The following is a 71,450-nucleotide window of genomic DNA, read 5'->3' as shown; positions in this document are numbered from 1 at the left end:
TTGCCTCCGTTTAAATGTCACAAGGCTTGCTCGGGCGGTTTGCGATTCCTTAATTTCTCCTCTCTGAATGGAACTGTTGGTACTCCCCCTTAGCGGAGCGACTGACTTCATTTGCCTGATTGGTTTCTGCTAATGAATTACTTGCACCTGTCTGGGCAGCACGAGTGCCTGTTTTATAATTTACACAAGGCCGTAAATCTGCACTGCGCGTGTCAGCCATCGAGGGCACACTGTGGTTCCCTCAGATATATGTGATGGAACATTTTGCTCTTCTTAATCTTGTTGCTGAGGCACAATTAATGGCAGTACAGGTTTGCCAACCGCTTTTATTTATTTATGTTATAAACACTTTGCAAAAGCTGCAGATATGGAACTGTTAACCCTTTATTTGAAAGCGTGCTAGACAAAGCAGTATTTTTTTTTTCAGCGGAGACGTTTCTCCAGCCAAATGCAGACCACTTTTGTTTTCATGTAGCTTCCAGGAAATGCTTTCAGGGTTTTATGGCCCTGTATGAGTAATGCATCTCATCTTCTCTCCGTGTCATGTTGCAGCTTGGGTGAAAGGAAGTCTTGCCATGGTCAGGATGTGTGCTATCCCCCACCATGAGTCATGCTGGAGAGGTAATATTTTCTTTGGTATTCATTTTATTCAGCTGTTTGGCTTCTAGAGAGAAAAACATCGCCGCACATCTTTGGATTTCAACAAAGAAGGTATTTTGAATATGAATGCATTAATGTTTTTCCTCTTTTAGTTTTTCAAATGACTTCGGAACCAGAAGATGACTGTCAACTACTTACACAATTGCTCAGAATGAAGGCACATGCTGTGATGGTGCGTGAAACTGTAATTTCCCCAGATCTGCGTACAGGGGTGGCACGTTACTCTATCATTATACGTCTTGAGACATTTCAACTACATTCAGAGGATTCAAGCCTGCGTCATGTTACCCAAAAAAACTTTGCGAACTTCACATATTGTCCAGGTCTGTTAAGGCACATGCAGAGGAGGTTGTCCCTGTCTCTGCCAGACAAGAGGCAAGTCCTTGTAGCAGTCAATTAAGACAGTTATTTCAGCATTACTTTGTTATCTTCCCCAAAAAAATGTCTAAAAAGTGTGGCTTGGGTACTTTCAAATCCAACACACAGCACCCAACAGTTGCATATTGGACTTCAGCACATTTTAAAAACTGAAATTAAAAAAGTTTGGCCTCTGCAACTCCTTCTAGAACATAGCCAGAAACCGTTATTTACGTGTTAAGGTTTTGTAGCTAGCTGATCTGCTAAAGAACATATAAAAGTTATGATATTATAAACGTCTCAGCTTTACAGACATATTTTAGCAGGAAGTTACTCAATTTCATCACTAGTGGCTTTCTTCTCAAGCATAGCAAAGCCTGCTGACGATGACTGAATGTTTGCTGCTCACAGTACCCAGTTAGCCTGGTAGCTGACCAGCACATGCAAAGTATGCTTCACACAAAGTAGATACTGAGCTTTATGTGGCATATTCACAGGGTTCAGTGACCTGTAAAAAAATGAACAAAAAAAAGGAGCCCAAAGGCCCTCTGTAGTAAAGTACTGTACTTCATGCCTGCACCAAAGTGACGAGAGAACCACAGGACAGCAGACAGCCATGACACTGTTGTGGCACAGCTATTGGTAAGAAGTGTGCCACACATGGGGCAGTGTTTTCCAAATCATAATATATGTTAAATGGATGTTTTCCATTGGGTTTAAATATTGAGACCGTAATACTGATTTACGCTCGAAATGAGGCAAGTCATTGCATAATTTTGGAACCCTGTTGCGTAACGCCCTGACACCTATTTTAACACTTGAAACTTGAGGCATGAGTAGGAATTCAGCTGCCGAGACCATTACATTTGTGTTAAATAATATGGAATAATGAGCATGAAGTCTGCTTGTTAATTAATGCAAAGCCAGTGAAGACATAGGTCAGTTGATATGTGGCCCAGTGTCTTTTTTTAGTTAAAATCCATCTAGCAAAAGGGCATTCATGGAAATAAGTTAAAGATCAGTTTCACGCTGGACTCTGGGAATCTGTAATGCCTGGAATATTTTACCTGGATTGTAGCAGAAGCAGAGATCCTTATCTTGTTCAAGACTAGATTTGACAAACTGCTAGAAATAGAAGCAAATTTATCTTAGAAGCAAAATGATGAGCCAAGATGGATTGAGTGGCCTGTTTACATCATTGAACTTATGCTCGTATAGGCTACTTGGAAAAAGGACAAAGTTTATGCAGCCAGAGAGAGGAATATTGCACTAATCCAGTCAAAATGCAAGATTCATCTCCATAATTGAGAGGTAGTTTTGTTCTGCAATGTTGCTAAAACAAAAAATGGAACCTGGTTATATTTTAACATTAGATTCCATAGGGCAGCGTTTCTCAAACCTCTCCTGGAGGGCCGCTTGTCCTGCATGTTTTAGATCTCTCCCCGCTCCAACACAGCTGATTCAAATGATCAACTCATTAGAGAACTCCTGAAGCTGCCTAATAACAAACTGATCATTTGAATCAGCCGTGTTGGAGCAGGGAGAGATCTAAAACATGCAGGACAAGTGGTACTCCAGGAGAGGTTTGAGAAACGCTGCCATAGGGAGATCAGGGCCCAATAATGCACCAACATGCACATTCAGGACGAATCGTGACAATGCATCATAGGGTCACCGGGGGTCTAGAAACACAATTTTAGTTTAATTAAAATGCAGGGACAGAAAAAAATTTAGTCAGCCAGTTTCTAATATCATTAAGGCCTATTAGTCGGTCCACTGGCAGTGCTTCCTCTGATTAATTGAGACATAAAAGCCATTATGTACACAGTGGAAACTAATACCATGTTTCCAAATAATTTGAACAAGGGGTAACATGGACTGCAAAGGGAGAAAAAGCAGAGGCCCAAGAACAGAGCCTTGTGGTGCTTTACTTCCCTCTAGTAAGATCAGAAGCTGTTTAATCTTCACAAAATAAAATTCATCTGATTGATACGATCTAAATCACAAGAGCGCACCTTGCCTAAGGCAACAAGCATCGCCTGTTCTTAAGAACTGAATCCTAAGAGAACAGGACAGAGACATGCAGTCGCCCCAGTCAGAGGACACAAGCAAATTGTTTAAATCTTTCACAAGAAGACATTTGTACTATGAGCGAGTAGAAAGCCTGACTATCAGTTTTCCAAACATATCATGAAAACTCAGATAAATAGGATTGTTGTCTCAATGTTTTGTGCCAGCACCTTCTTTTAGGGTTAAAAACACTAATCTTTGGATCTTTAATGCTTATAATAATAATAATTCAGGTATCAGAATCCAGATTTGGCTTTAGCAGGACCAGAAAAAAATGATGAAAGTCTGGTTTTATTCAGTAAAACAACACAAAACATATTGATATCTATTTCCTTATGCTACTGTACCATTGATGCATAGCTCAAAGCTGAAAACTAGATGGCAGTAGTCATCATAACCAGCATGCCGCTACATATTGTTGCACTGCATGTTTGCCTATAAGAACGAAAGGAAAAGGGTTATCAGTTAAATTGATTTTTTATTTCCCTCCTTGACAAACCTAAGTCCTCATCTACCTGAACCATGCAGGTATATCTGGCTGCAAGCAGGAGACTGAGATCGTGCTGTAGATGCCTCATGCCACAGGCTGTTTTTGTATGTACTGTAAGTGTGTGCAGATCTCATCAGAACAGATCTCATCAAAGCAAATCTATTTAAGTTTAAGGTTAGGGTCGGGGGTCAGGGTCAACACAGCGGCACAGCTCAGAGAGGGAACTCTCTGCAGTGAATACAGCAATGCTCCCAGTAAACTCTTAACGCATTCACTGCAGCACTCCTGGTTTGAGGCCATTCCTCACAGTCTCAGAGTGTAAGCGTAGCAGCGAGTGCATGAGAGCTTGCAGCCCTGTGGGGAGCTGTTGCCTGGGGAGCGCGTTGCCATTTCAGTGTGGAGTTTTCTAGTTTAGTTTTTCCTAGTTAGCCTTTTCCTCACGTGGATTCCCAATTTCACCATCAGAGGACACTGTCTGCTATACAATTGCTAATTATTGGTTCCGTTTAACCAGTGAACACAAAATTATAGAGATACAAAAACCATGTTAAAGGAATGTGGAATTTGTATGCCAAAAAAAAAATAAAAAAACAAAATCAGGCATACAGGGAGCAAAAGTAGGTATGAGCACCTGTTATGCCTGTGCCAGCGGTCCTGCTATGGGCGAGAAGAAAAGCACAGGAACTTGAACATGAACTGGAAAGAACATTGTGAAAATGGTGAAAATCTAAAAGGCTCTGACTGCTAGACTGAGAGGGCATGGCTGAGGTAGTGACAGTATCCATTGGTTGGGAGGGGTGGGGGGTGGGGGGTGGTAAGAGCCCCGCATGAAGGTCGATTGATTCTGCCAAGATCGAAACAATACACTCTATCTGACCTCCTCCGAAAATGCTGTTTGTTTCGAGAATCTGACCACTCTGACCGCTGCCAGGCTCCTTTCATTCCCCTGATCGATTTTCTGTCTTTTCCTCATCCAGAGCTGATAATCCTCCCTCCTTGACACTCGGTGATAAAGCTGGGGGGGGCAGGGCTACAGCAGGTGTGCAGGAAGGAGGTTGAGGGCATTGTCTGAACTGGCAACCAAGACTCTGAATAAAGATTTTCTGAACCCATAACAAAGGACCAAAGCATCTGTACAGTACTTTCGATCCTAACCCCCAGATATGTGGCTAATGATACAGTACATCAGGGATCTGATGTTGTAGGTGGGGTTGATTTCTGGCCAATGACTGGCTCAAGGATACCCTCACAGCCAGTTTTTTTACATACAGGCATTCAGATGTTGGATTTTGTGCTTTCGCCTCCCTCTTCTAAAACAAGTGAATACGACTGTACTAAGAACAGATGATAATAGTAACAATAATAATAATAAACTAAAGCACCCTGGTTTTCATAAATTGTCTAAGCAGAAATCAGCTCCATCAATGGATGACATGTAAAAAATAATTTTTTACATGTCAAGCTTGGCAGTTTCCCTGTGATTCTACTTATAGAATCTTTTTAGCAGTTTCCATGAGACATTTGTACCAAAGACACCACTGAATTATGCTATGCTATGTTCTGGTGTTAGTTCTGGTGCTATTTTTGCTGTTCTCGTGCTATATGTACCATTCACAAAAAGGCCAACCATGCTACTTCAGCTTCTGAAATAACCAGCTGTGCCACAGTATTATTGCAGTATATCAAAGCGTGGTGGCAACGGGAATGAGCGATATTAAGAACAGCAGCTTTCACCCAGACTTCGGTGCGAGAAATGCCAGCATAGAAAGGGTTAATAGAATAACACTTACCTCTCAGGTCTCTGTTTGAACCTGCCTGGCCGACCATATGAAAAGACTCTTACTGACATCAAAAGCAGGCAGTGAGAGCACTGCCCTCATCCGTGAAGGAGGAAATTTCTGCTGTTGACCAATATGAGGGCTGCCATGTTCACTGATTGCTAAGCTGTTACCATTATTTGGCCACCTGTCTGGGTGGTGGTTCCCAGGCAGCCCCTGCTGATTTAGTTTATTGCACCTTATGGAACAGGATGATGAAAAATGCAGGCCGGTTGAGGGGCTAACAGGTGCCAGCAGGTGTGAGAGTGAACAGGTGCTGTGTGAAACTCTTAGCTGTCCCCCAGAGAGCTGGGCTAATGTCTGCAATGGGAGGCATTGTGTTCAACAAGGTCATTAACCTGAATTGTCTTTGCAGAAATCATCTGCATCATTGGATGACACGTAAATATGTAAGCTTTGGCAGTTACCCTGCGGTTCTACTTACATGGAAAAAAAAACTAATTTCAAAATTTACTTTGGAATGTAAAGTTGGTTACAACATATGTCAAGTTTTATAAAGTGGAGGGAATTATCAGCGGATATTAATGTTGGAATTTTGATGTAAATGGGTTCAGTAATTTTTTTTAGCAGTTCCCATGAGACATCTGTACTAATGACTCCCACTGAATCATGCTGCTGTTCTAGTGTTATTTTTTTCTCCGTTACTTAATTTGTCTCATTTCTCTGTTCATTGAATGGACCGTTCATTTTTTCTGAATGTTACAAACACTAAGCTAATACCTTTGAAAGTCAATACCTGAAACAGAGATGACAACCAACTCTGAGGACATGTGGGAAATCTGTCGCTAGGCGCAACATGTTGGACACACAGTCCTTTTCATTACACCCTTTATAAGGAAGGGTTCAGCAGGAAATCAAAACCAGCATTACTGGCAAGATCCAGAGCTTCTGTCCTCTCCTTCCCCAATAAACAGGATGATGCAAGGTGATGCAAGGTGATCTCTCCTAACAAACAGGTGAGATGGGAAGCTCTCAAAAAAAAAGAGCACAATAACACATTTCTCCATTTTTTCTCTTTCTTTTTTAAGGGTATGGTTTGATGTGCCTCAGCTCCTGAGGTTCTCTGACTGCATTTCAAGGAGAGATGGCCGGCCATGGTCCTTGGAAAACAGGTTCCTGAGGGTGTTTCCCTTAGCAGCCGACAGAGTCCAGGGCGGCACAGAGAACTCAACTGCTTAACAACATAACAGCCTGAAGATTGACACCTGTGCTCAGAGGCATGTGACAGGCATGACACCCCTGCTTTGGCAAGCGGAGGCCCCGGTGTAAATATATCACGCACGAACAAACAAGAGCAGAGATTCCGAACGTGAATCACGTCAACGGCCAGACCGCACCGCCGCCCTCCCCCCTGTTGCATCACAGACAAAAGAGCTGCAAATCCCTTCCACGCCGCAACAGCGGGACGCCAGGGGCGGACCCCTGACAACACTCCGGTGGAATGTCACTATGCTCAGACAGACAGGATTGGCCTGGGGTGAGGGGGGGGGGGGGGGGGGGGGTCCTGTAAACATCTTACTGGTTCACACCTGTTTGGTCAGGCTATGATCCCAGCCTTCCACATGTACTCACTCAAATATGGATCAGGTCAGGGCCATGGCCTGCCAGGAGAGGCAACAATCATGTCAATCCCTGAAACTCTCAGACAGCTTTATATATGGAGATATGTGCGTGTGTGTGTGTGTGTGTGTGTGTGTGTGTGTATGTTTGTTGTGTGTGTGTGTATGTTTGTGTGTGTGTGTGTGTATACAGTTGGGGATATTGAGGCTGCCAAACAAATCAGCTCACTGGGAACCATCACTGGGAGTCACAGAGCCTGTATGTGGTTTCGGCCACTCTCTTCACAGGCACAATCAATACTCGAGGGCCATTGGATGACAAACAAATGCCACAGCAAGATCTTGAGAGTGATACAACAATATGTATTTGTTCAACGTATGCAATGAAACGGCACGGCAGGGCACCGGCTGCTTGCTTTTGTGTGGCGAACACCAGGCGTGCTTCGCAGCAGGGGCAGGCTCTGTGAGACAGCGACAGCCGTGGAAACAGGGCCTCTTTTAAGACTCGGGCTCCCCCCCCCGGAGCACCGCAATGTCTGCCTGTCCGTCCCACCCGTTTACACAGCGCAATTAGCCTACTATTAACCAAGGCCAATAACAGTCATTAGCGCTGGCAGCTTTGGCAGATTTTGGGAAACAGCAGCTGCAGCTGGGAGGTTTACACGGGCTCTGTTTGTGGGAGGGGGCAGTGGGGGCGCGGGAGGTAAGGGCAACGCTAACCGGTTTCTCGGAAAATCGTGCACTTCAGATAAAGGGCCTTGGACAAGGCGCCAAATATTAAACGAAATGTAGAAACAGACTCCCCTCAACATCATTTCACATCTTTCAGCCTATTGAACACCTTAAAAGCCCGGTTGCATTGTGTGGGAGTGAAATCCTTTCATAAACAGAATCAATTGCCAGGTCTCAAAGCACTGATCAAGGTCTCTTAGAGAGCATGGATCAGAGGCCCTTTTATTTAAAGCCACCTAAGGTTGTTCTGTGAAAAACTAAAACCCTGGGAAAGTGCTTGGTTGTTCACACACCAGCCTTGAAAAGGCTGCTTGCATGGTGTGTGCTGAGCATGCCAAACCAATCACTTTCCCTGGGGGAGGGCTATTCATGAACTGAAAATTAATTTCAAGCTTCATTTAGACATGCGAGTTAAATGATAACTGTCAGGTAAAATTATTGTCTTTCGGAGAGCAGCTCTCTGCGCCTTTTCGATGTGTCAGCACGGCCAAATTGTGTCACACAGCGTGTGGCCTCAGAGGCTGGGTCCCCCCGCACCCCGGTTGTAAGAGACTGTACATGTCCATATATGGGCGCAGTGGACTCGCAGCCTGACACTGCCGTAGGCAACAGCATCACTCACATATCTAATTAGCACATTTGAATTCCCACCACTTACTGTGAATTGTCTGAGTAAATGCGAATCAATGCTTTGATTCTCGCCTGGAAGAAAGGACTTAGAGGCATTAGTGTTGTCGGGCAGGAATTACCTCCATCTGTTTCCCTCACTCACTCACTCTCTCCCTCTCCCTCTCTCTGCTGCAGCTGTAATACCTTGGCTTGAGTAGAGCGCAGTCTTACTGCAAATATTTTTCATGCCATCTGAACAACTGTCAGTGTTTTTTTCTTTCGTTTCTACATTCAAGGAGACATGAGTGGTACTACAGTATGCGGCATTATTGCCATAATGCTATGGTATCAATTTTAGCACAGCAATAATGCAATGCACCTATTATTAGTTCTACTATCTCTCACACATGCGAAGCAGACTGAGTTCCAAGAACACACTTGATCACACGGTGTCTATTTATAAATGATTCTAAACTGCAAAACAGAGGCTGAGATTTTACAGAGAGCATTTGCATGCTGTAAGCTGTGAGCTTGCGTTTGTGGGGTGGGGTGGGGTGGAGTGGGGTGGATCCCACCCGGGAGAAAATATCCCCACAGAGCGAGGGCATTTCATAAGGCAAGGCAGGAAACGGTGACTGACCCCTGCTGCTTTGTACCCGAACAGTCCATCCCCGGGCAGAGCACGCCATGCCGTTATTTCCTTTCCATTCGAAAAAGCTGGATTTGAAAATGGAATGAGACTGCGGTGAAGCAGACGTGCGTAACTGTGAGGACCCACCGCTCGGCTGAAGGTGGGAGGGCGGGTGTACTACGTCGGCAAGGAGCTGAGCGCATTCCATTCATTCATCCTCCGCCTGTTGCTTAGTGATGAGAGATGGAGGAGTGGAATGGGGGGGCAGGGGGGGGTTGGATGGTGACATATTTTTCTGAATGATATTTGCATAGACAGCGAATTGAGAAGTGCATATTGCTCCACTCTCACCTCCAGGTTTATAGGAGGAGATTTCTTTTGTACCCCCTCCCAATATTCTAATATGGTTAGACAGAGGCGCAGTCAGACTCCTACTGCAGTCTAGCCCTTTAGGCCATTTGCTCTGTTGTCTCTGTTGTCTATGGCGTCACTTCACAGAAAATCAATGGCCTGATATTCTGAGTTTCCTTCTCTGGGCTCGGATGAAGGTGGGGGCCACCCCCCAGCTCACGAGGGCTGTGTCCAATGCTCTGATGATCTGCAGTCCGTGGTAGGGTGGCCTGGCAGAAAGGCATTTACAATCCACCCATGCGCTCCAAAACGCATCGGGGAGGTGGCAATAAACTCCACAACAACAGGCACAAATAAATAAATAAAACCAAGAGTGGCCTCTCGACAGATTGCAGGTGAGAGGTGACATCTGGAACTGCTGCGGTGTAAGTCAGTCTCAGACCTCCCTCGCATAAATCACACTAACCCAATGTTAGACACTAGGGTAAAGCCAAAGTGTAGGCAGTGTATGTGTCAGGAAATGAAGGCCCAGGACGGTGGACTCCTGATGCAGCTGCACTAACTGCAGTGGTGATATGCCATGGTGTTTGATGCAGCTGCATATAATGAATAAATCTTAATGGAGTACCCATTATGTGATGCTCAGGCACACACATTACGAAACACATCTGCTCAGAAAGAGGGTGTCTTATTACTGAATCAACTGGGTAATTATTCAACAGCCCACACATGTTTTAGAGATCTTATTTGAAAAGCGTTCATCTGTTCTAAAATATTCCCAGAAGCCAAATTCTTCACTGTAGTTTGTGCACATTTCTGAGCTGATGTCCGCAGTGACCATTCCATTTCAGAACAACTCTACCTTTGGAAGAAAAGTAAATGTCATTACCATTGCTTTATCAAAAGTATGATGAGCCAATATCAGGGAAAAAATGAAATGTAAATATGTCTGGATGTTTTTTTATGATTAAGCACACTTACTCATTCAATTACATAACAAATTACTTCATGGAAACATTATGGTGATGATAATTACTATGTTGCGATACAGACAAGAATGTAGTGGTAATGACATAAAGCAGTCCATATAATATTCTAACACTTCATTTTCCTAACATACTTTGCATGAATGCATGAATTAGATGTGGAAGGAACAACATCAAAAATAAAAAAAACACATGAGGCATCAAGGTAAGTTTAAATTTTATTTGTTATTCAACTTGTTTACAATCACCTCATTAACGAATGAAAAGATATCGTCAGCTTGCTGCAGTCAGGAGGGAGAACGATACCAACATGGATCGATCGGTATTCGAGCCAATGAAACTGAGCATGTAACTGACCTTGTCCGCTACAAATGTATGAAATAACAGCTGTAACAACACTGGAGTAAAGGGGAGTCAAAGAAGCCTATTTTGCCTCTTGAACAGGAGGAACTCCTTGAGGAGGTGGCGTGTGGTGTTCCCTGCTTGGCTACAGCGGCAGTGCAAACCTTTAGCTTGGGGATGCGCAGCAATGTGGTCATTATTATTTCATATTTACATTTTTCATCTTTTCATGTTGTTATTTCAAATTTAAAGGAATGCAAGCCAGAATTCTTTTAATATAGTTTTCTAATATGTATATACCAATATAATATTCAGTAAGGGATGAGCTCTGAGGACCTAACCAGAACTGCTTGTGTTCAAGTACCCATATCATGCCTAAACACAACTACTGTACCATAGTGATACAGAAAACATTTTAAAGTTTGTATGAGATGTGTGCAGAATGTCTATCTTTCTTATTTCCCTCCTAGAAAAACAGAGTCACCCTCCCCCTACCATCCAGGCCCTTCTCCCATCTTAGAATGTTTTGCTGCTGCATTCTGGGAAATGCCAATCATCTTCAATACACTACCGTTTTTATGGCTTCACCTTTTTTTTTACTGCTGTCGGAGGGATGTGTTTGTTGGTTTTCGCGGTGACCTCAGAACACTCAATCGATTTTATCACTGTGGAGCCAAACGACAAAGGCAAACACCCCGAGCAAACAGCAGCGGGTGGGAGCCTGCAGAATGGCTCGCGGTAAAGCTTGTACCGCTGTCCTGCTGTCGCCGAGGACTTAAAGGTGAGATGGACTTAAAGGGGGGGTGGGGGAGAGGGAAAGGGCTAGAGTCTGACAGACTGGAGCGCCGAGAAGAGAGGATCGAGGACAGGATCTTGTCACGTAAGCGAACACGCTCACCCACGCGCTGTGCTGACGCAGCCGTTTCGCAGGCCCATTGCGGACTCCTGCAGTCCCCCTCTGCCCCTCCCACGACATCCCCGTATCTCCCGGCAGCTGATGGACCGCCTGCACGACCTGAGCCGGGACAGCGGAAAGAGAGCCTTTTTTTCGAGGGGAGAGGATGGCACTCATGAATAATGCACCAGCCTCGCTTCCTATTCTTACCTCCCGCTATAAATAGTTCCCACGTGCCTTATTTATTTAGGCGAGATGCATTATGCATGCCAGCTTTCCTTTATCCGCCGCCCGCACTGTCTGCCCTGTTTGTGAGGCTTCAGCTCAGCCGAAGGCATCGTGTCGAGCTGCCGGAGATGCCACGCCCCGCGTCCCTCGCACGTCTGGGGTCCCGAGGGGCGCTATGAATAGGCCCCTTTTTACACTAGTCCTTTCTCCAGGGACACCTGGCCACCTCACGCACAGGGTCAGACGGAGAGGTACTCAGGCCCTGCGCGGAGCCACGGTTCCTTTAACAGGGCTCTCAGCCCGACCTACACAGACAGCAGCGTCATTCTGCGTCAGGCAGTGTGTTGTGTGCACCCCGCAGCTTTAATAACGCCAACCCGTCCGTCCGCCTGACAGTTGCTTGCAGGCCCTCACAGTGGCTCCTTCAGCAGTGCTATCACTTCATTGTCTCTCCTCATCCTCCCCGAGGGCCTGGTGCAGACTGTAAGAGAGCCCATAACGCGTCCGCCCCCCCCTCCCCCCCACCCCCCTCAGCCCGCAGCTCCTTCTCACCGCCGCGGACAGGCGGCACTCAGAGCACTTGCATCTGAGCCGCACATCCACATTAGTGGGGAAAACACAATATAAAAATGCATTAGTGCCCAGTCCCTGCCCTGTTTCTGTTGCCTCTGGAAATGAGGAAAAGTATGATTGAATAACATTGCAAATAGGGGGAGGCGAAGTGCATCCTGCCCCCACCCCACTCCCCCTCCCCCCCAAACGCTGACAACATCGAGCGGCAGGATGAAGCTCATCTCTTCCCACGCAGAGAGAGGGACGGGATGGCGGGGTGGGGAGCGGACAAGACTGCAGTAGGAGCGATTGATTAACTGTGAGCCGAGGGAAAAAAGCGGGCCGTAACGGAGGGGGGGGGGGTTGGGTTGGAGGGGGGTCGTGGGACTGCCGAGTCCATCCTGAGGAAAGAATAGAATGCGGTGTTGGGCAGCTTCTTGGAGTTATTAGAACCATCAAAGCCAGCCTCGCAGTGTGAGGTATACATGTCAATATACCCAGCTGACAGTAGACCTTGACACTCCCCGGGTGTTTATTAAGCAGGTAGGTTTAATTGCCCAGCATGCCCTGAACAAACACAAAGGCCTGTAGGCCTCCACTACATTCCGGGGCCAGTGGTGAAGGAACATACCATGAAAAATTCCCCTGTCCAAGGCATCACGAGAAGTGTTGTGAACAGACGGTAAACAGCAAGCCAACACAAAATGCCAGGCAATGCTTAAACTGAGATGAAAACCAAACAGGATTCAGCTGGTTATTGGATTCAATAACCAGTTTTCTTTGAGCTTGCCGTAATTAAAAACTAATGTTTTTTTTCCTATATTTATTCAGATGTGGTTTTGTCTTTAAGCCTTTATAAGACATCTTGAAGGTATACCTCCAGTATCTCAAGGTTAGTGTGTCGTAGTAAAAATGTGCTGCAAGACTTATACAGGACCCCCAAGGCCTGTAGGTACCTCTTGCAGTTCAGCCACAGTGCATTTCTCAATCCTGAGAGTGCTGGAGGTTTGAGGAGAGCTGGCCAAACCCGCTGGAGATAGATTTATATACTGCGCTTCCCAAGCAGAACTGGAGGGCTTCGGCTGTCTGCGAAGGTGGGTTCTAAGCGCCGCGTGCGCGGTCAGCTGGTAAAATCGTCACGCTCCATTATTTCTCATTAGCGCCAGAGAAGCCGTGCGTGCCGGAGGGAAGCAGGGGCAGAACGAGCCGTCTCAGCGCTGACATAATGACGGCAAGGCCTCCTGTCTCCTGCTAGGCCCAGGGGTGGCTTGGGGGGTGGGGGGGTGGGGGGGGGTTGCTGTCTTTCATCCAGCCATCCCCCCTGAGTCTCCGTCCCAGTTCAAAGCCTCCTAACGCTGGGCTTTCTGTGGGCCTGACTCCGGGGCAAGCCTGAGGCTACCTGCCTCTCTCAAAGCCCCAGCCCAGACTCCGACGCCCAGCAAGGCCTGTAATGTTTGTCCTTGTGACATGAAGGTACGGGTGTGTGTGTGTGTGTGTGTGTGTGTGTGTGCGTGTGCGTGTGTGTAAGGGTGCGTGCCCTTCTGTGATTCTCCAATAAGCCCCTCTGTTATGCTTCTGCCCTTGAACCACTTAACAGATGAGGTTGATCTGCGATCGATGACCTCGTCCCTCTCCTTTTGCCTGTTGCTGCGGCTCACTTAGTGCCAGGCCGCCACGTGACTGGCATCTCACGGATCCCTGGCCAAATCTGCAGAAACTCTGCCCGTCGTTCAGTTGGAATTCCACCTACCTCACCTGCGCAAATGCCGCAGGAGCCTCAACCTGATACACAAGTGACGCACCGAACCTCTGAATGACTTGCACAGCAGGCTGAAATTGCACACTACAGTATATGGGGCAGAGTGCTGCTTTGGGCAGGCCCTCGAACTGTTTATTTTTAAAGTGTGCCACCACCGCAGGAGCTTAAATAATGAAATGCAGGATGTGTTCTTTGGAATTTTTAAGTTCACTCTTGATGACGTTAAGCTTGTGCTAAATAAGGGCATGCTGTTTCAGGTTTAAATATTTAAGTCTGGCTCATGCATTATGAAAACAGGAAAATCCCCACTATTACGGCCAGGCAATCTAAAACTCTGGCCGCCAGACGGGATCCGGGGCTCTTTGTGTGGGGTGCTGATCTTGGGTCAGTGCACAGCTCAGGCAAACACACAGCAGGCTTCAGAACCACCAAGGTAAACAAGAGGCTGCTAACCGTCGCCGGGCAACACACTAGAAAGCAGGGAACCATGGAAGCACAAATTTACTAATCATCTGAAGCATCTTCTCATCATCTGAAGACCTCTTTGAGTCCTGACAGACAGCTAGGGGCTTTATAATTAGGATTTTTGAACATTTTTCACAGAGGTCACAAAACGAACCGAAAAGATCGAATGAGATTTTATTAAACTCATAATTCTGATGCTTCTGTGAAACAGAATTAATAAACTGCTGTACTGTTCATTTTCTGTAGCCCTTTCCTGTGTTTTTCTAATTTTCCTTTTGACACTTTTGCTATAATCTGATATAGTGTTACATAGCGTTGAATATAGTGTTAACGACTGGTACAGTTTGGAGGGTTGTGCCAGCTGTGGTTATTTGCCCATGGATGCCTTTACCATGGCAAAACCAACATCTAGGGTTCAGCTGTGTGTTACTGCAAGTGACACCACCATGGTTTAAGGTCTCGATTGTCTCACAGGCCATCAGAGACAATGGGTAGCTCTGACAGAGACCAAAAATGTGGGAACAGCCATGCCCCCCATGCTCAAACAGGGGTTTCTCACATATTCCCACTAGGGCCCAAGTATGGGTATTTTGTTCAAAATATTTACACTATGCCACACAGAAATAGGTGTGCAGTATATGTGATATATTAAATATGTGTTTCAGGGGCCATTTAATAATAGTTCACATAGATGCAACATTTTGCTTACAGTGATACTCTGACAAGATCAACAAACCCGCTGACACTTGACCACAAGGTCCAGGGCTTCCCTGCGCTTGAAATCTTGCCTTATTTTGACTGTGTCACATTTAGGAATCATTGCTAGGCACTATGTCTATGCTATCAGAATATAAGGTTTTAATGACCACTGTAAGTGCAGAGTGTATCCTTAAAAGTGCTTTGTATGACTCTGTGTTTATAACGTTTTTTTAGCCTGATGCCTTATAATCGATGTTACTTGCGGATCCGTACCAATTCTTTTGTATTTACTGCGACGCTTATGTATCTTGCCTCAGCAGCCTACAGAGTCACGCTGGGTGACAGAGTCTGCCAGACGAATAAAAAAGGAATGAAATGACCTTACTGTAGCTCAGCGAAAGCCTTGAATCATGAAAATTCTGCCACAGTGCGCTGGGGCTGTATTTGTGTGCGTCAGTTCATTTGTTCTGCACATCGGAGCGCGGGAGGAGCTGATGAAAACTCGCAGCGCAAGGTCGCCTCCCTTTGTGATCGAGTGTCGGCTACTGCGAGCATCTCAGGCCTCTCCTCTTCAGCTCTGCCATCTGTGGACATTTATCCTGCACACGTGACCAAGCAGAATAACTTCCCAGCAAGTCTTAAGTCACTGTCAGCATTCAGTTCAGCCATATGTTAAAAAACGAATTACTTTGATGGCAGGAGCATGTTATTTCAGCAGGTATCACAATTCCTCTATACCATTGAATAAACTATATTACATACTGTAATACCATAACTGCATATCTACTAGTAACGATGCACAGAATGGCAGCCATAACCATTCTAAAATATCAGCCTGGGATGAGAAACATGGAAACGTGATGACAAAATGGGTTTTCTGCCTCTCCTGTTGTCCTTTGATTTGGTCTTCGTGCACAGCTTACAGAGAAAACAATGGTATCTTGTTTAAACAGTGGTGTCATCCCCGTGAGGTGTAGGCCTACGCACACAAACACACTGACTTTAATTTCCTTATTTAAGTCCACATTAAAAAAAACAACAACAAACACACACACACACACACACACACAAAAACTCTCCTGGGAACTGTTTGTAATCCATTAAAAACATGACCCCAGGGAAAACCCAATCCTCACCAGCCCTGCTAACCTCATGAGAGCCCGCACATGCATGTGAAGCCATGAAGCCTCTCCACACTCTCTCACTTTGTGTCCATCTCTGTCTGGCTCCATTCTACCCCCGTGTATCACCTTCCCTCTCTGCCCTCTCCCTTTCATATGAAAACGTTGCATTCAGAAATGACTTCCTTCTCTTTCTTTACATTGCACTTCTTACATCAAAATCTGAGCAATTTCTCCTCTCTCTGTTCTCTCCTCCATCTCTCTCCCTCCCTCCATTGCGTGGTGCGTGGCAAAGTCAACACAGAGAGCTTTGTTTTTTTTTTTCCCCTGCTCGCGGCTACGTGCGAAATTGTAACACGTTGTTTCACTAAAGGGCATCGAAAGTCTCTCTCTTTGCCAGAGAAAGGGAAATATTTACAGTGCATATTTACCGACGCCACGGAAATGACGGGGCTCGCGCACACAGGAGGGGGATCCCGCGAAGCGCAGACACCCTGGCAACGCGCTGGCAAGCAGACAGAGGCAGAAGCAGGGCACCTGGCTTGGCTGAGATTTCCGCGCAATTGTGCGTCCTCAGGTTTTGGCCGCTGTTTTCAAAGCACCCGTGTTTGCCGAACTGCCGCGTCGGCGATCCATAATTACACAAGCATGTCCTTGCTGTCAGTGGCTCAGTTCCACCCCCCCCCCCCCCCGCTCTCCCTCCACTATGACCATCCCAAAGAAAAAAAAATGCTTCATATCAGTGAGGACTCCCAGCCTAGTCTTAAATGTTTCCTTTTGGAATTCACTCTTCATACTCTTTCACTCTTGGTCTTACTGTATTACAGTAAGTGGGACCTCCAGCATTTCAAGAAACAGGAAGAAAAGCTATGGCTAATGCACACAGTAATAATTGTAATAATAATTGTAAGGCAATAAGGCACTTTTGGCAATGTGCTATTCCCTTTTAAACTCATGGCCATGTATTTACAATGCATAATTTGCTTTGTTCAAATCTCAATGAATGTTTTAAACTAAACTAAAACAACATCCTAAAAACATTATTTAAATTTCACCTCTTAATTTAATACTTAACTGACACTCACAGACACAAATATACAATCAGAAACACACGCATACACTCACAGACACACACGTACACTTATACACATACACATACAGACACTCTCACTCTCTCTCTTTCACTCCTCCTGTCCCTTCCCCTCCACCCTCTCTCCACTCCTTTTTCCTGACAGCACAGCAACACCTAAGAATGACCTTGGCTTCCATGACAACTGCACCCGTGGTCAAAGCACACATCATCTCTTGTTCTGAAAGCTCCAGTGACATCTTGTCCATCTAACATTCAGAGTTGTACATCAGAGATAACGCAGAGAGGCTCTTCCCTATCATCATTATTCCTCATTACACTGGAATTTTCTCTTGACTCTAATGTAAACGGTGCTGTATAGTTTGGAATCCCGATACGCCAGGATGCGGAATCTGAGGAACTGATGTGTTCTTTTGTAATTGAAATAACAATTGCAGAGGGTCACTGGGGGATTGACTTGCACCGCCATCAGCTGCCCCTTTTACGCGTTCACCTTGAGCGCTGTGGAGCAGTCGGATTTCCGCCTCTCAAGCACTGCAGACGGTGAGGAAATAAGGGAGCTGCCGACATAAATCATGCAGCTCCCTCCAGCCAATTCCTGTGTCCAAGGTGACCCTGGCTCATTACCGCCGGCTTGACATGCAATTAACTCCTATCTTGAGGAGTGCGATGTCTCCTCCAATCACCTAGAGGGCCCCGCTACAATTACTCTTCATCACAACAAATCTGTATTTGTTTTTTTAAGATTGGGGGAGGGGGGGGGGTTGAAGTGGGGAGGAGTTTTGGAAGAAGAACAAATGTACAAGTAATCTGTTTATGGCTTTCCCCCCTTGCTGCTGTGAAGTTAGAACTGCAGAAAATGACTTGATCAAGTGAAAAACCTTTGCTCTCTTATACTGACTGCCATCAGATTTTTCAGTGTGCATTTGCTCACTCCATCTGTGTGTATGGATTCCAGTATAAAAGGGTTGTATTTCTTGCAGTCACAGATAAGGGGTTACAATTCTGATATTTACAAGCAAATAGGCTTGTGACAGCTTTGACTGTTTTGTTGTGAAATGTGTTGGCATTCAGTGACACTGTTAAATTCATTGAAGCAGAACAAAAAATTTAACCTGTAGCTTTAAAATCCAAATGTGTTTTTGTAAGTGCAACTTTTAATGTGTGACAAATTTTGCTGGTACAACCTTTTGAAAGTAAGAATAACACTGAGTAACACTGCACAGATGCTTATGATTCTAAGTATAAGAACAACTGAGATATCTGCAGCCAAAAAAAAAAAACACAACAGCTTGATCATATAGCGACACGTAATAATGTTTAGGGCATCTGTACAACTATGTTTTCTTTTAAACAAAGGAGGCTTCGAAGAAAAGTGATGATTGAGACATGGTTCACAAAGGCTTTCAAGGTCATCATATTGATGGAGCTGTCTGTTAAGATGGCCAGACCCAGACATTCATACACCTAACAGCTGATGCACATCACATCCATTGTACAGTACATATAGATTGCTACTGTGGCAAATCATTACTGGAGCAATCCATTGCTTGTCTCCCACTTTCTTGTTCCATTCCATAAATAGGAAATTGTGGCAGGTACACAGATATCAAAGCCCGCTGTCATTGATAATATGTCTGCAGTGAACCGGCAACAAAAAGAAATATGACAATGAAAGCATTCATAACAAAATCGCACCACCCCGGGGGGAAATGCATGCATACAAATACACAGGACTCGAGGTCCTCCTTCTGCAAACGCTGAATAGCCTGTTCTCATCTGCATGGGAGAGATAAACACCCAGGGAGGGCCGTTTAGAGGAATAACCTTAATCTGAAAAGGTCCACATCAGCGGCGGGCTGGGCGAAGGCGCGACCTGCAGCGAAATGACCCCTCCTGCACCAAACGCCATCTGCAGGTAGACGGATGCGACTGCAGGATATAATGTTATAATGGTTAATATTACCGCCTGCTGAAGAGAAGGGGTCTCTGTGCACCACGGTCAGCACAGTACACCCGTCAGAAGCATCTGCTGGGGATCCGCGGTGGAATATGATGAGATCTGCCGCTGCACGACAGGATGGAAGTAGGCGGGATGAACACGCTCACGCTCATCAGTGCGGATTCCCCTTCCCTGCTGGAAGGGAAAGCACAGAACAGAGCAAAAACACTAAAAGGACAATGATGGGCGGTTTCGCGTTGGCCTCTCTGGAGCAAGTCTGGTGCAGCTAAGCTGTATTGCTAAACCAGTTGTGTGTGAATGCGTTGTGGCTTGCTTCAGTTTGGCACCATTCAAATGCTCCAATGTGAGCTCGCATGCAAATGGGAAGTAGGCCTAACTCTTAACTGATTGTGTCGCGTGGTGTTACTGGCATAACAACAGTGAGAACAGGAGGAGGATACATATGATGACAGAGCTTCTGCATGTTCTGTAACACTGTGGAAAAAAAAAAACTCTAGGATCAGGGAAACAACTTTCACCTACTCATGAAACAACCTGATGGTACCCAGGCTACCTAAACACAAAAAACTGACTGCCTAAAAGGAAACTACCTTTGATTTCTCATGAAAACTAGGGTGCTCTTTAATGTAGCTGTTAATGCACAAATGTGGGCACCACTTCTAGAAAGTGGCACACGTAACACTGCCTCATATAAAAGCACCATAATTACATTTCTTAGCAGTACTCCAAGATACCATTAAGGGACTAGCACAGGAACAGTCAGCTTTTTTAAAGCCAGCGGAGCGACTGTCTACAACTCCGAAATTATTGTGTGGTGAAATGTCGTTCAGACACAATCTGCTTGTTTTAAATACCCTTTGAGAATGCTTGATCTCTTTTCCTAATTAATGACAAAACTGGGGCTTCAGAATGTGAAATTACAGAACACATTCCGTGTGCTATAAAAGCCCACTGAGATTTGTAATTATTTTGCTGTTCGGATTGCTGCTCAGCCTTTTTGATAAAGATGTTAGTAATATCCCGAAAGGGGGGTAGGCTATGTGTCCTCACGTCTCTGAACTGATTCGCAAAACCATTCCCTAGAGCAGGATCAATACTAACTCCTGAGTCTGGTGTCCCCTTACCATAGACGCACTGTCCAAGCCTAGATGGCTCCAAAGGGCAGAGCTAATCCTGACATCTGTGGTTTGAAATGTGCTCCCTGACGGGATGCCAGGCAATCGGCAGACCACATCCCCCCCATCCATCTCTGTAATGAGGAGTGCCAAGCGGAGAGGCGGGCGGAGGCCTAAGCCTGCAATGCAAGGAGCTCCTGACACATGGCCGCTGGACCCAAGAGATTACCACGCTACTCACTAACAGCAATTTACCATGGATGTCAGGGCAAACCAGTCCTCTTGGATGGTTTTAGTGAAATAGCTGTTTTGGATCACTGTAATACCTTTCTGATTTTTTACTACTATTGCTACTATTACTACTACTACTACTAACAACAATAATAATAATAATATTAATAATAATAATAATAACATTATCATGAACATAATTCTTAGCTTATACGTACAGAAGAGGACGACTCTAATAACCCGTGCAATTAAATCAGCCTGATGACAAATCGCTCTCCCTGAAAACAAAATTATATTTCCAGTTCCGCATCATGTAACCCGAGCTCCGTTATACGTTCGAGTATATGGTTTTGTGACAACAGTATACCGACCTTTCAAAAATAGGATGTCTGAAATCTAAACAATGTAATGTAGACGGGGAGTGTAATTACAGCCTCACGCAGAAGCCAGCACGGACGGGAAGGATGAACAAGCCCCCGGCACCGAGAAAACCAGGTGGCTCAAATGCGTGCGGCCGCGCCAGTCAAATCAATAAACAGTTCAAACAGTTCGTGTATTAGTTTATTTTCCTACTTTTCTTAAGGGGTTTATCAGAGTAACGCCCCCTGCAATTAATTTTGCGCAGTGGGGTGAACGCAACTATAAAGTAAAACAAAAGTGTTCATAAGCTTACACTTATGTTAACGCAAATCGGCCAAGATCTGGTCCCGCACACTCGTCTGTGGTCCATTGTAAAATGAATGAATCTTGGAAAAAAAAAAAACCTTCTGTTTCTGTTCACCGTCAGAGAGCAGTTTATTAGTGCTCTATACATTGAAATCGTTTCCAGCTGTCAGGTAACACGGCAATGCTCAGCTGGGCACGCGACGTCTCCGGTTCCTCACTGTACACATGAGAAAATGTTATACTCAAGCGCAGCCGTCGAATCGGGAACACGACCTGCTTATGAAAACTGCAGAAGAGCAGGAGAACGCAGGTGAGGACCTCTGCGCTGGCCGTGGCTATAGCATTACACGGCTGCCGCTGGCTCTGGGCGCAGCGAAAGACGCAGTGAGGAAAACGCGCGTCCGTCCTATAGGTTACAGAAATTATTCTCGCCGACTGTTATTTAGTGTTTATCGGATAAACACTTTCCGCTCACAAGCCTGATTACATAGATATGAAAGAATTGAGGAAAGACGTTATACTCCCAGATCATATTCAATGCAACACTGGAGAAGATCAGCGGAATTTGTTTTGATTTTTTTTAATTAGCAGCTGGAAAGGCACCTGCTGAGCTGCGATTGCCCTTCACTGTGCTCTGTGCTGAAGGGTGTCCCGCTAGCGCTGGTTGATACACTCTCATCGGTAGCTGCATTATGTTGAGGGACTGCGGACTGCTGTTTCTATTACTGAAAAGACACGTAAGCCCCAATAGCCTTGTTGCGGCACTAGCTGCCAGCTGGAGCGCTTTCGATCTCCGATAAGAAACACCACTGCCGACTTGAACTGTCGCCGTTTCATTAAACGGCAGTTTTGACCATTTTGTTTCAATTCAGAGGGGAGGGACGTTCGCTTGTGAGCCCACGGTGATTGAGCATGAAGAAGCGCTGACCGGATTTCATGTATCGCCATCGGGTTTGATCACATTTGTCCTGAGAAGCAACAGAAGGTAAACCAATAAACCAGGCCCCGTGTGCCGTGGTTTGCAATCAAGACAATCAGCCGGGGATTTATTTTATGTTTTCCGAAAGTCGATTATCTGCTACAAAGGGCACAAGGTACAGTACATGGGATTTAAGGGATGGTTGGAATAGATGCGTTTGCTTTTCTTTCCGTCATCTTGTTCTTGCGTAATTTCATCGTCAGTAATACGTGTTATTAATTGATATGGTATTTAGCCTACCAGTTTTATATTATTTATTTGTGTTTCGCTGAGGCTGGTTGTAGGATTTCCGTGTTTTGTTAAAAAGCAGGTAGGATGCGGGCTTCCATTCGTGAATCTCCGAACTCGGTGTTTAGGTGATAAGGGTAAACAGACGTGCAGAGCGAACTTTAAATCAAACTAGCCTGCAAAATAACGTGCACCTATAGTGGATGTTTAGGGTAATTTACCGCATTGACCGTCATGTGAATTTAAACGCCAGTTAGAGGGACGGGTGATGTGTGTTTTTGTGCATATACAAAATGGTGCAATGCAACACTTACACCTCCTGCAAGCACCAGCTCAAAACGTGCTTGTTCAGTGGACAGTATGAGCACTCCCGCGGGGGAGCAGCACGTGCACATTAGCCTACTGTGATTGAGACCTGTCGTTGTTTTGCAGCTCGCATGCTTGTCTTGGCTCTCACTGCATGTGTTATTGTTGAATCGCCACAAACATCACGTTTGCAATTGTAACTTAAATGAAAAGTGTCTCAGGTGTGTGTGGTATGTGTGTATGTGTTTGGGAGCTGTGGTGGTGGGGGGGGGGGGGGGGGGGGGGGGGATTGGAGTGATGTAACCATGACAATGTTATTTCAATTCCAGCAATGTACGCTGTCTGACAGACTGCATGTTCGGTTTTGCTTCTTTCACGGCAGTCCGTTTACGATGCCAGGAGCCCCGCGGACCGCGACGCCACGCTGCTTTGTGAGATTTGGCTGATTGTGGAATCTCGTGCACAGAGAATGGCCACCACCATGCCCGCTCCTTTCTCAGCGGGGGAGCGACCGCTCAGTCTGCCCCGCGTCCCCACGGGCGCCCTCCTGCGAGGGGTGCTCAGGTTCCTCTCCCTGGCTCTGCTGTTGCCGTGGGTGGCGGGCTCGACCCTCAACTGCCACAAGACGTGCATCTGCGCCAGCAACATTGTCAGCTGCTCCAAGATGAACCTGACCAGCATTCCCACCTCCCTGCCCAACTACACGGCCGTGCTGGACCTGAGCTACAACAGTATCAGCCGGCTGCGGGCCGAGTGGACCACGGTCAAGATGGGGAAGCTCCACAACCTGCTCCTCAGCCACAATGGCATGAACTTCATCTCCTCTGAGGCCTTCCTGTACGTCACCCAGCTGCGCTACCTGGACCTGTCCTCCAACAGCCTGCGGCAGCTGGACGAGTTCATCTTCGAGCCCTTGAAGGACCTGGAGGTGCTGCTGCTCTACAACAACCACATCTCCCAGATTGACCGCTCTGCCTTCTCGGGCCTCGGCAACCTGCAGAAGCTCTACCTGAGCCAGAACCAGGTGTCCCGCTTCCCGCTGGAGCTGGTCAAGGAGAAGACGCGGCTGAAGAACCTCAGCCTGCTGGATGTCTCCTCCAACCGGGTCAAGGTCCTGCCCGTTCAGGAGCTCAAGGTCCTGCCGGCCTGGATCAAGAACGGGCTCTACTTCCACAACAACCCCTTCGCCTGCGACTGCGAGCTCTACAACATGCTGGCCCACTGGCACATCCGCCGGCTCAGCTCCGCCGTCGACTTCAAGGACGACTACACCTGCGTGCTGCCGGGCCCGCAGAAGACCACGGTGCCAGTCTTCGACCTCAATGGGGGCTACATGAACTGCAGCACCGTCAAGGCGGCGGACGAGGAGACCTACCTGGACCAGATGCTGGTCCTCAGCTGTGACACCCGCCACCGGGACATGCACAAGACCTGGGTGATGCCCGGCAACGTGCTGGTGGGCCCCGGCATCAACCGGAGCGCCGTGGTCCTGGCGGACGGCAGCCTGGAGATCAGCAAGGTGCGGGCGGAGGACTCGGGGGTCTACACGTGCTTCGCGGTGAGCGAGGTGTTCAACGAGACCCTGTACGTGACGGTGAAGGTGAACAACTTCACCCTGAGCGGCGGCGGCGAGACCCTCAACACGGCCTACACCACGCTGGTGGGCTGCCTGGCCAGCGTGATCCTGGTGCTCATATACCTGTACCTGACACCCTGCCGCTGCTTCTGCTGCCCGGGCCACAGCAAGGCCAAGAGCCAGCAGGAGGACAGCATCCACTCCTCCGTGCTCAGCGCCACGCCCACCCACGAGGACCTGGCCACCAAGGCCGGCCTCAGCAGGCACGTGGCCTTCATAGACCCCAAGGACCTGCAGGGGCAGAACGGGAAGCTCAACCCCGACGGCGAGGAGGACCACCAGAGGGACCAGGAGGGCCGGCGGGAGAGGGGCCAGAGGAAGAAGTCGGACGCCGACTCCATCAGCTCCGTCTGCTCCGACACGCCCATCGTGGTCTGAGAGCGGGCTCCCACGACCCCCCCCCCCCCCCCGCGCTCACTGGATGCATCTTCCAAAATGGAACGTATCAAGAGGGGGGGAGGGGGGGCCGTCCACCACCCTCTGCCGAGCGTGCTACTGTGACTTCCTAAAAACAAAGAGGAAGAAGGAGGCAGTCCACGTCCCTGAGCTCAAGGGAACGGTTAGCTTTACTAGGGGTATTTACAGTTTGTCTTTGTTAAAGGCAAGGGACAGGGAAACAAACACAAGGAACCCTTTCCAGCAATTTACTCTGTAGCAATTAACTATGTATACTGTGACATGGTCTGGAAGGGCTAGAGGACATTATTAAAACAGGTAAAAAGAGGGAACAATTTTTTTTTGGGGAGGGGGTAATGGATAAAGCATTAACCTTACTTGGGAGAGGGGTGGGGTTGAAAAGAAGTAGATATGTGATGATGATTGGAGGCAGTGATGAGGTGAGATACATAGCGGGTGGTAGAAAATAAGAGAAGATCCATTTGTGGGGGAAAAAAAGCTTTACACCTATTAATAAGTCATGAGCATGAGCCTTGCAGAACTCATTTAATATTTATTAGAAATAGCCTTGTATGAGTCGCCCATTTCCTATAGAAGTTATAATGCTTATAAACCTCTCCACTGCTGACAGACCAGGATCACCAGGCTATGAATAGTCACTGTCACTGAGTCACTATAAAAAGGGGGCTGCTGGTGGACTGGCCCACCATAAACAAACGGGATACACGATTACAGGCAGGCTGCACTGGCCAATGGGAAACTCTGAACCGTAGTACTGTTTTTTTTTTTTTTAATCTGGGCAGTGGCGTGCCCCACAACAAAAGAATTAACAAATTTTAGAGGAGCATTTTGTTCCAAAGAGAGATCGCAACAGTGTTGACAACGCAGTCGCTCAATTGGCAGTCATTCAAAGCTGAGCTTCAATAGGCTGAAGCTGACTCCACCTCGTAAATGAACAGCTAATGCTATTCACAATGTCTCTAATAGGCTGGTGCAACCGCAATGTAGCATATCATGGTGAACAGTGCGTCTAAGACACAGATTAAACAATGGCTGAGTATAAATAAAGCACAGCAGTTTACTATCTTGCAGTAAATTTTAACAAATCTGGGAGTTTGGTACCTGAATATTGATCTTTAGCGACAAAAGGCAAGGTTCTGCACTTTAAAGCCCTAAGTAGACTATATCCAATCACAAAAATCAGTGTGCAGAGGGGAATTTGCTAACTGGTAATCATGAGTTATAGATACACTAACAGTCACCAGTCTTGGGGTCTCGTTTTTTCTTGAATAGGTCCATATTTCTTTTGAAATAAAATATGTAAAAATACTTAAAAATATGTTTCAAATATAAAATGACAAATATAAACTGTCTTCCCCTATTTTCTTTATTTTTCAGTTTTTTAAAAGGATATCAGTGTGCTTCCTTTAAAAAATAACAAATAAAGAAAATGGAGGAAGAAACTTTGTATTTGTTTTCCTTATTTAAAAAGGAGCATGAACCTATTGTGTAACTCGAAGGTCTTGACTGGTTGCACACGCCCCGAATCTGTGTGTTAGCTCATTCTGGGGTTTGTGTGCTCAGCCATGACTGGACAGTAGAAGGACTATCACTGCTCCTGCTATTCTCCCCGTACGAGTCCTCCTCAGAGAGCCCGTGTTCTGATTGGCTAAATCTGTACGAGACAAGAATCTGATTAGGGGGGAGGCTGGTTTTTGAGACGGGCAGCAGAATATAAGGCAGCGTCCCAAATGGCCTCCTCACTTGTTCCGCAGCATGCCTTTCCAAAGACCGAGAGGCAAACGTTTGTAGGCCAGTGTCAGTGCGGTCGTGTCCAGTGCTGTCTGTAAAGGAAGCTCTCTTTGCCCATCCATCACTGGCCGTTCTCAGTGATGTACTGTAGGGTGTATGTGCTCATAATGCAGAGAGAAAAACACAACACAGAGGGAGGAAGGGACAAGTCAATAGGGAAAAAAACAGAGCTAACATTGCCCAGTTATGTGAAAAGAATGGTAATACCATGTTTAAGATAGCTAGAAAGCTACTGTAGACTGCTGGCATATTTGTTGAAACTAGCATGTCTTCCACAGAGCTCCAATAGCTGTTATACCTACTGTAATTACTGACTGTTGGCTGTTATTATGGCTACAATTACAAGATGTGCCTCTGAAATTTTGACATTATTAAGCATCGCTAAACGTGAGCATGAAGAATAAAACATTAATTCCGTATATTGTTTTGAATGGGCAATGGGAAAAAACAGGCTTGCCATTCACTGGGCATTGCTATGCCACACCAGCAGATATTTGATTCCTTAACCAGTAAGATAGCCATTAGTCTGGTCCATGGAGTGGCTAGAATATAAACAAAATGCTGTCAATAATTACTGTAGGGCAGAGTGGCTAATATTACTGCAAAAAGAGTTATTAAATAATCATATCAAATACTGTAACTAAATGGAATGTTTCTGAAAAGTGGAAGGATGATGTTTTGTATAGCATGTAGTGTCTGTTTAGATAGAAAAGTCAGTGTGTGCAATCAAAGACAGAATTAATAACCATATGATGGGATGTGATAGATTTCATTCAGTCTGCCTCAGGTTTTGTTTAATTATGCAGGGCGTTTGATCCTGATCAAGTCAAACATAAGAGAATTTGTCCATAATAGCTGTGCAGTTACCAGTTCCTTGGAACAGCTCAGATTGCTGGGGATATTTATTTCATCCTAAAGATGTCTTTATGACAGATGATAGACCTGCAGTACGTTGCCAGTTTGTCAGATATTCTTGAGCAGCAGACCGCTTCAGATAAGAAAAATCTATAAACCACAGGCTTAGATAAAGACATTTGTACACTGTAACAAATAGTCTTGTCAGTGGTAGAAATTGCTGAATTAAAGGGTTATTTCAAAATTAATAGCCCTTAATTCAAAATTAAGATTTTTTTTGTGACTATGACTTATTGTTAATTGGCCAAATACCAACCATGAAATTCCTTGAGCTAAAATCCTACCCCAAGCCATTAATAACTACAGCTCTCTGTAGAAAACCTTTGCTGTGTGAGTATGTCACATTTAGCAGGACACATGGCATACTGTGCGTATTTATAACAGCTGACAAAACAATAACAATTGTTATTGTGAAGTGCGCTCCTTAAGTGATGAAACGAACGTGGTCTGTTGCTGTACTCCAGCCAGATCGAGTGATGTGAGCTCTTAACTTCAGCTAGTTGCCTGAGAGCCGTTATTCAAACCGCGAAGACGTCTCCATGTTCATTGTTCGTGTAAGCTGTGGAGGTTTCCCAAGTGCAGATCACACAAGGCAACGCAGCCACATGGTCCGGGGCCTTTTAAAGTGCAGCACACTGTCAGAGCATTCTGAGAGGACTCAAGAGCATCCATACATACACACCTGCTCTTCTGTAATCGATTTGTGTACAGAGCAAATTGCATCGATGGTCTCAGGATATGGGTGAATAAGCCATGAAAATGATAGAAACTGCCTGTCTCTGAGGGCGTTTTTGCCGATATCATACACGCTGCTATTAATTTTCCATAATGCTGATGCTCTTGGCACAGCACGCGTTCCTTTGACATAGCGTGCAACATCGTGGTATGAATTGCACCAGAGTGGTTTCTTTCGAAAGATGAAAATGCGAATTTGGTTGTGAATAGCGATGGAATTCAGCGGGCTCTGTTCTTGCCCTCCAGGTACTTGCACACACAGATTGCCATTCAGTTTGGAAAGAACTGCACCAGTTCCCTGCAGTAGCCACCTAGTTACACATATCCCATAGGAATTACATTCCATTTTCCTGCAGGACCGCAATCGCAGCGACCAAATACTCTTTCTATGTAGGGCAGATGTAGAGGCTGCGTGTGCTGTGCTAATGCTTGGCACAGAGGGCAAACATATGCTTTGGCTACGCTTTTCACCCCCCCCCTCCCCACCTCTGTCCCCTCCGATGTCCATAAAACATGGTTCATAGTGCTCACTTGGTGTCGGGTGGAGTTGGCTGTTCAGGACGCTGCCTAAAATTACCCATTGTTGTTTAGTTGTTTTTCCCTGGAAAAAAGAAGTGGTGGGAAAATTTGAGACCAAAAAATCAATAGGCAATGAGTACAACTGCATTATTTTGTTCAGTTTGGACTTTCTGTGGCTTGTACCTCAAAAATGCATGAATGTGTACAGAAACAGAAATAAGAAATAAGAGTAAGCGGACAGAACGAGAGAAAATGTGCCACATATTGCCATCAGTCACAGATAAAAGTGGCATTTATTTGCCTCTGCTTGACTGAAAACGTCAGCATCGGAATTTATGCCGTAACGCGACGCTTGTGAGTGTTTTCTCCAAGCCTCTCATAAATGGAAAGGCGTGATGATAAATTGTGCAGTTGTCAGTGAACGGAACAATAAAAGAGAGTAAACTGCTGTGAATCCTGAATGCAAAGCAAGAGATAGGCTGAATCCTAATCACCCGCTGAACTCGGCAGCGGCCGAACCTAACGAGTCACAATAAAACAAGTTAAATGGAAGAAAAGGATGCACTTCTAAAATACTACAAAATCATATTTAAAAATGTGTTTTTATTTAGATCTGACTTCAGAGATATATATTGTATACTACTAAACACACACATATATAGAAATATAGAAAAATCGGTATGCATGGCTTTTTGACAGTGCCTCCCCCTTTACTCTTTGAATGTGCAACCAGTTACATGAACAAGTAAAATTTCCTAGAAATGACTGCAGCACATCACTCTGAAAGATATGTACGTTTGTATATTTTAACTTTAGAAGGAATGCTGACAATGCAGTTTACAGTAACGTGACTTGGTCAATGCATCACCCTAAAAACGAACAATAACATTTACCAAATTAGTCTGAGTGTGTTTGCATAAATGATCACATTTGTTGTGCAAACACTGTCATCTTTAACACTGTAAAATTTGTTTTTGCGATGCTCAAGAACACCAGTGACATTTTTAATGCGTTTTATTTTTTTTTCCCCCTTATCTCTCAGACGTTCATGTCCAGGCAAATTCATTTTGCCTGTCAGCTTCAGCCTGCCTGTCTGTGACAATGAAAAAGGCACCAGAATTGTGCTGGGTGCTCTGTAAAAAAAAAAAAAAAAATCAGCATTGAAATTCAGGACGACCCGTTCGTTCTCCCCTCATGGAGTCTTGGGTCTCAGTGAAATGGAAATCAAGCCATCTGCCTGACGACACGTAGACAGGAGACAAATTCAAAGCCAGCAGGCGGGCAGTGTATTTGCTTGACTTTCCATGCCTGCAGTCACAGTGTACAAAAGTGCGAGGTACATAGGCACGACATGACTGACTGGGTTTTGGTTATCAAATCCCATGAAGACTCTGGGCCCATCGTGCCACCGCCAAAGGTTCTTCATTCTGTAGCTTATGCTACTTCTTGTGGACATAGTTAAACTCAGAGAAAGCTCATGGGTGTACAGGCCTGTGTGTTCTGCATATTGAGGGGTGGTCTGTGAATACTGTAACCTCTGCTGGCCAGAGAATGTCGTGTTTAATTCCGTATTGAACTGTTGTGCTTTGTGTTGTGGATTCCAAGGTCTTTCGTGCGAACCTGTGAACAGAGAGAACAGAACGTTTCGTTTAGAGTAGAATCAATATCCGTTTAGCGCCGCTAATTGCATTTCAAAACGGGCTGTCCTCGGACGCCCCTGCACCCCGCCCGAGTGTCAGAACACCTCAGCACCCTCCCTCGTCTCTTCACACCCTAAGAAAAGATTTGTACGGGCCAGACCATTATAGCACCCCCCCCATAAATCAAACGTCAACAATATGTAATGTAAAGGGCATGTCACGCGTCAGAGAGGCGGGCTCTGTCTGGCAGATCTCACTCACACCGGCACAGAGCAGTGAATGGATATTTCTACAGAGCGGCGTGGCGGCTGCGTGCGGGAGCCATTCGGTTGGCGTCACCATGCGGTTTCCCACAGGCAGGCTTTATATGTTCCAACAGCTCACCGCGTGTGAGAGAGAGGAACACGCAGTAGAGGTGAGGCATCACTGCAACCTCTCTGCAAGGCCACTTGAACGGAAGAAAGAAAAAAAAAACCGCCATAGGAGATCGATTGCCAGATTGAAATACCCGGGCAATGATTGGCTGCGTTTGCTAAAGGGGACCTGCTGGTGGTTTTAAAGCCGACAGGGTGAGCACATGTAAAAGTGTGAGTGCTGCTTAAGCTCGTTCGCCGGCACTGCCCCGGCTCCTGGCCGAGTGCAGCCAATTAGAGAATTCCATTCCTGTTACCGGGTAGCCGTCTGGAAATAGATGTTGACATGTGACATATTCAGAGTAGTCTTGTAAGGTTAATCACAGTCTGACTTGGTGTTTTTCTGAAGCAAGTATTTAATGATCAGTTCAGCTCTGATCGGGACGAGAATGGGTGTGGTGGGATACTGCAGTGGGGACAGAGCCTTTGCTAATGATGCAGTTGGAATGGTTCCGACCATCCTTTTAATTTCCCCTGGGAGTGCATCGGTTGGCACTGGCACTACAATACCTCAGAGCTACATCTGGCGCGTATGACAGGTGACATTCCGTGTCATCCTCCTGTCCTTCAAACTGCTCTGCGTTCAGTACGGCCGTCGGAGGCACAGGACGTGCTGGAGAAACACAAAACCGCTGCTGCTTCAGAGGCTGTTTTCCCACACCAGACACATCCCACAGCCCCCAGTATTAGGGAAGGATTCGGCTAAGTATGGTGTCATTATTGTTCTTTCATGTATGTGACTGTGACAGTGTTCTTGTGTTAGTCATTGCTGGTGACCGCTCAGCATTGTGTCTGCATCAGTGCCACAGCTTAAAAATGTTCCAGTGTTCGTGTTCCGTGTTCGCCAGCCTTTCGGCTCTTGCCTTTGTACGAGCTTTCAATGGGAAATGTCACTGTCTTTCAAGGGGAAAAAAAAAAAAAGAGAAACTGTTCTGCACAACGGACGAAAGGTTTTGTCGCCAGACTGGAAGCACCACGGATGATATTTTAAGTCACGCATCAGCTGTAATCTGTTCCTCTCAAGTTCAATATGTCGTCCAGTCTGTCGTCCGCACGTCTGGATTGCCCTCGCCCATAACTTCCCTTCGAGCGACAAGCACCGCCACGACGAAAAGGTCTTCGCAAACAGCAAGTGAACCACCGCATCAGACTGTCATGTTTTCGTCAAAAGAGACTGACACCCAACTGACTGTCAACGCCGTTACATTCAGGTGCATTTTACCATTATCGTCTGATGACAACAGAGACTGATTCAGAAACCCTACAGCCAATGACTGAATACAGCTGGGGGAGAAAACACCTGCCCCCCCGATTAATCCCTCCCAACCCACAGTCCCACACACTGTTTTAACCCAGCAGGTCTGCACAGTGTTAAACCACAGGCAGTATTGTGAAAGCAAGGAGGGCGAACGAGGAATAGTGGCAGATAGCATAGAGTACTACAAAAGCCCACAGCATCCACTCCCTTCCTCTGACAGCTCTGTCTCCAGTCAGGATCTCAGCTCTGGCCACAGCGAGCCGCGAATGAGAGAAACAGGCAGCAACGAGGATGTATATTGATCACTGCTTTTTTAAAAAAACAACGGGGCAGGTGTAAGATGGAAAGGGCGCTTATCTTGTTGCTCTCAAGTGTTTCTTGGTGGCACGACTGCATGTCACTCATGATCAGGGCTGGATGTTCAGAGCTAGAGCGCCTGAACTCGGGTTCAGGTGAAGGCCGCTACCTCGAGGACACGCCATCCTTTGATATCCAAAGCATTTTTCTACAGTGTCTCTGAAAACAGAATGGCGTGGCCTCGGGGAATAGTTTTCCAGTTTTCACCAGCCGGCCTGGCTTTTCTAGTTCTTCAGTTCCCTTGGGAGAACACAGTCTGCCCAGCACTTTGTGATGTCACAGTTGTGAAAATTGTGCTACCATCTCGACTGATCGATTAAACACTAAGCTTATACCCAGCAGTCTTTGCCGTCTGCAAACTGAAAGAGAGGGCCAGTCATTTGCTTTATGGACTAACACTGAGGCAGGCTTGTATTTCATTCTTTTTTTTTGTTGTTATTTTTTCAGTGGCAATTTCTGACTATCGATCGATCTCTGTGTGTCTGATCAGCAGGGAAGTCTGCAAATCAACATGTCTGTCTCTTTCCCAGAGCAGCTCTGTCTCAAACGACATCAGCCCACCGGCCCCCGGCTCAGACAAAAAGAGAGGTTTCGCTTGTAACTACGCAACGGGCGTGCATGGAATCCCTCAGATAAAGCTCAGAATGTACAGTAACACATATCCCCCCCAAATCAGGTTACATGGTAGAGAACATGTATTGGAAAGTATACGTTTTAAAAAAAAAATAAAAAAAACGAAGGATTGTTTATGACAACAGGCCTGCTGTTTTTCCTGTGCTGTGCTGTTGATTGTGTCCCAAACTGGATGGCAAGCCATACGCGAGGAAGCTCGCGTCTCAGGACGCGAGCAGACGAAGGCTGCGGCAGTTGCTCTCACTAGATGACTCGTGACGTTATCAGCCGTTTTCAGCAGCGGCTACTGCTCGGGGACGAAACACAAGAACACACGGGGAATTAGGGTGGAAACTGTACCCTCAGTAGGGCATTCTCTGCACCCACGGGTATTGGGTTCTCATTACTCACGGCGCCATTGGGTCTCATGCATTATTTACTCACAGTAAGACACCTGTCAGTCGCTGCTCATCCCCGTCGTCCCCCCCCGTCTCAAGGGCCTTTGAACGACTCGTCATCAAACTCCTACTCATGCAGCGTAGCGTGTATCATAATTTCACAGCCTCTCTCTGTCAGGCAGAGTGCACATTGTGTAGCACAGTTCCACAGTCTCACTCAGGCAGAAAGGCATTGTCCCTTTAGTGTTGCTGGTGCATGTGTGTGTGTGTGTGTGTGTGTATGTGTATGTGCACATTTTGGAGGCTAGTGGGGATGACTGTGATACAAACCCTTCATTAGAGCCACTGGATTAACAATTAACCAAAAATTACAAGTCAGCTGCATATGATATCACTGTTACACACTCACACACAAACAAACAAACAAGCACCCACATAAAAATTCAGATACATTCTGAAGGCCTAGCCCACTTGATTTCATATATATATATATATATATATATATATATATATATATATGTATTCATTTATATTCTGGAATGCATCAGTGTTCCACGGGATTAATGTTGTATTCATTTTGCGTCCAGTGTCTGATATCCCAACATGCCACAGCGAGGGTAATATTAACAGGTTCCATCTGACTGTAAGCCTGGGTAATGAAAATTCAGTACGGCACAATCCAGTACAGTGCAACCAGCAGTGGGGCGGCCGCTCGTCTGTGTGTTCCAGCATACATCAGTAATCTGAGGACCTCGTGAATCCATTAGCGCGGGTCTCCGCTGTGGGCTGCTCTGCTGCCGGAGGGAAGGGCAGGCGCGCGGCTGTAAATGAAGACTCGTTAATGAATTATTGAGGAGTTTCCCAGCAGCGAAGCGCGCCGGCCCGCCGTACACGGTAACATCAGCCACCGCTGGCACACTTGATCCTGGCCATTACATCATTTATCCACACCACCGACCCGAGAATCTGGCGGACATATTTGTCGCAATTTAATCGCGCCACACGCGCGGAGAGAAGCAAATGCCGCCGCCGGGAGAGAGCGAATGTCTGCAGGACGCACTCTCGACCGCCCTCTTTGCGAGGCTGTGCAACAGACAGGGAGCAGACCGCACTGACCTCCGAGCGAGTTTCACCAGCCCTCTCAATAGCACATAAGTGCCATTACCTTTTTTTTTGTATCCAATCACTGTCTCACTGCACTTATTTGTAATGACTCATTGCCCTCATCCAGGATGAATTACATTTATCATATTGCCCATTCACACAGGATATTTACTGCTAGAATTCAGGGCAGGCACTACACTCAAGGGTGTGACAGTGCAACATCTGGGGTTCAAACCTGCAACCCAGCCAATCACAGGTCCAGCTCCCTAACGTGACTCTAAATTCTCCACTCAACCATATAATGCCCCAGAAAGCGCATTTAGCAGTTGTTGTGGAGTCCCCCGTGGCAACATATGTCAGCCATCACAACATTAAATGGTGCAGATTTATTTTTAAAAGTGCCATTTTTAATTGGAAGGAACTGTTCCATATTGGCTGAATGTTTCAGAAATGTGCAAATGTGCAAAAGTGATGTGCAATTAACTGTCTGGATTTAAAGTGAACTCAAATTTGTAAATTAATTAACTTAACTTTAATGCAAGCAAATTAAAATTATAATCTTCCTGCATCCATACATTCAAACATTCTGCAGTGGGAATTACAAATTAAATGAACACATCTGTCACAACGGGCACAACATTTAGAATGTATTATTTGTAGTGTTATAATAATTTCATATGGCAATATCTAATAGCTGCCTTTTAAAACTGTTAATAAAACAAGTACAAAATGTGCCAAAGGTGGAATTTAAAGAGTCTGGTACAGGTAAAATCCCAGTGAACTGTGAATGAACTCAATTTCCAACTGAATTTATTTCAGGCATTTCAAAAGGCCATTGTGGTAAACAGTTACTGCAAACTCAAATGCTATACAGCTGATACATTAAAAATGAGTCAATGGTACAGAGTAAAGCTAGGTGGAAATATAAACATTTACACTGAGAAAATAATATTGGCAGGATCAAACAAAAACCCAGTGACAACACACGGTCAATAACACAATCTTGATATTGTCATGAAAATAAAACCGTGCTGCTGAATTAGTACTTAGGTTTTCAGTCACTTGATAGATAACAGGGGGTTGATTCACAATGTCAATAAAGGCCTATGCTAAATATGTGTTATATTTTGCAATAATAATAAGAATCATAATTAAAGTAAATTATAATATGTATAATACAAGCATTAATAAATTAATGAACAATATGGGCTTCTGAATCCTTTTTTCTCTTAGTGTATGTTGCCATTGAGGTATTTTGCACAGCCAGGCCATAAATACAACATTTCAGTGGTTTCCTATTTTTCAGTGCTAAAAAATTACAAGATAAAGAGGTTAAAAGTGAGTAGTGAGGCATGTCTGTGTCGGCGACTTACATGTTAGTTCTGTGCAAGGATTTTAAAAGCCGTTCCTGTATTTTTTTAACTGCGCCTTCATAACTGGTGTGACTAACACTCAGTTGTGTTCGGGCGTCATCTGTTGGCCAGAATAAGACATACCAGTATTCAAAATTGTAACGTTCCGGCAATGGCTCTTTTTAAAGTTTACTGTTATCACCATCTAGTGGCAGCACAAATACACAAATCATTGAAAATTAATCTATATGAAACTTTTGCCACAAAATTTGCTCCAGGTAGGACATCTTTATCAGGAACAACCGATTCTTATTAGATCTCAGCACTGGTCACACTTGGGATCCATAACGATAGCTGTTGAAGATACAGGTATGGGAATTGTGCTGCCAATTCATGGAAGTCAAATCCATTTCAGGTTTTACAAGATGCATATGAATATACTCATTGAAGCTGCTAAATTCTGTTCCACTCTCCTGCTTCTCTTAAGACCCGGAATGGGTCTAACTGCTTTTCATTTCTCGTCCGTGTAATGATAACTACAAATAGTTCCGATTATAGTCACACCAATTAATCTATTTAACAGCAGAGAGGGAGTGTATGTGTTTCCACAACATTCTAGACTACATTAATAAACTTGCTGTGTAGGTTTGGATTCATCTATCCGATATAATGTGTATCACTTTTTTTTCGGGAAATATTTCTAAATGCTGGACACACACGGTCAAAGTATCCATATCTAATTATAAAAAGCATCTCCCATTATTTTACAGTATTTACGGTTATTCGGTCACCATACTCGTCAGCTGCCCGGAAACAAACGTGTTTACTAGCTAGCTAGCTAGGTTGCTAGCTACATGTTTGTTGTCCATAACTTTGGCAAATTAATCTAATAAAACAACAATTAGCAGTTAGTCATACCTTCTAATTGAATTATTCGTATGATGCGCTACTGCACTAGATTAACAAAATTTATACAGATATAGCTAGCTAGGGCTAGCTATCTTGATACAGAATATAGCCATAGCCTATCTTAGAAAGGGTGATGCGTAATCGCTGGTAAAATGCTGGATTTAGTTACCTTTCAGACACAGCTTGCCTCCATTATGGAGGTTTTAGCCAAAGCGGCCGTGGCAGAAATCACCAAACTTGTGGAAGAAAGCTCTACCGCCGTGCGTTTGGAAATGTCTCGAAACCGGTATGAGAATGAAGCGCTGAGGAGGAAATTGAAGTTGATGGAGAGCAAGCTGAACGCGCGAGGGTGCGCAACAGGGACGCGAGAGACTTGCGTAAAAAGTTCCGGAGCAGTGCATGGACGACTTCAAACTTGTGATGAAGGAGCAGAAAACGGTATCTTTATCTGGGTAGTTGGTTGGGTGGTCAGTCTGAATTCTGTTCTGATTCGTCAGTTGATTTCCCTGCTTATGAAGCCTCGGCGTGCATGGACCGGAATAGATGTCCGCTAGTAATCTGACCATAGGGTCGAACATAATTGGGTTTTGTTCATTCATTTGTTCAGTGAGAAGTCAATGAAGTCAAACCTTTCCACTCCTGTACCCACCTTTTTAGAGGACCGTCCTTCCATGGAGGAGAGTGTCTTCGGGAGGGAGTGGGGCAGCGGTCTGTGGAGAGCTGGGGAGGTGGAGGATGTACTTCTGCAGTCTGTCATTCAGACAGAGGAGGTAAATTAGAGTGACTGCTAGCTGTTCCCTCTCCCACATGACTGCTGGATTGGGATATGCACTCGTATAACATTCTTAATAGTATTACAGTAGAGGTAATACACTGTAATTATCCCAAGTCTGCTGATAATCTACTGTAGATTGTAGAATTATTGCTGTCACTGCATCTGAATTGCAACTGCAGAGAAAATGGCCACTTCCTCCTTTTCTTTAAAACAGCACCTTGAGTTTGATCTGTGCAGCCACTGGTTTTGCAAATGGTAGAAATTGTGGGAAAAAAAATCCATATGGAAGCAATCTTCAGATTAGTAAGAATAGCAGGGATTCATTGTGATTGTCACAAGGGTGTGGGTTAAAAAATTCTGCATCAGTCTGTTCTGATTTTCCAAAAGACAAACATTTCCAAGTTTTGATTCCATATTCTTATATCCATTCCATTTAATATCCATTCAATTAAATGAACAACAGTGTCAGACCAGGCTAACAACTCTCCCAGACCAGTGAGTGTGAGCATTCACTATTCACTCTTCAAGCCCTACCACAAGGTAACTTGTCCAACCTGAGTAGGCAACGGAAGCCAAGTAAACTACGATATGTTAGTTACTACAGCACAGAATCCAAAATACATCACAATACTATATGTAAAATAAACATCAACTGCTAGAGGTAGCAGGTGTTAGAGGATTGAGGCCTTACTAAGCTGTTAAGGTGCAGAGATGGGCTTTGCCTGTCGTCATCACGTCACTCCTCTGTTTCAGTCTATAGACTTGGAGAAAGGTGTCCCAGCATCACTCGTCATTAAGGAGAATGGACCTGACACAGTCCTGTTGAACAGTGACTCGGAGGAAGGACTGGCGATCAATGGGGAAAGTAAGTAGAAAGGGTAAGATTTTTGAAAGGACCTCAGTTCACAAGTCAGAAACCAGCGGTTACCAGGAGTCAGACCTGGTAGAAATTGCTCTATTGAAATTGCACTATTGGATGTCAACAGTGAATAATAAAGTGACGTTTAGGTGTGTTCTTCTGTTGTCATCTCTCCTGTTGTGTTCATGCTGAGATGGACATGTGTTAAATGGGGTATGAAATATCATTTACCCATAGTCTTTGAATGAGCCAGTCAGATGACGGAATTAACTGCCTGTCAGCATCATCATTCACCCCTGATGACGGTGTCTTTGTCATCACTGAAGGCTATGACTCAAACCTACAGCACTAGTTTTTAAATTTTGCTGCGGGAAAGCATTATCTTGTTGTCACTTGAAGATCATTTCCCGCTTAAGTTGTCACCCTTGACTACAGCCTTTAATAGATTCATGCTCTCCGCAGGAGCTGCGGATGTCGAAATGAGGTCTCCCGCTGAGCGCCCTCACCGTGAGGTTGTGTGTGACAGGCGTCTCACGCCTGTAGCTCCCCCCAAGGAGAGGGGCGCTTGGTCCGTATCCACGGAAGGCCCAGAGAGGCACGCCAAGCCCCGTGGGTGTGGACCCTCTGATGAGGATCCTGGCGGGCTGACGTTCACAGTGAAGGCTGAAGAAGGGAAGGATCACGTCACCCCGAGGCTCAGGAAGGCAGGGCCTGGAAGGCTGCCCAGCCCGGGTGCTGAGTGTGCGCCTGTGAGAGACAGTCGCCCGAGGGCCACGTCCGCACGAAGCTACAGGGACGCAGAGTCTGAAGGTCCACATTTCACTCTCGCTGCTGGGGATTCACGGCAACTGTCGGCTAATGGCGGGCTACAGCGGGTTCCCACCACGGAAGGTTCCGGTGGCAGCGCATCCCCTCTGGGATCTTTTGATGCGAAGCCCCGAGATGCTGAGTCAGGTTTTGCATGCGTCAAAGAGGAGGCCGAGAGTCGGTCTGTGTGCGACGAGGAGGCCAAGCTAGAGGTGGGTGAGGGACAGCAGCAGCAGGAAGGGGAGAGGCCGCACTCAGTAAAAAGCGAGAACTTTGTGTTTCAGACCAGCCTGCAGCAACGCCAGACGTCAGAGGTACAAACAAGAGTGAGTCAGAGCACTGTGGATTCCGGCTCAGACGCTGAAGACGAGCAGGGAAACGCCCTGAGCTTCAGCGTGGCTGAGAACACGAGCATGCACTGGAGGGCCGACGCAGGTGAGTCAGTGGACGGACATTTTGGACTGGGTTTCCCCCACCTCAACAATATCCATCAGCGAGCGTACGCGGGAGAGAAACCATTCAGCTGCGCACAGTGCGGAAAGACTTTCAGCCACCGGAACAATCTCTATCGCCACCAGAGAATACACACGGGGGAGAAACCTTTCGCCTGCACGCATTGTGGAAAGAGTTTCACTCACCAGAGTAACTTGTATGAACACGAGCGAATTCACACAGGAGAGAGACCTTTCAGTTGCGTCATATGTGGGAAGAGTTTCACTCAGCAGAGTAATCTTAAAAGACACCAGAGGATACACACAGGGGAAAGGCCATTTATCTGCACACATTGTGGGAAGACTTTCACACGCCTGTTGCACCTAAAAATACACCAACAGATTCACATTGGAGAGAGACCCCATGGCTCTTTCGAGTACAGGGAGAGCTGCTGATCATCATTGTTGTTTTTGGGATCTGGGTGCTTGAATTGAGCAGAAGGAGCAGTTTTTTCCCAGTCTCTGCTCAAAGCTGCTGTCTATCTAAGTTAATATGGGCTCAGCTATATCAGTATTTGATTGGATCATTGAGCATTATAATAGTGACGTCTTACAAGGCCTGTTTTTTTGTTTTACTAAAAATGTAAAGAAATATGTGTGTGTGTGTGTTTCTATACAGTATATATAAATATATATGCAGTGCATCATATTGTAGACTGTCATAAGTTTTGAGTTTTTATTGTCATTTCAAATGTCAGGTGTTTTTTACAGTTATTTTTCATGGATAAATGTAATTGCAGATTGAAATTTTATGGTCAATACAGATAATTGCACTTTTGTGAGCATAATAGACTGTGATTTAATTTACTGTAATGACTTGTCTTGCATAATGACTTTATATTCTGTAAAAAAGGGGATACTATATATTATTTTGGACACAAGGATCTTTTATGAAATGACCTTTTTTGACAAAATAAACTATCATTTTCATGGCATAAATAGTTATTTTGGGTATTGCAATTTTGGAATGCAGGTATGTTCTGGTACCAAATGATCATTGTGTGCATGAAAATGCACTTTCATTGCGCAAACTACTACTCTTTGGCACAAAGCAATCATTACCTCCCCACTAAAGTCACTAAAGGGCACTTTTTGTGATATTGTGGCACAAAGAGCTGACTGTGAAGTAGTACAGTAATTACCATCTGTTTCATTCAAAGAACAACAGATGTTAATGGCAGTGTTTTGGCTTCCTGTAGACATTTGCAGTCATACTCAATCCATGCTCCGCAGTCCTTCAAAATGCATGGTGTTAACTTTCATTGTGAAAGTCGAGTAGAGTGATCGTGAGATCATTTTAGAATATCAGGAGCATATAATGACCCACATTTCAAAGATAGATCAAAACATAACAATAAAGAGACATTGCTGAATTTGGATTTTAATGTTTTACCTCCTTTATGCAGCCAGGTTTTTGGAATTGAATATGTTGTGCTCATCCCTCCATGACAAGCACTGTACTCAGGGCTGGTCTTAGCAATTTTGAAGCCTGAGACAAAATGTTCCTTTTTTAAACCCTTCCTTGAGCCACCAGATTTTCTGGGTACCCTGTCATTATTTTGATATTACCTAAACAAGTTGCCTTAAATTTCAGCCTCTGTGCTAGAAGTTTGGAGTATTATGTTGAAATTAAACTCATAACATCATTCAGAACTAAAATAATAACGTTTTCCATATGCTAAGCAGTCAGTTATTAACTGATTTTGTTTTCTTGTCTATTATACACTATTGTGGTTTCTTTATGTGTTTATCCCTGATACCCTAAGTAGCTCACCCCCCTGTATACTTCAGTCTGTTCTCATGTGACCACCTGTGACGGAGTGCCGTCAGTAAGGTTGAGTATGCGCTCTGACTGCCATACCAATGAGCCTGGCTCTTTGGTGTTGCGGTCAAAGTCGCATGTTTGGTACCCCGTAGATCCAGGTTCGAGGTTGGGTGGGGTGACTGCTCTTGCCCTTCGTTACACCACCTCTCCTTGTAAAGCAAACTAGAGCAGAGGCCAAAGGTTTTGACTGGCCAAAGTTGAAAAATGGAGCAGCGCATTTCACCAGGTAACCACATGTTCCTCCTCTAACCCTAATACATATATTTCACACATGCTTCATTTCCTTTTTGTTTGCATTGTCCACATATGCTGGCACTTTGTTGTGAACTGGGTAGGAATCCTGTCAGACAGACCTAGTTCACCATCCAGGACTGTTGTGAATGGATGCAAACAGGGTACCACAGGGGATGCTGTGACTGGACAGCTGTAAGTGTAAGCAGCTTGGCCGGTGCAGTCGCCAATGTTACCATCACCCCAGTGTTGCGATATAGAGGGTTTGATGTGAGGAAAATTTGCTGAAGTTGCAGAAGTATGTTTATTCTTAAATTGAAATGTTGATTGGAATGTGAGGACCAAGCAAACCTAAGATGACAGAGTATGTAAAGAGCGTTAAGAAAAGCACACGCTCTGTCTGAGCAAAAAAGGGACCAACAAACGACTTGTAATGCAAAGAGCAAACTTTTATTTCTATGTAACTTGTCACATACACAGTTGTGCTTGCACTGAAAACTCTGAAAACCAGAGCTTAAACTCCACAATAAAAGTGACACTATGTTCATGAAGACAGACTTGCAATGTTGAAGATTTTAAACCTCCAAGGTCCCCACCCCCTGCTGTTGGCAGTCTGTGCTTGATTAAACAGACTGTGCAAGACCAATCATGTTGTTGCCCCTGTCAAAAATCGTGTAGAAATGTCTGATGAAGACATCCCCTAGGATCCAGAGCTGGTAATTGCCATCACCCCCAAAACCAGTGGTGCAGCTAGACCCATCCTGGAAAGGGAAAGTTTATACAATAATGCGTATTCTATTGATAGAGGTAACTATACCCCTGCTCTATATTTATTATATTATAAATATATTTAACATATTGTGTATATACTGTATATTCTACACACATTGTAATATGTTTATAAGAGAATAGGGAGGCAGGATACATGGAAAGTTTTAGAAGAAAAAAAGAGGTTTGTTTGCTGTCAGAGCTATTTTTGAAAACTGAACTACTAAAATACAAGGCTACAGCTATCTTTTGTTGTAAATACATTTAAAACATGAATGCCAAGGAGAAATGTATCGCTATATACAAAATGGCAATAATTTACTTATTTTGAATATTGATTGAGGTAAAAATATGTTCTCTAAAATACATTCTTTTTTGTGTCAGTTGATACAAATGTTTCATATTTTAATCTTTGTCAAAACTTTGTCTCAAGAGGTTTCTTTTAACATGCAGTCCTGCTGAATATGTATACACAAATTTTGTAACAAAACAGGTAAATTAGTCAAAGTCCTGAGTGGATAATAATCACAGAAATGCCGATAATTGTTGCAATGGGGAATGGCAGCAAATTGTGAACAAAGGCCAAGTAACTTTTAACCAGTGATATCAAACACCTTATTGTATATCCATGTTATCTGCTAATTAGTTTTTGTGCACATATAAATATTTGGCGAATTTCGTGCACTGCCTGTGTTTTACAGTCCAAGATAGCAGGAGATACTTTCGACTGGTACACTTTAAATGGCTTTGCCTACTATACTGGCAGTGGGCTTCGGAACCCGTGCCAGTCGAAACTACTGTTGTTGAGAGAGGCTGACCTGTGACACGTAGGCGGAGGCAGGGACGGTGAAGGAGTACCCGTTGATGTTGAAACTGATGTCAGGCATACGGTTGATGTTGCTACAGCTCACAATGACCTGTTGAAGAAGAGACCCGCATGTTATTGAGACCAGGTGAATGTGTGGCACATCTGAAATCTGCAAGAGACGCACAGTGAACAGTGACTTACATCGCCATACTGGTCGGTGTAGGCTCCCACCCAGGCGTTCATGTTGCTGATGTCACTGCCGGGTCCAACAAGGAGGGAGGTGCCAGTGTCTATGATGGCCTGGCAGCCGCCCGCGCAAGCGACTACGTTTCCATTGATGGTGACGCTACATGAGGAAATGCAGGTCTAATGAACTATCAGTATGTCAGTGATAAGGATAGATAGGGGCTGAGCTGTAAAATGTCACTGTTCATAAATTTTCTTGGAGCTTAGAAAACGTCCTGGAGTGAAGTTTAGTGATGTCTGTCGTCCTCATTCAGTTCATGGATGGCTTTATTTCAGATGAATGGGCATTTGTTTTAAAAGCTAAATGTATGCAATGTCCAAATTACTTCTTCAAAAGTGTTTATGTGCTGTATGTGCCAACAGCACCTCTAACAGCAGCCATGGCTTATATGTAAAACATTTTACACTTACAAGCTCAGAGTTAAGTTTCAAGATACACATTCAATTTTTAGCAGACTAAGATTTAAAATTAAAATTTAAACATGTAATGAAATGGCTTGGAACGGATTTATAGATGTGAGAAAAAATCCAAAATGTAAACCTGTAATGAAGCAGTGTACTTGCCCTGGGTGACAGTAAATATTTGATGACTTGTCAGAGGACCAGTAGATTTAGAGGGACGAGTGGTCTGGAATGGAAGGCCTGTGCTGTCCATACCTGTCCATGCTGATCTGCCAGTAGGTCTCAGAGGACAGGGGGATCCACTGGATGCTTCCAGTGTAATAAGAATGGTCAATCCCGCCGAAGGTCACCACGCTGCCCGCCTCAGAGTTGCTTGGACAAAAGAGAGATTGTGTCAGGTTACCTGTCTCTAGATCACCTTAGTGTCATACCTACCGTCACAGTTCCCGCAAAGCGGCAACATGGTAGTTTATTGTTGCCTCTCTCCCACCTGCCGGGCAACCCTAACCTGCTCAGGTGGACGGAGAACAGGCTCTGGGACACCAGCCCCTCGCTCATCATGTTGTCAAAGACGGGCGTGGCCCCGTCAGCGGAGATGGAGGGGTAGGCCAGCCCCAGGATGCCGTCGGCCTCCATGTAGGCCATGAAGGGGGCCTCGGTCTCGCTCAGACCAAAGATCTGGTTGGTGACTTGGATGCCACCCACCTGGGGAATGAAGCGTGAGACGATGCATTTCTCAGGGAAATGAAGAGTAAACCTCATAAACCATCTAAATGCACTCCGACCTGATTTCTGGGACTCCTGCAATGATTGGGATAGTTGAAACTGAATGTATCATTGCTGCGTTGAATGTATTGCCTATAGACACACGTGCGTATCATAATATGATGTTCTCATTTGGCAGCAACAGCGAGGGGAGTTTTAGACCTGTGCTTGATCCCAGGCTGCACTGCAGCTCTGTCCTCACCTGGACAGTGTCGTATCCCAGAACCCCAGTCATGCTGCCGGTGCCATACTGGGTAGAGAGGGACTGATTGGTGGATACGAAGGTGGTGGAATCCGCGGGGATGAATTGGTTGTGGTTTTCTGAAATAACCAAAAAATAATCCGAGACGTAGAGCGAGAGAGAGAGAGAACGGCTTGTGTTCTGCTATTCTCGAGACCCTTTGGGTTTCTGTGTTCTCAAAGTCAAGCTGATGCACAGATTCAGCCCAACTACTAAGTGCTTTCTTTGATGAGTCCGTGTTGTTTGCCTGGGGCTAAACCTACAACACCAGTCAGGTGGGGCTTTTGGTGTCCACACTAAAACCAGAGGGTAGTGGGTTGATGCAGAGGAACACCTGTCATGGTCTGAGAATGGTACCCATTGCCTCTCTATTTGGCAGTCAAAATTCAGAGATACATTGAGGTTATACAGTTGTGGCCCAACAGCGGACAAATATGAAGTCCGGTAGGCATACTTGTGCATCCAGTTTGTTAATCTGATGCCGTGGGTCACCTGGATTACATTATATTATTGTCATTTAGCAGATGCTTTTATCCAGTGACATGGGTTCCTATTTATACATGTTTATTTACATTTTTATAGAGCTGTATGCTTACTGAGGCACTTCTGGGTTAAATAACATGCTCAAGGGTGCCTCAGCAGGGCACCAGCAGGAAATCAAACCAGCAACCTTCGGTTAGGAGCTTTGCTCCTTACACCTACTCTACACTACACGACACTACACTCGACTACCCTAAGATTTCCTAATGGTCAAACATGGTTCCTATTACATCCCGTACAGAACAGAAAGGTTAACAAATTCAATGCAGGTACAGAGGCTCTCCCAGTTGTGTTAACTTACGGCATGCCTCACTGCTGCACAAGTTGGAGGGCACCCACAGGTTGGATGAGCCAGTGTCAAAGATGACCCTAAAGGACTGGGGCGGAGTCCCAATGGAGATGACGCCATAGTAGGACAGCTGCATCAGGGAAAAAAGCGACACAATTGTTAGTTTAGGTCATGTGTGTTTCCCTACAGCAGTCAAGGTACCGGCTTCCAGTGGCAATAAGGGCACGAGTTACATCATGCTTCACAGGCATGTAAGCGTGAAAATATTTCACAAAAAAACAGTTTCTGAGGAATAATGCCATGTGAACCGATCTGAACAGAAATGCGAGGACAGTCGATATTTTCCTCTTACATCAGCATCGTTAGTCATAGGCTCGTTGCCAACAGCAAAACGGGGGTCAAATTTGACCATAGGGTTGTAGGGGTGCCTCTTCCTGTACTCCTCCCAAAGACCCCTCTCCCGCAGGGCTTGCCGGGCAGTCTTGCCCTTGATCAGGGGGACCCTGGAACAAGAGCGCAAAATTGGTGCCGGAAATCCATCCCTCTCATTATACTGTCAGACTCATTTCACAGAAATACACCACGCACTCTGCTTGGTTAAATGACCAGTTAGTACCAGCAGTCTGAAACATCCATACTGGTTTATTATCTGTAACAAATGCGCTGTGTAAAAATGTGTCAAGTGTCGAGGTTGAAAATAATTAAACTGGCATTTGAAATAGCTTATCTTACCTGAGAATGCACTCGGAAAGGGCCACCAGGGCACACAGTACGAGAACCCACTTCATTGTGTCTTTGAAATTCTTCTTCTCTTGGATTTAATAAGAAATTGGAAGCAGGGCCTTTTATAATCTGTGGACCATGTAAACTTTCTCTGTCTCTCTGGCAACATGATAAGAAACCACAAGCTCTTAATAGGAATTGAGATAGGTAGCTGCAGATGTGGAATAGTAATAATATTTGCAATGTTAATGTCCTTGATAACACACTCAATGAAAAAGTGCAACATCACCTATTTAAACTCATTATTTTCCCGTAAATTTGTGCAAATGGCATTGAAGGGTAGGCAATTGGCGATAAGTAGATCAAAGGATGAATAACCTGGGATATGCTTTTAAGTGGAAGCTTGAACTCAGAGCTATGTTCCTATGAAGATATGTTGCATATGTGCACTGTACGACATAGTCTCAGCCATAGAGCACAATACAGTGCAGTAGGCCTCAAAAGATTGCCAGTTTTTTCCTTTGAACCACTCCAAAGTGATTCATGTAAACCACATAGGTAATACTGAAACATAATCATGAAGAAAATGACCTTTTCCAGTTTTTCAGCCCTATCCAGATGATTTTGCCTAAAATGTGACTTTACAGTTTTAGCAATCACTGTTGGTGGAAGTGTGTGTTTGACACACTCATGCCCAGCACTGGGAACAGTTTAAATCAAAGGCTGTTTTTAACATGAATTTTGAACCAAGATCTAGGATCATCCCTATATTATGTTGATAAGTAACAAAAAATGGAATACATATTTAAAATAATGGAACATGGAATACATATCATTTGTTTACGACTCAACAGTACCACCTGTCCTGCAGTACAACAGTCCAAATACTCTTGCAATCATATCCGTACATCAAGACAATTGCTAAACCCCTTAAAATATAACTAATTCAAAATCTGAAAATAGACAACTGAAGTTAGTTTCACATTTAGACCATCATGTTTGTTTGTTTTTTAGATTTTGACCATTTTCATAGGTCTAGCTATTTCACCCTATGAGTTCAAATGACTATACTGTAGAATACAGAATAACTCTTCACATATGGGAAACTTCACTAACATGGTTTCACTTCACAATATTGGTGAAAGATGCGATTTAATTGACTTTCAACTTTAGATTGAACCAACTTCTATTTGTCTTATATGCAAGTATTATAGCTTGGAAGGTTTGCAGAAATATTTGTTCAGATATGCAGTGAACTAGGGTCAAATGGTTTTGCTAACACTGCTGCAGAACTTTCTGTTTGTATAGCTGAGACTGTGTTCTGTACACATGGAAGTATTTGATTTATGGATATTTACTGTAGTGCAGTGCAGAAACCCCTCTCTATCAAGCCTATGTTCATAATGGAATTAACACATAAGAAACTGCTGGACCGAGGGTAACAAGGAGAACAAGGAGTGAAACCAGCTGAGGAATTCTCATTCTGACTAATGTGTGCAAACTGAAAAAGCCATTTCAATCAAAGGCAATAGCAAGATGTAAGGCTCATTACCCACACTATTGGCTCTGGCAGTATTGTATTTTATCTTGAAAAGAATGAACAAAGTGAGATTAGTACCATTGATAAGGCCACTTACAATGTAATCTTAACTGGTTAGGTATGGAGTGTTTTGTTTTCGCCCTTGCTGATCTTACTTTTAGTGTAGTTTCCTAGAATTGCTAAATGCTTCATGTACACAATTTTCACATTTCACAACTAGTTCATAGGTCTTATATGTGTGGATTTTACGTGTCACTATTTAAATGTTACATAAAGTCTGTAATATCAATATATGGTAAATATTTGGTAAATGCTTGAAACAATTTGTAAGTATTTAGTACATTTTTGCAGATATTTGCACATTTGAATGAATTTGTTTTACAGTGCTGAAACGTTTATTAAATATTCAGTGCATTTAGCAAATGTATGAAATTTTTGCCAAATATTGGGAAATGATAAATAATAAATGACAATGAAAGTGATGTTAGAAAATAATGTTTAATGACGTTCAGTAGACAGTAATGCATTTGGATGTGAATTTTGTGCTCAGTCAAGTACAGCCAAACCCTAGAAGGTACTGTATCTTGAAAATGTATACAATAATATGGCCCAGTTCATTTCTGATACTGTTGGTAACATTATAGTGGCTAGAAAAGAACCAGATGTAGGCTTATCTGTAGCTGGCTGATCTCAGGAAAACCTTTATTCTGGAAATTGGCTTTCTATTCTTCGAAGACTTTGAGCTGGCCATCTTTATTAGCTTAAGTGAGAACTTACCTCTAAGGTGTGCCTTTTCTCGACAGAGCCTCCTTTTTGTGCTTTAGAAATGGAAGTGATATATTGTATATTAGTTAAGTGATCCAAACACAACACAGTGGGAAGCCATTTGTCAGATCTCACGGCAGCTACCCAAGTTTGACATCTGACCTGATCTTTTTTGATTTGGGAAAACTTCCAGACCCCTTACAGATAGTATACTGATGGTATACCATCACCTCTTGATAATGACCCCTGATGTCAATTCCTGACCTCAGCCTTATCTCACAGATAGCATTTTATATCTTTAAAATCAGATTTATGGAGGCTGACAAGTTGCATATGGGTTATTTTTGGTGACTTTGAACATTTTTATTGCAGTTACAGCAACAACATTGCCCAGAATATCCTTCAGTCTGGTATATACATAACGCGTTAATTTCGATTAATTAGTTAAAGAAAAAATAACGCGTCAAAAATTAACGCAGATTAATCGCATTCTATGATGCCTCTTGACCCCTATGTCACTGTACATTTAAACGTTTATCATACCCAACTGCAGGCTAGCTAATTCCTTTTATATCATACACGGAAACGTATCCACATTTGTGCTGCCGGTAAATGCGAATTAAGTTCGCATTGGTGTAATCAACGATTGCATCGGAACATCTGTTAAGCGGAGTGGTACATGTATAGTTAAAAGTGCCAGTGCTGTTATACTGAATATCAGCACTCATGAAATGCCACTTGTCCAATCAAATTACTTGGTCGGAACTAACTGTTGTATAAAGCACAATTTGAACATAAAATGCTTCTCACTGCAAATATTGATATATGCGATTAATTTAGATTAATTAATCACAAAGCATGTAATTAATTAATTATTTTTTTAATCGCTTGACAGCCCTAATATATATAATCCAATAAACAATATTAATGAAGAAATTAAGCTTCTCAGAAATATTTCATATAATATTTAATGACAGATTAGAAAGGACAAACACACCTTAACAGGATAATACCCATTATCAAGTTAGTAAATATAACTATCGCAGCCGTGTTTATCATGTTCTTGATTATAGGTTTCCATGACACGCTACACGTTAATCACGTGTTTAGTGAGACATAGCCAAATTCTGCTTTCGATGTGAAAAAATATTGCCGTATCTTACGCTTATAGTTGCTTATGAATATTTTAAAACGTGAAAACCCTAAAATATGATGGTTGGCAGCTCTCGTGTTAATGGGCCATCAAATGGATCTGTTCCCTATGCACATTTTAAATTACAGTGCACTGTAAAGAAAAAAAATATATAAACATTTTAAATTCTTGTCAGGCATTGGCGATGTGGGCAGTGGGAGCTATTTGGTTGGATGTATGACAAGTGTAGAGAGTATATGTTACATGACCCTGTGCTGCAAACTTCTCCCCTCTCATTCTCTTTTGCCACTGATGCTGTAGGTATGCTGCCCTGCTCCACAAGGTGCTACATGACTTGGGAGGTGTAGCAGTGGCATTGGTGGTACTTGCACAACTCATCTTGGTCACTTGTGAATATGTGACTTGTGTCATATATGGCTGAATGTTTGTGCTATTGTGGGGACTGTCTCATTTTTCATACAAAAAGCCACACCAGGAGCACACTAACTATTGTAGTGTCTGTTGTTATGCCATAGGATAAAGGGGCCTTGTTATTTTGCGTGGCCAGGCATTGCTGCTGAAGATGTTCATTTTGATTTGTCTTTGAAGGACACAGAGGAAGTTAAATTAAAAAGTAAAAAAGTATGTTCTGCATCCACAGCGAGGGTTGTGAATATGATGAGACTGTATTAAATCATATTAAGCATTTAAAAGCAGTACAACAACATTACAATACACTGGGGTCTCTGTACACTCATCAGCTTCAGTCATGGCCTGGGTAGCCATGAGTGTCCACCCCTATGCAAGATCAATGTCTTCCTTTATGGCAGGAGTGTTACAGAGACCCCTAGTGGCTATCCTGGTGAGATCAGCCCCCATGTAGTTACACTGCAGCTCCAGAATGGAAGCATCAGAGCCCACCGTCCACATGGCTCCGTGCCATTGTAATATCCACACCACATCGCGTTAAGGTATTGCTAACAGCAAATGGTGCTCACATGAGATAGTGAATTCATTCTTTGCAAAAATGACCTTTCTTTACTTTTACTTCACCTTCTTTGATATGAGCAGGTGTTAAAATTTGTCATATGTCATAAAATATATCAGTCTATATGCTGTTCCTGTTTTGTAAAAATATGAGCCAGAACATTTTATTGCATTTTTAATATCACAGAATATAAAGGTCCAGATGACCTCAACATGGCCATTCTCAGTCATGCATTGCAATACATTCACGTGTACTGGTGTAATTCAGCAGTACCTTGATGCAGAAAGAGGGCAAAAGAGAATATTGAACTGAAATGGCCTCACTGCATGCTCTGTGTGCTGTGAGTTACAAGGGCACAGCATACAAGGGTGAGAAAAGGAAACATAAAAAAGCTTCTTTGTGCTTTTGTTGTTATTCGTATCTTCATTGTTTGTTTCCTCATTTGCCTTCCCACCATTGCCTCTTCTGTGTTCTCATTGTCCCTGGTGCATGCCATTAAAATTCCATGTTTTTGAAGTCATCAGTACATCTGTATCTGCTGTTTATGTCCCTGGTGCACACCAAGTGAGGAAGGCAGGGGCATGTGTGGTGTTGCCTCATTCCCACAAAGGGTACCTGCGACAGAGAACACAAAACAGAATCACCAATTGAACATGCAGGAAACGCGCCACCTTGTGCCTGAACATTACCACTGTAAGTGGTAATGGTGTTCAAAAAGGGATGGCAAAACTTTCTATACCTCAAAGTAACTAAAACTTGGATAATTTGTTATTTGGTTAAATAGCTGAAACTAAATTGTTCCAGAAAGTGAGAGGACACCTTGCCCTGGTGGGCTCTGGGTGATTGTTGTAGCTCTCCTCAGGAGGGTTGTTCCTTACCTTGTGACTGAAGGGGTGGCACTCGTCCCCTTCTGTCCCCAGTGGGGTACACATATGCAACCCCCGCAGCCACAGGCTGACTGCACAGCAAGTCCCCAGCCCACACTGCATGTCCCTCTCACACGCCTGAGAGAGACAGGGGAGAAAAAGGGATGGGGGGGGGGGGGGGGGGGAGAGAATGTCATGTCCCAGAGACACACAATTTCAGGCGCTTCAGACAGCACACTCAGCCAGCTGGTACTGACATTTACTAACCACGTAACACCTAACATTTACCATTCACCCATATCAGACAAACAGTGATTCACAGTGACAAATTAGAATGGCCCAAACTGCAAAACAAACTAAAATTACTCCCTTATTATGTGGTCACTGTATGACAGGTAAGATATAAGGACACAGTGTGTTGAAAGATTTACCAAAATAATTCCAAATTTCATATTTTGGATGCAGTAGAAAAATTGACCATGCTCCAAGCAGAGGGATGAATGGCAACACTGGTTGTACAATTTGTATTAGCATTCCACAGCCAGGACAGTGGCTGACCAATCTCTATACTGAGTGTCAAGGCACTGTTAATTACATTTTTGTTGTATATGTTTATATGGATTGTAAGACTGATTGCTTTGGCATTATTCTCATGAAAGTCATGCCAATAACGTATGGAACTGTATTTCAGAGAAGGAGACGGGAGAGACAGAGAAAGAGGGATGGACAGAGGGAGAAAGAGGGAGCAAGAGATACAGAGAGGGAAGGAGAGAGGCAGACAGAGAGAGAGAAAGGGAGAATTCCATTTAAAAACCGTACTCTTTTAAATTAGGCTGAGCAGGACATAACTTGGGGCAAAGAAAGAGTCACAAAGGCGCAGAAACCAAGGCTAATTGTATTTTTGTTTCTTCTGAACTGTTGTTGTTTCATATCTTAAATCTAATTATGGTTCTAATTAAGCTTTTTGGCATGAGCGGTACTGTCCTGTAAGGAAGCTGGCCAACGTCTCTCACAAAACCAAACAAGGACTAAACTTGCTAAAAAAATAAGCAATTTATTTGATTCCGACAGACAAAAGGAACCAGCCCCAGTGTACCACACAGCCACACACCTGTATTTAATATGCCTCTCATTACGCACTAACCATTTGCTGGTTCACATGCAAGACAATGGCAGGTAAAACTGAACAAGAATTAAACACTTAACCTGTTTAGAATTCAATTTAATGAAATGAGTTCAGTGATTGATAAAATAGCAGCTGGAAAGGCAAGGATCCTTATTAACTAATTAACCGTTATTAGGTCTGTTACTGTTACAATAAAATGGTACCTTAGTCATGCAGGAATCTGTCTGAAGAAGATGAATATTGATTCTGTAAGATCTTTAACCCTATATCTATTTCTTTTATGGCAGTCATTTCCATGACATTTCCAAGACATTCGATCTATGCTTTATGTCGAGAGCAATCTGGAAAAACTGAAGGAATCCAATATCTGACTTTCTCTCTGGTTATTTCTACATCAATAATAGCAAAAACAACTACAGCGAAAAAATGAGATGAAATCAATCGCCCTAGACAGAGGAATTTCAAATCTGTACTCTAGGAGAACATTATTTGACTGAATGATTTGTAGAATTATACTTGTGGAGTGTTTCAATGTTTATGACCAGCTCGACAAGAACCTTGCCTGTAGACCATCAGAAAACTAATTAAAAAACAGAAACACTCTTGTTTGGTGCCAGATTGTAGTCCCCTAACCGAAAAACAAAAGCATAAGAAAAACAAAAATGAATAATATTCAGTAACCTGTGTACTGTCTCTCAGCAGCTGATATGGACAGTGGCTTCTGTGAGGAGCGGCTAACCCACAGGAGCGGAGGAGAGAATGACACAGGGTCTCTTCCCTTCATAAAGGGGACACTCACCCCAGTGATGACAGCCGCTGTGGAGCAGCGCAGAGACACCAGCAGCGCAGACAGCAGCAGGACCCTGGCCATGGCAGTGCAGCGAGTCACGGGTGCGAGCATCAGTGTGTCCCACCGAGGGGTTTAGCAATCTAAAGTGCCCGAATAAGACCCCCCCTTTTCACCTTCGCTCCCTCTCTCCCTCCCACTCACTCTCCTAATCACTCTCTCTCCCTCCCTCTTTCTCTGTCTCTCTCTCACTGTCTCTTCTCCCCCACCCTCTCTTTCTCATACCATGTAGGCCCCTGTAGATTTAAAGCAGGGAGGCTCGGCTCCATCTATATCAAACCCCTTCATCCCACACCCTCTCCCTTGGCTCCACTGAAAGAGAGATGAAAAAACTGTGCAATTGTATTTATACCCTGTATTTTCTATGGATTTGTTAATGTGCACCCAGAAAAAATCCCTCAGTTCTGTTCCTTGATCAGTAGTAGTTGTCATATACCTGCAAATTGAACCATGGAAAGCCCAAATGCTCAGAATTTTTTCAAACAGGAGTCATTTTGAATCAGATATTATTATGTGAAATATGTCCTTTCAAGAGAAAAATATGCTCATAAACTGTGCATACTTAAAATGGAAACAAAACAGATTATTTTTATTTTGTTTTAATTATTTTTAAATTACAGGGATAGTGACTTTGGAGCAGCCATTGAGTTGACAGGGATGGGTCAGACAGCCAGTACCGGGATATTACAACTGAGCTTGGCGTGCCAGAACAAGCATCATAAATATATATGGACTCTGTGCCCCATAATTTGACCAAATGAGTGGCTGGTCTGGAGGGACTTTAATATATGCATGGCTGGAATTTGTGGTGACAAATAGACAGCGTTAGGACAGGATCACAGATATCCATCAGAGCTGGTGCTGTCTGGCCTATCAGCAAAAGGTGTTTTATTGAGCTCCAGATTCCTGTGTCATTAGCTTAATCACCACAGCCCAGGACAGATAGGGAGGTAAGGGGCAGGTAATATAAAGGTGCATAGCACCACCTACTGTATGGAATGTGGCACAGATTCTTGAGAGTTGATATTACATTCCTTAGCCCTGCTGACTTCAGAAGTCATAAAACCAAATTATGGAATCCCTGGAAACCAAGGTATACCTGCGGAAGTCCCTATAACAGGTGAGACAAACTTGATTATGGAGGAGGGTGAGGCCCTAGTGTATGACCACAAGGGTGTATCCTTAAAAGAGTTAATAAAGAGATTTAAATTTGCATAGTTTTTCATTCCACCCCAAAGAAGAACCAAGCAGGCTGATTATGAAACACACACATCATCACAAGCCGTCATGGACAGACATTTTTAATCAATAGCTGTTTAATATATATTAATTTTAATGTTATATATATAAAACTATATAATAAATCTTCATAGAGACCATGTTCATAGAACTCACATTTTATTATATGCGCAGCCTATAACAGCCTTTAACAGGCAAATCACAAAAGCTTCATTTTTACACCTAAGCCAGACAGTTAGGAAAAACACATTAAGACTACAGAGTAATACCCCAGATAAGGTGTTTCACCAAAGCATCTTAGGGGGGCTACTCAAGCCACCCGTTTTTCAGTTTTCTCTGAACTCTAACTAACAAATATCAGCAAGTGGTACTGTGGTCACGGAACTTGCAAAGCACTGTGCCTAATCAGTGAAAAAGCCACTACCTCTTTAAAACAGTCAGGCAAAGTTAAGGACAAACAATGGAGCGTAAAGATCGAGCAGCTGCTGCGGAGCAGGGAAACGCCACCTTAGCTCACTTCAGCCTCCTCATTAACCACCCACAGCATACAGTGTGCACTGCTCTCCATGTGGATGGTGAATGGTGGGCGCTAAAAGGGCAGCTAATTTTGTCACCTCTTAATTAGTGCCTTCTTTTTAACTTAATATAGCCTAGCTTAGATCTCTCCATCCGCCACATGATGGCGGGGGGGGGGGATGCGGTGAGGGGGGGGGGGGGGGGGCTGATTTAGGAACAGCGTGAGAGGGAAGGATGAGTCAGCATGGCGTTACGTGACCACTCGGAGGCCAGTAAATTCCTGCAGCGTTCCAGAAACACCTAGCTGTATTTTATATTTCAGCTACATCAGCAAAAAGGCTGGGCAGCTGTTTCTATTGCCTCTGAGACTAACAGCCAGGGAGATGCTGGAGCAGATGAAACCAATGATGACAGAATGACAGGCAGGCCTTCCGGCGTCAGTCAAGTTTTTCCTCCATCAGAGACCAAACATGGCCCAAAAATTGTCTGAACCGTACGTTAAAAGACAGGTGAATGCATTTCCAACCACACACTCATTTGGCTAAAACAAAGGATGGAATTACAAACATCCCAGAAAATGATATAAACTACAGCTTGCTGCAGATGAGCTACATCGGCTTCTTTGGTGACTGAATTTTGCTCCTTTTTGCCAAGCAGTAAGTAACAGGCAATAGCATAGGCACAATACTCCAGCCCTCTATTTTCAAGGTCAGGATAAGTGCAGAACTGGTGACTTTCCATCTTCCAGCTTTGTGAAACACATTGTATTAATGAAAAACTACTGAAAACAAATTCATATGCAAGCACACATCAGGTACACAGTGATACAGTCTCTCTCTCTCTCCCTCTCTCTCTCCATAACTACAATGGATCACATAATTCCATAGAAAAATATTATGTATAATATTATAGTATTCATATAGAATATATACTCTTAGTTAATGTTGTTGCCTTGGCAAATGACCTCATTAACAGTTGTTTTACCAGCTGTATCACAGTCTGGTATGGGAACTGCACGGTTTCAGACCGCAAGGCTCTGCAGCGGGTGGTGAAGACTGCCCAACGCATCACAGGGTCTCCGCTTCCGGCCATTGAGGACAGAGGATACGCTGTCTACGTCAAGCCCGAAGCATCATCAAGGACTCCTCCCACCCAGCTCACAAACTGTTTGTCCTCCTGCCTTCTGGGAGGCGCTTCAGGAGCCTCCAGCCCAAGACCAACAGGTTCAGGAACAGCTTTTTCCCTACAGCTGTCTCCTTATTGAATTCTGCTCCCCGCTGACTTCCCTACATTACTACGCACATCTCATTGCCCCTCATATCCTTATCCCCCTGGCCGGGACCGATTGTAATACATTTCCCACCTGCACTACTAGAAGGTTATCTGCACTGCACTACTAGAAGGTTATCTGCACTTACAGTAATACTATAACTTGACACAGTTGCTTATTGTAGCTTATACTGCACTATTCTTTGACCCATTTAGAGCTACTGCACATACCATCAGTCTGTTATTTGTAATCTTTAGTCCAGAACCATTTTATATATTATACAACTGTAAATATCATAGTATATATTATATACACTGTATATATCACTGTGTATATCTATCTGTAAATGTCCATAACTACTGACCTCATAATGTACATATCACATTGTATATATCCATCTGTACAAAAATGTCCATAGCAGTGATCTTATACTGTACATACATATAACTGTAATATATCCTCTGCACTTGCTGCTTACTGCACTTCTGGTTAGATGCTAACTGCACTTCGTTGCCTTGTACTTGTTACATGTGTGATGACAATAAAGTTGAATCTAATCTAATCTAAGAAGCATAACATTTTCTTGTAAGTAGTGCATAAAGGAATTGAAAATACTCCTTGGGAAAACCAGTAAGATTAGAGGGCTGAAACATGCAACACCCCAACCCAATGACTTTGTGCATGCTTCCACCTAGTGGACAAACTTGCATTAAATAACTATATGATTAAGCAAAATACAGCATGTATTGTCACTGTGTTGAAGGAGACAATGATCTAAGACATCCCCAACGTCCCAGCTGAGCCAGATTCCTACTTCATAGAAGTGGGTTCTCCCTTTCTTGCCCCTAAAAGGCCTTATTCTGGGCCTGCCTGAACACGTTGCAATCTTGTTAATCTCAGGGTTTTATTGAATCATCCTGCTTTAAAATCAATTTGGGCAAACAAATTGAAGAAAAGGGTTTTAATATCACTAACATCAGTTCAATCTCAGGAACTGCCAAACTCATATACATAAAAAAGAAGTCATACACAAATATACTGATATACGTTGTTAAGGACAAACAGCAAAATTTCAATATTGAACATTCACCTAATTTTCTTGGTTGCCATCAAAAAAATCCTGGGTATGAGAGTGTATGTGATTTGAAGATTGATGTAACAAGTACTAGGAGGTGAGCAGTCAGGAAGAATGATGTGCATCATAATAAAAGTCCTCTTTGTGGCACTGAAATTCTCTTTTTTTCTCACTCTGAAAATCCTTTAAAAACACATGCAACCATTACAACTGCAGTGCCTAAGAAGGTCCTCTGCTGATCAAGAACTGGGGAGATCACTTTAAACTATGACATAAACAGAGTGATGTGTAAGCCATCAAATGAAAAGATGTCAGAGGAAATGTTTTTCATCTTTAATAATTTACCACTGTCAGTTTTAGCTGAAACATTGTCATTTTGCTGCAGTAAAATATACTCAGAAGCATTGCAGCAGTGAGTTGGTGTTCCTGTTACTGCACATGGTGTATAAGGTTTGTAAGGCACCCAGTGCGTAGTATGAAGGGGGGCATGTTTATTTTCAGATTGAGACTTTCAGGTACTGAAGAAAAGTCGACTCAGTGCTGTTTTCCTGCTCCATCTCTTTGCATCATTATTGCCTTTGCTCATTTTGCCCTCTGTACATGGGAAACATATTTAATTTGTTGATCATTTACCTCCTCTGTAAACTGTTTCCTGTGTAAACTGTGTAAAACCGTGTTTTAGTCTTAGCCCTTTCCCCAGTAGTTTTTATTTTTTATTATATGTGCTGAACTTCGATTGAAAGTACAGAAGAGTGCATGCTGCAGGCCCACAATTCTACCAGTAGAGGGCAGAGTCCACAGTGACAAGATGCTCTGAATGGCTAAGTTTTCCATTAACTTCTTTAATGGCTGGAGCCATTCAGTTCAGGCCAGTAGAGATCAATGCACTTCGTCCTAGGTTTCCTTTTATACTTTTATTTTTCTTCTACTAAATACATTTTCTCCTTGCTCCTTTCATACACTTTCTTCAAAAATATGTTCCAGTCTAATTGAAGTGCATGAAAGAATATGCACAGCAACTGAGCTGATCACACTGTGGATGGCAGAAGATGGGACCCCTTTACATGCCTCATGATGAGCTACTTCCTTTGCGAGTGTTCACAGTGCATGACAGTGTATCACACTGTTCTATGATACCTGTTTATTTTGTATAATTTTGACGTTTCAACCCGTGATATCTTATTCCAAGATTTAAAATATTAACCATTTCAGTATTTCCCAGCAAATAAGTAAATAAATATTAACCCAATAAAATATTTACATTTGGTTTGATGGAACATGGCCTTTGAGAATGTTCTTGCGTACCTCCCATTCAATCTACAAATCCCCAGGTTTTTATATTATTGATAAATTAAACATACTTTTGGTGTATTGGAATGACCTGACTTGGGTGAGGGTAGGTGTAGCCATTGACGATTGCAGGGTGATGCTTTCAGGACAAGAGATGACCCAGCTATTGTCTGAAATGTGGAGCATTTATTTGCAGTGGCTTGGCCTTATACGTGATATGGCAAAAACTGGATATCCAAAACCAAAAATCCATAAACTGGATATCCAGAAATTAAATAGCAATATTTTCTGAAATGATATTGACTGTGTGCTTTGTATGTGATGGCAGCATAGTATGCGCTTTCAATGCTTCCGTGTGTGCACCTTTGAATGAACAGGTAATCGCCATCAGCAAGTTCGTATAGCAAAGGTTTGTAAAGTGTGGGGTCAGGAATCGGGTGAGGGGAGAGGGTGTGAATATGAGGGAATGGTCACTAATTGTTATGCAGTGCATTGGCATATTGGGATATAAAGCAAACAAAAACACCCATTACAAATCCTTTGTAATGGTTATTACGTCATTGTCAAGGAGTTGATGACCAGTCATGGTAATGGTCTTCGCAAAAAGTACAGTTTAAAAGTTTTAAAAGGCTTAGGACGCTTGTCTGCACACCCTCTTCTGCTTTGCACTTCTGCTCTTGAAACTATTGCCTGCGTGCACGCTGCAGCTTCACGGACCATGACCGAGTAGAAGGCGAAAGTACCAAAAAAATAGCAAAACACACGGAGTAGCAAACAATAAATTATGCATTAAGAATTTCAAATACGTGGCACTTTGAAATGAAACGCGAACGTTGAAACAGATTTTTTTTTTTATCTCTCTCACGAAGACTTCGTGGTGGCGGCGATCGCCTCTGGATGTTTTTAATTCCTGTCAATCGCACGTGGCGAGCGCGGTCAGGCGGCGCGCGCACCGAGCGAAACCGAGCAACGGCATTCAGAGCGCCGGAGCCGCGGTGCGTATTCACAGCATGTCAGCCTCAGCGCTCCAGCTCAGTACCGTAGGTCGGATGTAAAACTCTTCCCGAAGTGTTGGACGGAGGCAAAAAAAAAAAAAGTTCCGTACTTTCGTGTCTTTGATGAATTTTGAATTAAACTAAAATCGTTTTCGCAAACTCCACGGTAGGTATTTCCGTTATAAACAGGCAAAGAGAGAGACAGAGAGGCAGCGGAAACTTAAGGAGTCCTGGCTGCAACTGTACAGCTCCCAAATAAACGCGATACCGTTGAAACATCTTTGCTTGAACGAGGATACTTTTATGGAGTACATTTTTCCACGTTCGGTAAGTACACAATAAAGTAACATTAGCTATCTGTGGCCATTGTTATTGTTATTATTGATTATTGTTGTTGTTTTGTTTTGTTTTTGAAGTGCTCATAAATATTTGAGCAAAGACTTCCAGATATGCGGTCCATAGTGTCACTTGAGCTTTCTACAATTCTTCTTATTTTCTGGCTCACGCATGCTTTCAACCCATTTATACGGCGGGGTATCCACCGGTTCAGTTGAGGTAAACCTTGCTTAAAGGGTACTAGTATCAGTATATTCTATATCAGTATAGCTACATGTTGTCCCACCAGACTTTAACGCGCAGCGCTTCTCGCTTTAAAATTCCGAGTAAGACGCCGGCATGTGTTTGCGTGACGTACGTCAGGATATCCTGGGGCGCATCGTCTATATACACTTGTCAGCGCGCCGCGGACAGCAGCATGGTACACTTGTTATCACTCTGGTAACGTAAAGTCTGCTCTACTCCTCAGCGCCGATCTGAACTAGAAACAGGCCAGCGAGAGCATCTCTCCTCCGAAACTGGTTTGTGGATACTCTCCTGTGTGTGACTTTATCTGATTTCAGTGCAGACCAAATGTGTGAACGTACCCGAGAAAGTTTTATTGCCTGGTGCACAGGAAAAAAGAATAAGTATGCTAGAACTTTTCTTTTCTTTTAATGAAAGGCCTTTACGGATCGTCTAAAGGTGATATATAGGCTACAGGGTTGGCTCCTGTTGAACCGGTGAGTTCCTTTTTTTTTCTTTGAGTGCATGAACAGTGCCATGTGCGTCCAGAGGAAATATGTCGTCTTTATGCACAAGACCTTGCATTAAGCTCTCGTACAATTCCCTTAGGGTGCAATCGTTTCTTGGAACATGGCCGACTTCTCCAGTTTTACTGAATAAGATTCAACAGCAGTGATATATGATGCAGCAGATGTGATGCATAGAAAAAAATCGACTTCTCCGACTTCTTCTTTCTGTGAGGTCACTAGCACTGGGCAAAAAGTCACACGGGAAAACTATGTAAGAAGACCAGTGTGTTACAGAGACAAAGTCCGTTCATGCGATTTGACAGAGTAATATTCTCAGTGATATTTATTACACATACCTTGCTAGTTTGATCGTTTTGTGTAGTCTCTCCGTTTAATTCGCAGTTCATGTGTCTCTCGTGTACTTTCCGCGTTCTTAATAACAATTTAATTATAGGTCAAGAGGGGTGAACTTTTTACACTGAACCTTTGTCCTCTTACCAATGGTCTCCATTTAAAACTAAGAATATCCAGCCCTTTTCCTGAATGCTAGGTGCCAATTGCACGGCATAGTGATGGGGATCTTTTGGTTGAGTGAGACGTGTGGGACCAAAACTCTTCACTGGTCTCGTCACAAGTCTATTGTACAAAATACTATTGTACAAAAAATAGTTCAGCACTGATATTTCAAAGCATGTGCAAGGGCTGCATATGTTTTCAATGAGGGCTTACCCCTGGTTTGTTTCTGTTAATGCCAGGGTTTGTTTAAGACTTGTACAGCAGACCAGAGGAGGGTCTTCTCTGGTGTAGCACAAAAAGTGGGGAACCCTAAACTGACTTGACCAAAATTTATTGAGGGTCAGATCAGACAAATGTAGCGTAGTCAGTAAAAATCCATGGAGGACTGAAGCCTGTACTCAATGATAAATTGGTGGTCTAGTCATTAACTGTGGAGATATGTGAAAAAATATTAAATCTCTCGTGAATTTGTTATTGGAGAGTCAAACTGCAATATCACAACATAAAATGTAGCAGTTTTCATTGCCTCAAATATTACACAACTAATAGACCATTTTAAAATAGATATAAATGTTTTATGAACACTGTGAAGCACAAAGAAAGCTGAACTGAGCAGACGTGCAAACAAAACTAGCATGGCTATTCCGTGATAAATCGTTTTCTTGAAAGAAAAATATCATATTGCAGGATTTTAATTTTCATAAAATGAGATATGCATAAGATTTTTTTAGCAAATGTCTTCTGATCTTTGTCATGAGACAAAGACTAATCTTATTTTTTCTTATGATGTCACATTTTGTCAAAAAGAAGACTTGTGGGGTCAATGCGGGGTCAATTAAATGTTTTTGTAGCATAAGAATTAATCTTACGTTTCATCATTTTAAGATTATCTTCGTAGGGGAAAATTATTGTCTTTCACAGTGCTAGCTTCATATCCCATATCCTGAATCCATCTCCTCAAACTGTTTCAAACCAGGGCAACCGCAGTTTGGCTTCTTTGTAGTGAAAGACATTTGAATACATTCCACTACGGGTCATTAAGATTAAAATGCCCGGACTAAATCCCCACTGTTTGCAAAATACTACAGCATTATACAACTCAGCCAGAAGCATTCTTGATAAGTTCCTCTAATGCTCACTAATATAGAGAGCGCAACCTCAAGCAGCACCATGCTACATTGTTAATTCTTGCTTTGGGTTCATTGGTAGATCCATAGATATTTCATTTATAATGGCAGTCAATTCTTGATATAAGTAATGTTCTCAGAAACTTTATGATGTTTTGCACTTAGGAGTGTGTACAAAACAGGATTACAATATAAGCAGCTGTCTGCAATGCAATTATATGCATTCACAGTGATCAGACTAAACCATTTGTATACACACAGCTGGAATTGTTAGTTTTTCATACAGTCTGGGTTAAATCACCATATCTACTGTGAGTAATTATACATTTCTAAGATTGCCAAATGAAACATCTACTTGGTGTACCATTCAATAACCTTTTCATGAGAGACAATGAAGATAGGAAGACAATATAGATTGCATGTTGGCACACAACCAGCAGAATCAACCAATGGTCATAAACCTAAAGCTCTGAGACAAAAAATAATCTGGGACCCCAGAATTCCCCTTCCCCCAGATTCCTCCTCCTGTCACTTCATGTCACAGGTGATATATCACATTTCAGACTCCTCTATTTCAAAATGAAGTATGACTATTGCTGCCTTTCGTGCAAGAGACAGCAAAAGAGGAAACACATGATGTGAATCCTGTGTTCCAGAGGATTATCAGTTGTACAGTCCAGTGACTTTTGTCCATATCCTGTGGCCATATAGTAATTAAGAAAGCATGAGTTTAAACCAAAGCACAAAGACATGGCCGCCAGTGTAGTGATTTTAAGTCAGCGGGCTATATTCATTAACGTATTAATGCTGAAACCTGGTTATGAGCATCTGTGGGATCATTCTCAGTATACTAAAGACAAATGATCCCAATATGACACATACATCAGCAATACCAAGATCAAGTGATGTTTGAAATAACTCTCCAACTGACAGAGTAACCAACTGCAGATGAAGCGAGGCCCTTATTCTTTGTTCTCATGTTTAAAGTTTGCAGTTAAGCAAGACAGAAACGCTCGCTCTCGTTTTCCTTTGTGCAGGTGCCAGGATAACCAGGAGGCTGCCGCAGACAAGTTCATGAATTTTGAGAATGGGGCCAAGAGAATAAATCCTCTGCCTGGGTCCCGTTCTGCCACAGTTTCACCATGACGCTGGAACAGTGCAACAGGTTGGCCTTTCATAAGCTCTTTCACATCTTCTCCTCCACTTTTGGGCATAAACTATTCAGTCACCTAATGGCTCTTAGTAGTCCAGACATACCATAAGGAAATAATGTCTAATGTTCATACATTTGACTCAGTATCTTCCACAGAGCTGAAATGCTGCAATGTGCTATGTGACCAGAATCAAAAAAAGTGGATAAGGAGCTGAGTCCAGTTCAGATATGCTATTCGCACAGGCTAAACACTCTAGCCAGAGGATCAGTGTGCTATTTCATATAGGCAAGCTGTTGCCAAGTCACTAGCTTTGCTGTCAGGATAGGTGCTTTGGCTTTGGAAATGTTTTATGCTATTAGTCATTGCCGCGGTGGAAGCTAATTAGACTTTTTTTTCTTAAATCATGCAATGCCAGGAGGGGACCCTGGGTATTACAAAGCAAAATACTTTCCCAGGGGGAGAGTCTCCTAAGTATTTTTGCGAGGGTGGTCTTTTGTGATCTTAATCATAAATGCATGGGGGATATTTAAGTAGTCAGCATGTCTTAGCCCCGCTGTGAAATGAATGAATTGTGTGTTTTAAATACACAGTTCTTTCAGTTTTCCATTTCCAGGACATCCTGTGTAGCTTTAGAACTGGAAATTGCTGTTCCAGGTGAAGATCAGTAGTGTCCTAATCAGTTTTCCCAAACCACTGTCTCCCACCCTTCATAGTGTCCTTTCTCAGAGTGTCCCAGGCTGCTGTTTTTGCTGGTTTCTGTTCTCAACCGTGTTCTTCATTCACTTCACAGTTATTCATTTAGATTCTTCTCAAAACCTTTGCACAGTGCTCCCGGGTGGCTCTGATAGTAAAAGCGCTTGTTTCAAGTACAGGCTGAGCCCTGTGGCTCAGGTTTGATGCTAGCCATGTCATCAGCTGATGATGACCCGGAGCCCAGAGCAGTGGAATACACCAACCTCATTCGGATAGGGATATCAGGTTGGCTAGATCAGCCAGGGGTTTGTCTGTCGCACAAACTGTTGCTCCATAGTGACCCACGCAGGGCACCTTCCTGTACACATATCTGCCCATTTAAAGTTGCGTATGAAGTGTCCTCTGCTGAGTCATGTCTGCGCAAGCTTGGCACAGGGACTGCAGTGTGTAAAGAGGTGGTGTGCTTGGCATCATGTGTTTCGGAGGAGAACGTGTTTGTCTGTACCCTCCAAGTACCCTTCAAGTAAGGGGTTGTGGCAGTGGCTGGCTTCTAGGCACAATTGGGTATTACAAATTTGGGGGAATAGGGAAAAATCTTTGAGCATTTCAAATGTTTTTGTTTTTAATAAAAACTGTTAAAAAAAATACTGGATGGTTTGGAAAAATGCTCTATTACTGTACAGTCTGGCAGGAAGCTGATTATGTTCAAATAAGAAGCATTTTTACTGCTTGATGGAGCTTTCATTGTTTTAAAAGCAGACCCATGACAGCTGAAACATAAGCCCTGGATAAAGGTGAGATCTGACACTCCACAACTTGTCTTTCCCAACACCCAATCAATCCAATGGTTAGTAAGAGGGGATAACCTACATTTACAGTAGTACTGCCAAAACAGGATTAGGTTACCTTTGCTCCACCTTTTTTGGGTCACAGTTCCATTTCTCAGATGGTATTGTGTGAGCTGACCTGCTAAAGACCATAAGTCTTGAGGATCACAAAAGCTAAACGCATCCAATTTAACACAACTGAGCTACAGCTCTGAATCACACATAAAACTTTTTTTTTTTACTGCCGACAGGTTTAAAGAATCATTTACATGGCTGACTGAAACTCAGCTAGGGCCCCCTGGATATTTCATTGAGCTAGCTGGCAGACAAAGTTTTAGCTTACGATGATTGCCGCACTGAAAAGAGTTGATCCGCTTTTCACTTCCAGTGCGAGAGCCCCATTTTGTCATCACTAGCCTTGTGGGTGATCGTCAAAGCTTGAAAAGCTGTAGGCAGGAAACTTGTTACTTTTTATGACCTGCATGTTCGAGGAGGGCATGGGGTCCTTTCCAGAGCAGCTGCTCTCTATTGTGAGACAGTCTGTTTTCACTTAGGGTACCCCACAGTGTTGATTTTTTCCTTGACTCAGCAACATTTCTTCTTCTTTTTTTTTTTTTGCTGAGTGATTAATATGGTAGATATACCCGGAGCATGATTAATGCTCCAAATGGAGAGGGAGGGAGGTGAGCCCACAGGAGTGTAACACATCAGGATTGCATGCATTTGAAGCTTACTGTACAGTATATGTTGTCACAAAATCCCGGACATATAGCCACCTGAAATTGCACCAGTGCTGTAAGTAATGCATGAGCGTCTAGGAATTAATAACAAGTTCAGACAAGAGGAAGTGGGGGAGGGTGAGGATTGGGATATGTTAGCTCTTACTCCAAACTACAATTCCACTCCACCACCCACATGTGTAGCACACAGTCCCAGAAATACACTGGCCCAATTCATTCCTCTCTAATCCACTTAAAAGTGCCTTGCCTAACTGGGTGTGTTGCTGGGCTGCTGAGGACGCCGTCTTGAGTCAGAACGGATCAGGGGTACTACCACCTCCTAAGGACATCAGGATTATGTATGGTTTTAAGTAAAAATTGGAACATTTTTTTGTTCAATTCAGTATTGTGAGTTTATTATACTTATTGTTACTGTATTCATTATTGATGTCAGCATCAAGGAGTGGAGGTCTCTGTAAGAGCATGGAGAAACATGACAGGGTGGTATAAATGCTTTATGAGGCTAGTTTTCGGTTAGCTACCTTAGCAAACAGCAGAGATTGTCTGCACCTGTCTTTCTGAAAAAAGGACAAGCAAACAGGGATCAGCAATGGAAGTGGCGTAGAAAAATAGGGAAAAACACCGTTACAAAACCACTAAGAGCAGACACGCAGAGTTGCTTGGAGCAGAATGAGTACACAGATGGAAGGAGAAGAAACAAAAAAAAGACATACACAAGAGGCAACAACCTCTTCATTTACTGGTCCAAACACAACCAATATAGGATAAATGCAAGTCTGTGCATTAAATGTAATGGAGAATAGGGGGGTGGTTTGAGCAACATGTGTTGTTTCAAGAGTATGACACAGAGTAGGAAATGGGTTTTTTTTTCTAATGGATACCAGCATACCTTTGAGATCTGTTCTTTCATGTATCTGCAGAGCTACAGTCTTTATATTGTAGGGATAGGGTTAGAGGTTTTCAATGAATCAGACAACTAACATCTTCATTGATGCATGAGTATAAAAAACTGAGGCAGTTTTTGTATGTTTGGTAGTTTTGTCTTGAATTGCCAAAACTCACTATCCAAATGGCAGCATTTGAACTATTTGTATTATGACAGCATGTTTATGACATACCATCAGATTTTACTGATTTTTTATGTCCAGAGAAGCTACCATCAGCACTTCAAAATAGAGCGTAGAGAGTGCTTTGCAAAAAATGATACAAGTGCCAAAAGGATGTCACTGCCAACTTTTGTAAAGGAAATACTAACTGGGTGAAAAAGTCAAGGGGGCTGAAGGACCTCTGACCTCATTGGGGGAGAGATGCAGAACAGAGAGAGGGCATTGTCAGAAGTTGCAGGGAAAAGCAACAGCTGGTTTTGGCTTAGAAAGGAGGAGCAGGTGGGAAGCAGCAGTAGATGTCATCTGATTACAGTGATGTCATATTGTTAGGCAAACAAGATTAGGTGGGGGTCATATCACTGGGCAAGTAAGTTTGGGTCACACCCACGTGATTTGTCCCCTGCACTTGATTAAGCAAACTGGCTAAGTGTTGAAGATAATGTCGAGAAACACAACAGCTGCATACTTTTAAATCTTCTAATGTCTGGATAAGCTACCTATGGATCCAGTGACCATATGGTACTTAAATGTTTTCATGACTCATCACTTATGGAAATCATTACTGCAAATGTTTGCCTAAGACCGTGTTTCCCAACCCTGCTCCTGGAGGCACACTGTCCTGCATATCTTCTATGTATCCTTCCTGCTTGACTAAATCAGGTGTGCTCAGCTAATCAAAAGTGCCACTGATGAGTTCAGTCAGGTAGGTAGAGCAGGGATAGATAGAAGATATGCAGGACGGTGTGTGCCTTCAGGAGCAGGGTTGGGAAACGCTGGCCTAAGAAATGAAGAGTGACTAAATTCTTCCAGATTATTTAATTGTAGTTGGAATATTGAGCATTCAAGTGTTGTTTTTTTTAAAACTTAGGATCCAGTAGTGGTACGGGGTTCTTTAATTTGACTATTGCCTGTTATGATCACAGTGTAGTGCTTGCCAATTCTCAACATTTTACTTGAGGAGATGCATTTGAAACCCAAACTTTTTCATTGACTACATCCTATGTGCTGAGGACATCTCCACAAGATATACTTTCTGACAGCGGTATTATATACTCCAGGTGTTCTTTGGAACAGCTTTGAAAGTATAGGATTTGCCCATGGTAAAGCCTAGCATGAGAATTCAATGATGTTTGGAATTGTGAAAATTAGAATGCATTATATTATTGTCATTAAACAGACAGTCTTATCCAGAGTGACTTATAGAGGTCACTGATTTATCCATTTATACAGCTGGATTTTTACTAAGGTAGTTATGGGTTAAGCACCCTGCCTAAGAGTACAACGGCAGTACCCCAGCAGGGAAGCGAACCAGCAACCTTCCGTTTATGGGCCCTGCTCCTAATCGCTATGCCACATTGCTGTCTTGTGCAAATACAACTGTAACTAAACAGTTATAAACATCAATGTAGTTATGTCCCTTTCTATCTGGAAAAGCTTACTGTCTGTTTGGAAGTGATAACCCATTCTCTGATGGAGGGGTTGTTACCTCTAGTCTCAAGATGTCAGCTAGGCAGTGAAATGGTCCTGTACAAGGCGAAGAAATCAGTAAGGAGTCATTTGGAAACATTGCCCTTCGCTGCTGACATTTGAAAGACCACAGAGACCTCACCTTCTGAAAGGGCAACCTTTTAACCTTTTCTTCAGCTGTGCAGCTGGTATCTTGACATGGTAGAGTTCACCAATACATTGCCATACAGATTATGCCAGGGAGAGAAATCCAGGCCTCTTAAGAAGAGAAAGAGTGTCTGCCTCTGTTCTGCATTTACATGTAGAAGGATTCAGGCTTTCCAAACTGAAAATGTGGAAATAATGCATTCAGTTGTGATTATTATTCTTTTAAAATCATCAGATTGATGCTTGATACTTTGTAGTCAAAAAAAAGAAACTTTGAGTTGGTGCTTTCCCATCATCAACAACAAGGACAATAAGTGTGGTAGCTCAGTCTCTCTATTTTTGGTGATTTCTTTGCAAATTACACCAAACCTATGTAGAGCACTTGATGAGCAGCAACCCCAGCAGCAGTTGAGAGGACTGCAGTCTGTTCAGCAATTTGTTTTCCCAAACAACCTATGGCACAAAGCTTAGTTCATCTTCTGTTCCTGATATTCAAATGTGTCTTTGAAAAATTACAGATGCAAAATACACATCAACTTTGGTTAACAACAAATGATATGGGCACAGGCTGGCTTACCCCAAAAGCAGCCTAGGGGTGTATTTGAATGAACTCAAGGATATGGGTTCGATAATTCGATGTGGTCCAAGTATAAATGGCTGAGGTGTGCCTCGGAGAAAGATATCTAACTTGATTTGGATTCACATGAAAAACTCAATCCAGACTTCCAGGATAAGGTAGCTGATGTATGACCATCGTAACCAGCACACTCTTACAATACAGGTTATGCTGAATTTACTGACCCAGGCTTTTGTGATTTCCCAAAGATCGTTCAGAGTAGCACTAGAGTCCTAGAAATGCACATGCAATTTGAAGCGTTTTGTGAAGCCACCATGTGCACACAGTGTAAAGGCAGTATTCACTTTGAGACAGTAGAAATTCCCATGATGCGATTCATCTTACCTTGCTTTACCTCATTTCCCTCAGTGGTTCAACTTTACTCTGTATGTCATTCTGGTTATGTGCGGGATAACAGCGGGATATTGCTATGTCTGTGAAGCTGAATTCAAGTAACATTTTACATTTCACAAATGTTAGCAGACGCTGGTTAAAGTATGTCAATTTGTTAATTTCATTCAATTCTTATTTTTTTCTATGTTTTTCTTTTATTTATTCAAATGGACTCTTGACAAATTCCCTGTAAAGATGCGCAATATCAAACAAAATTTGATCAGTTGTTTCACTGACAGAATTGGACAGTGACATCACTTACGTTTTCACAATCTTTTCTGCACTTACAGTGTTTGGAGAGGAGCCTTAATAATGCATTGATCTTTGAATTGTAATTCAGTATGGCCTCCTTATTTTATCAGTTTGAAGGATCTTTTTCCTTCAGTTACTCCTGCTAATCTCCAAACTGTTTGATTCTACTGTATGTTTATTATGGCCTTGGTGACCCTTTCAGTGTTTCTCATCTCACCACAGGAAAAGAAAGGTCATATACAGTGGGTATTAGGTCAGGCAGATGTTTTGTCAGCTGCATTGAGAGCCTATGCACACACACAGGCTTCCAGGGCTATGGATGAGAACCACTGCCAGAGTCAGTGCCAAATGGTTTTAGTTAAACCCAAAGAGAGTGGAGAGCAGTTTTTAAAGAAAGGTTGGGGATTCTGTCCAGGTTGCAAAATATTGTTTCTGTTTCTGTCAGATTTGTGGTAATTTTTTCTCTCTTCATTGATTAAGTATGATGCTTTGGGATTGTACTGTAATTGTGACTGTACGACTTGAGTTGAGTGTCACGTTTTTGCAACTTTTCAGCAAAGGTGGGCCTGTGGGAAAGACAAACACGCAGAAGAAGGGAGAGATTGGCCATGTGGACCCCCCAGATGGTGGCTGGGGATGGATGGTGGTGTTGCACTGCTTCCTGGTAGGTTCAGTACTGTATGCTTATTACTGGATAGTGATTTTTTACTGTGTTTTGACCTCATCATAGGCATTTCCTGTGATTGTAAGCATTGTGGACACATAAACAACAACAGTAGCCCTTTAAGAAATCATCAGAAATAGCCATAGTAATCCTGAATTGTGCTTGGGCCTTCAAAATAGTGATTTGTCTGTGGGGATCTGGTCTTTGCCTCAGGTCAGGTCTTAATCACTTAACTGGGGCCATTGATAAGATGCAAATACAGCTGCTGTTTTAAAGGCATC

The 71,450-nt window shown here is 43.5% G+C and overlaps 5 protein-coding genes across 6 annotated transcripts in view; 3 read left to right on the top strand and 2 right to left on the bottom strand.

The window, feature by feature from the left end:
• Positions 1 to 22,056: 22,056 nt before the first annotated feature.
• On the top strand, positions 22,057 to 24,936 carry LOC118779089 (amphoterin-induced protein 1-like). Of its 2 annotated transcripts, none has more exons than XM_036530974.1 (2): positions 22,057 to 22,394; positions 23,305 to 24,936. In XM_036530974.1, exon 2 carries the CDS (start codon positions 23,392 to 23,394, stop codon positions 24,934 to 24,936), a length of 1,545 nt encoding a protein of 514 aa, XP_036386867.1. In that variant the 5' UTR covers positions 22,057 to 22,394; positions 23,305 to 23,391. The 2 variants fall into 2 exon arrangements, with proteins under 2 accessions (XP_036386867.1, XP_036386868.1); XM_036530975.1 differs by having other exon boundaries at positions 22,057 to 22,503.
• A 13,528-nt stretch (positions 24,937 to 38,464) lies between these two features.
• LOC118778938 (zinc finger protein with KRAB and SCAN domains 1-like) lies at positions 38,465 to 40,463 on the top strand. Its single transcript, XM_036530740.1, has 2 exons — positions 38,465 to 38,618; positions 39,156 to 40,463. The coding sequence occupies exons 1-2, from the start codon at positions 38,465 to 38,467 to the stop codon at positions 40,304 to 40,306; spliced, it is 1,305 nt and encodes a 434-aa protein (XP_036386633.1). The 3' UTR covers positions 40,307 to 40,463.
• A 2,126-nt stretch (positions 40,464 to 42,589) lies between these two features.
• On the bottom strand, positions 42,590 to 46,813 carry LOC118779048 (pepsin A-like). Its single transcript, XM_036530908.1, has 9 exons — positions 46,758 to 46,813; positions 46,378 to 46,528; positions 46,038 to 46,155; positions 45,158 to 45,276; positions 44,699 to 44,895; positions 44,446 to 44,562; positions 43,744 to 43,888; positions 43,553 to 43,651; positions 42,590 to 42,727 (listed from the first exon to the last, which is right to left on the bottom strand). The coding sequence occupies exons 1-9, from the start codon at positions 46,811 to 46,813 to the stop codon at positions 42,590 to 42,592; spliced, it is 1,140 nt and encodes a 379-aa protein (XP_036386801.1).
• A 4,855-nt stretch (positions 46,814 to 51,668) lies between these two features.
• On the bottom strand, positions 51,669 to 54,036 carry LOC118778644 (toxin MIT1-like). The gene is made up of 3 exons (XM_036530240.1): positions 53,965 to 54,036; positions 52,052 to 52,177; positions 51,669 to 51,788 (listed from the first exon to the last, which is right to left on the bottom strand). Exons 1-3 carry the CDS (start codon positions 54,034 to 54,036, stop codon positions 51,669 to 51,671), a joined length of 318 nt encoding a protein of 105 aa, XP_036386133.1.
• Positions 54,037 to 64,252: 10,216 nt separating this feature from the next.
• Positions 64,253 to 71,450, top strand: part of LOC118778937 (monocarboxylate transporter 5-like) — a 21,619-nt gene continuing 14,421 nt past the window's right edge. Inside the window, exons 1-2 of the mRNA XM_036530739.1 lie at positions 64,253 to 64,275; positions 71,061 to 71,169. Coding sequence (XP_036386632.1) covers positions 64,253 to 64,275; positions 71,061 to 71,169 — 132 coding nt within the window. The remainder of the gene's footprint in view (positions 64,276 to 71,060; positions 71,170 to 71,450) is intronic.

Source organism: Megalops cyprinoides, chromosome 6 (assembly GCF_013368585.1).
Source record: "Megalops cyprinoides isolate fMegCyp1 chromosome 6, fMegCyp1.pri, whole genome shotgun sequence".
Classification (NCBI taxonomy): domain Eukaryota; kingdom Metazoa; phylum Chordata; class Actinopteri; order Elopiformes; family Megalopidae; genus Megalops; species Megalops cyprinoides.
This window is presented reverse-complemented; position numbering and strand designations above follow the sequence as displayed.

What these genes read in the sequence shown, in the direction of transcription:
- LOC118779089 (XM_036530974.1), top strand. Translation starts at nt 23,392, where the DNA reads ATGGCCACCACCATGCCCGCTCCTTTCTCAGCGGGGGAGCGACCGCTC.
- LOC118778938 (XM_036530740.1), top strand. Translation starts at nt 38,465, where the DNA reads ATGGGCTTTGCCTGTCGTCATCACGTCACTCCTCTGTTTCAGTCTATA. An exon ending in ACTGGCGATCAATGGGGAAA is followed by an intron (nt 38,619 to 39,155) that starts GTAAGTAGAAAG and finishes TCACGCCTGTAG; the next exon opens with CTCCCCCCAAGGAGAGGGGC.
- LOC118779048 (XM_036530908.1), bottom strand. Translation starts at nt 46,813, where the DNA reads ATGAAGTGGGTTCTCGTACTGTGTGCCCTGGTGGCCCTTTCCGAGTGC. An exon ending in CTTTCCGAGTGCATTCTCAG is followed by an intron (nt 46,529 to 46,757) that starts GTAAGATAAGCT and finishes CTCTTGTTCCAG; the next exon opens with GGTCCCCCTGATCAAGGGCA. An exon ending in TGGGATACGACACTGTCCAG is followed by an intron (nt 44,896 to 45,157) that starts GTGAGGACAGAG and finishes TTCATTCCCCAG; the next exon opens with GTGGGTGGCATCCAAGTCAC.
- LOC118778644 (XM_036530240.1), bottom strand. Translation starts at nt 54,036, where the DNA reads ATGGCCAGGGTCCTGCTGCTGTCTGCGCTGCTGGTGTCTCTGCGCTGC. An exon ending in CAGCGGCTGTCATCACTGGG is followed by an intron (nt 52,178 to 53,964) that starts GTGAGTGTCCCC and finishes TGTCTCTCTCAG; the next exon opens with GCGTGTGAGAGGGACATGCA. An exon ending in GCCACCCCTTCAGTCACAAG is followed by an intron (nt 51,789 to 52,051) that starts GTAAGGAACAAC and finishes TCTCTGTCGCAG; the next exon opens with GTACCCTTTGTGGGAATGAG.